The 72089-nt window shown below is 42.4% G+C and overlaps 1 protein-coding gene across 1 annotated transcript; it reads right to left on the reverse strand.

Annotated features, from left to right (window-relative positions):
* Positions 1–20608: 20608 nt before the first annotated feature.
* On the reverse strand, positions 20609–27129 carry LOC147455623 (endoglucanase 6-like). Its single transcript, XM_086514357.1, has 9 exons — positions 26405–27129; positions 25348–25560; positions 25039–25239; positions 24782–24871; positions 24535–24699; positions 24086–24206; positions 23834–23997; positions 22793–23138; positions 20609–21648 (listed from the first exon to the last, which is right to left on the reverse strand). The coding sequence occupies exons 1-9, from the start codon at positions 26612–26614 to the stop codon at positions 21317–21319; spliced, it is 1842 nt and encodes a 613-aa protein (XP_086370483.1). The 5' UTR covers positions 26615–27129; the 3' UTR covers positions 20609–21316.
* Between the last annotated feature and the right edge of the window lie 44960 nt (positions 27130–72089).

Here is a 72089-nt window from a genome sequence, read left to right on the forward strand (position 1 = left end):
ATTATATTCCTCAGGATTGATGCATAGTCGTAAAACATGATCATTTCCCAATTGATACAACCTTCCTGCAACCAATTGAAGATTCTTGGATTGCTGAATAGCAATATGTTTCTGGTTGTATTCTCTTCTATCGAACTCTCCTCCATAGGTTAATAGGTTAACGACATTTTGAGACCACTTCGGTATCATTTCTATGTTGAACAAGTACGCGTCTGGCATGTCGTCATCTACTCCTATAGGGTCTTCTCCATTCGTCAATCGCGAAAGATGATCAGCTCTAAGATGTGTTTTTCCTTTCTTTACTACTACCGTGAAGTCGAATTCCAGTAAGATAATGAACCATCTCACTATTCTCCCGGTATTGCATGGTTTATTCACTAGGTAGAGCAAGGCTTGGTGATCCGTAAAAAACACAAACTTGTTGGCTAGAAGATAATGCCGAAATTTCTTCACAGCATATATCATTCCTAATCCTTCTCGCTCTGTTGTGGTGTAATTCTTCTCTGCATTGTTGAGCTGTCGACTGGCGTAACAGATAGGAAAATCCATGTTTCCTTCTTCTGGCTGAGCCAGAATGCATCCTATTGCATATGCCGAAGCATCTATATGCACATGGAATATCTTCTCCCAATCTGGTGATTTCAAGACTGGAGCAGTAATGAGTGCCTCTTTCAATTTCTTGAACGATTCCTCACACTCCTCTGTCCATTCAAAGTTCACTATTAGCCTGTAAAGTGGTTGGCCTATTATAGCGTACATGTAAATGAATCGTCTATAATATCCGCAATGTCCCATAAAGCTCTGTACTTGTTTCTCATTGGTTGGTCTAGGCATATCCACTATAACTTTTATCTTCTCTAAATCCGTGGATATTCTGTTTTGTGAGACAATATGTCCCAGAATTCTGCCCTGTCGGACCATAAACACACATTTCTCAGGATTGAGACAAATGCGATATGTCCTACATTTCTCAAATACTTTTCTTAGGTGTTTTAGATGCACATCTCTCAGAAGAGAATGTACGCATAAGTCATCCATGTATATTTCTAGAAACAACCTTAAGTATTATTTGAAAGCATGCGTCATCAGTCTCTAGAAGGTTGCGGGAGCATTGGTTAGACCAAAAGGCATAACCCGATAAGCATAAATTCCCCACTCCGTTGCAAAAGCTGTTTTATGTTGATCTTCCAGTGCTATGGCTAGCTGGTTATATCCTGAAAAAGCATCAAGAAAGGAGTATGCTGTTTTCCCTGATACACGCTCTAGAACCTGATCAGTTATCGACAAGGGATAATTGTCCTTGATTGTTGCAGCATTCACTTTCTTTAAGTTGACACACACTCGGAGTTTTCCGTTCTTCTTGGGTACTACCACAATCGGAGATACCCAATCGGTGTGTTCAATCTCGTATATGAATTCAGCTTCCATTAGCTTATCTATCTCTTCTTTGATTCGCTTAGCAAACATATCATTATATGTGTATGGTCTCTGTCTGCTAGGATTTGCGTCTTGTTTTAGTGGGATTGTGTGTTGGCATATCGATGGGTCAACTCCCTTTAAGTCCTTATAAGACCATGCAAACACATCCCTATACTCTCTGAGAAGACTCAAAAGTCTCTCTTCCTCGCCTGGAGACAAATCTGTGGCTATGTACACCGGTCTAGGTGTCTCACCTGGAGCTGCTAAATCAACTTTTTTGGCATCCTCTGGTCCGTCATAAGATTCGTTCTCCCTTCTCTCTCTAATAGGTTGGGTTAATACCACCTTCCTATCCTCTATTGTGAATTTCCTATAGTGAGAGGGAACATCCATGTTTTCCTTGATTTTGGCGTTTTCGTCCTCTCCACTCTCAAATTCTGTCGTCCAAACTTCTTTCAGAGTTTTCTTGAGCTCTCTGTACTTGTTTCTACGTTCTAACTTGGACTCCGTGTGTTCTCTGTTGCGCTTGTTCTTTTCTGATTTTTCTGTTTCAGTTTTCGTTCCATTCCTTTGAGCTTGATTTCTTGAGCCTCTTTTGTCTTTTCGTAAGCTCTTTTGATCATTGCCTCTCATTCTTCCAGAAATCTTCTCCTTAACACAATCTTCCGCCTTTACTAGCATTAGGAATTGATTTTTTCCTCTTATTCTAGGCATCGGATTGGTTCTAACCCCCTTTGTTTTTCTCTTTGCTCTATAGCGTTTCTGGCGTTGTTTAGTTTGGTTCGGAAAATCATAAAATCGGACATCCGTTATAGTTTCTTCGTTTTCGCTTGAATTGTCCGTTGACTCGTTGTCTGCTTCATTTTCCCACTCTGGATGATCGGGAATGTCGTGAAACACCTCTTCTTCATTTTCCTTTTCCAGTGTATCGTTCTTTTCAGTTTCTTTTTCGAGTATCGTTCTCAGCATGAAGTACGGAACCACGTCGTACCCGTCCTTGTCGCAAAATTTCGTTGTGGGACCATCCGGAATTGCACAAACATCTAGGGTTTCTAGAATGTGTGTCCATTCTAATGGTTCAAGTGTGTCCTCTGGAAAGGGTTCTCCTATATAAGTTTCGTCTTCGATAGCCCTTTCTAAAACACATTCTTCTCGTTTCAGACTTCCACATTTCGAAGCTCCACACATCCATAACTCCTTGGGTTTACCTAACCAAGCTGGAAATTCGGATCCCGCCAAAGTAGCTGAATCAAACTCCTCCACCGGTGTTCGGTTCACATCTTTGTAGCTATGGTCTTTCAGGTTCACACGTGTAGTGGTTTCCATATTTCTCAGGTATATGTGATCGTAGCCCCAATCCTAGACCATTTTCAACTGTCTCATGAATGGTCTTCCCAGTATGATATCATAGTTATTCTCCTTGTCAAAACCGACAATAGCAAAAGTATGTTCGTATTCAATGCCGCAAGAAGTCACTACAACTTTCTCTAATAACCCCATAGGTTTCTCCATGTGTCCATCTGCTAATTGGAGTTTCAACCTAGTCTTCCTTATTGCTGGTTTCCCCCATTTTTTCCAGATTTCTTTTGTAGCAATGGCTACCCCAGCTCCGCTGTCTAGTATTGCCATTGTGTTCACTCCTTGGAATTCAACTGGTAAGGTTGTATTCCCCTCTTCACCTTCGTAATACTCTCCGACCTTGTTTAAGGGTACAGGCTTAGCGTTCTTTTGTGGTTTACTCAGCTCTTGTATACCCTCTTGCAGTCTCGATGTTGGGTCTTTTATCCCAAATTTCTCCAAGCATTTTCCTACAGTGGTCCACATATGTGGTCTTAGCCTCAAAAGCTCAGCTAGAGTGATAGTGCATATCACTGGTGTTGACAAGATCTCTATCAATCCTTGTGAGTCCATGACTTTTTCTGATGAGATTCTTCGTGAGGGAAGTGCTCTAATCTCGAATTTTGCTTCATACTCTCCTAAGTATGAAGGTAAGGTTTTCAATGAATGAGGTTTGCTCTCCATTTTTCTAACAGAGCCCCCATCTCCCCAGTAAGATTGCAGATCCAAGTCCACTTGAGATCCTGCCTCAAATTCCACTATGGGAGGATTCGTGATGTCCTTTTCCCAATTTGTCTGATTAGCTTGGCAACTTAGCTCGTTTGCAAAGTTTGCCTCTCTCACTTGTTTCCAAAATTCATTGTAATCCTCATCTCTTTCGTAAGACCTCTGTATGACTGGATGAAAACTCTCTATCTCCTGATCGGTTGTGTTCAATACTATGCGGTCATCCTTTTGTGTATTTTCAGGCTTTTGTGCACTGGGAGTCTTTTCAGCTACCCGTGAAATGATAGTCTCCTGCTGAATTAGGTTTTCCGTTCCACCATTCATTGTTTCTCTTGGTGGTTCTAATAAGGCTTGTGCAGTCTCAATCATTCTCTGGCACATTTCAAGTCTCTGCTTTTCCAATTCCGCGTTTGGGTATGTCATCCACCTCTGTTCTTGTGTTTGGTTGTTCTTTAACCTAGCTTCGTAATCTTTCATCAGTGCGTCCAATGGTTCGTGTACTTTGTCGACTAGCACTGATCCCCCTGAGCTTAAGCTCGTTGTTTCTTTGATACTCTTTTGTTTCGTTCTTTCCGGGCTCATCTCTCGTTTCCCGTTTTGACTCTCAAGTTTTTATAATCTATCTTTCGTTCGCTTTAGTTCCTCAGCTAAAATAGTGTCTTCACGTTCTTTTCTCAACTTCATGCGTGCTTTTCTAGCTTTCCATGTGTTTCTTTGACTCCGCGGTCCTTGACTAACCACTTCAGTCGCTAACTTTCCATTCTCAGGTTCTCTAGTGGTTTTCTTAGCTTGAGCTCTAGTAACAACTTGCGTTGGTATCAGAGTTTCATTTTCAGACCCACTGCTGGTAGGAATAGTTTCTAGCATATTCAATGTCGTCTTTTGCACTTTGTTTGGATTCTTTGAACAATCCTCAATGAAGTGAGTAACCCCACACTCAGTGCAATAAGCGTTAATTCTAATGATTTCCGTATGTGGACAAGCATTCATCAGATGGTCACCTCCACACTTGTAACAGGGTCCTAGTGCTGGTCTTGGTCCCACTTGATTCGTCCTTTGTGGATAGGATGGTCTTTGTCCTGTTAACCCTCCATGAGCTATGAACATCAATGTTCTTGCGTCCAAATTGTATCTCTCTTCATCAGAAGCACTTGTAACTGTTGGTGTTCCAACATTCCCAATCATGCCCCATGGTTCTGGTTGTTTGGGTTCTTCTGGTGGGTAATACACAGTTGGAGACATGTGTGCACCAGATTCTTCATAATAGGCTTGAACAGGCACTAAGGCTTGTTCTTCCTGATTCTCTAAGGTTGGTGCATATCTAATGCCCACTGGTCTTGCTCCTGGTAAAGGTGGTTGTTGTCCCAATACCGGTTGCGGTCTTTCTATCCCCATAGGTCCTGGTACATTTCCCGTTGGGTATCGAGGTACTGGATGTACCTGAGGTGGTGCTAATTGAGCAGGAGGTGCATACTGACGCTCCCTTACATACCCTTTGTTGTAATAGCACTCCTCTGTTGGATGATTTGTCCATTTTTGTTCAATAGCACACCATTTCAGTGTTTTTGGCAATGGTTTTTGGTATGGTGCCATCCTTTTTAGAGCATCTTCTATCATTTGCTCTACATTTGGCATGGTTGTTGTTTGAACATTCTTTTTAGTGGTAGTCTCGCTCGCTACGGAGGAAGAGCTACTGGATGCAAAATCTGTATCCGCTGACACCTCTCCATAAACCGTACAGTTATCCACTAAGTACAATGCTTCTCTCGTTACTTGCTCGAAACTTGTACAAGCTTTCAAGTGCAAGTCCTTCTTGAGAGTGTCGTTCCTCAGTCCCTCAATAAAGAGAACAGATAGTCTGTCATCTTGTGGTCGTTCACGTACTGGACATCTCTCAATGTATTGTTTGAAGCGAAGTGAAGCTTCCTTCACTTTTTCGTGTTCTCTCTGTTTAAAAGCATATATTTGTGAGACCGTATTGTGCTTAATCCCTCGTTTTGAGAATTCCTCAGCAAACTCTCTTAGCAAATGGTCAATGTCATGGAATCCCCCTATGTTCAGTGGTTGAAACCATGTCAATGCCGTACCTTCTAGAGTAAGACCAAATCCCTCGTATTGTGTATGGAAATCTGTTATCTGCTCAGCTCTTAAGACTTGCTTAAAGAGTGACACATGTGCATACGGATCTCCTGAACCACCATACTTCTTTGGCATACACTTCGCTACTTGAGATGGTCTCATACGTCTATGGTCTGCTACCAATCTCATTGCTCCTGTGTCCCGGCTAAAGCTTTCTCTAGCATCATGGACTTCATGGGTTACCCTTGTCGGTTCCCCTGCCCTGAATCTACTACTAGGAGGTAAATGTGATGGTTCCGCTTCGAACCTTGGACCTGGAGTGGTATATGTGGGGATTGGAAATGCACTACCTCGATTCGTATCCATTGACTCTCTGGAATGTAATGATCCCATTGGTCCGGGCTTCGAGTACTGAGGTTGACTGAAAGAGTCAGCAGCCTGAGTTCTTTGTCCTCCTGTCGTCATTGGGTTTTGCCCTCCATTTGTTGGTGCTGGTCTTTGTGAGCTAGAAGTAACATAATACTGATGTAGTGGTCCCCCAAAGTATGTATATCCTTCTAATTCTTTCTTGCCCATTGTTGAGTATTGCCTCCCATACTTGTCGTAAGCGGCAATTTTCACTTCCGATCCCTCTGTGTAGGTAAAGACATAAAGTCTTTTTTGGTCTGTCAACTCTCCGGTGTAGGGTTCTTCACATCTATAATAGAGATCTTGCTCCCCATTATTATATTTGTATAGCCCCACATAGATGTTATCAGTGTTGATCCTTGTAGTTTCATTCTCTCTTCTTAACCTCGCATCAGGGAAGTTCATTATTGGTGCTTTCTCCTCGAGTTCTTCATCTACTTTGGCTTTGGTGCCCATCAATCCCCACTTGTCCACAATGTTAGGGTTTAGGACTACCAAGTACATGGTACCCTCGTCATCTAGATATCTATCTCCGCTATAGCTCACAGGCACTAAGTCCTTGAACTCACTAGGTCTCTCCTCTATCTTTACACAATAGCGGTCCATTCCATCTTTGTAGATCCTGGCACCTTGCTCATTGTCGTACTGGTATTTTATGAACAATAGCTTCATTGTGGCGGAAGGGTTTGATGATCCTGCTGCCATATTTTCTCTGTTGTTCAGGTTCAAGTGTTCCAAGTGTTCGGTGAAAATCTTGTAAGATCTCTCCGAAGAAGTATCAGAGACACTTCCTTCAAAGATCGGCTCTAATGGTTGCACCCAACTTTGGTTTACACTTCCCTCGGTTGATATGACACTTGCTGGTTTCCCTTGTTTTGGTTGGTTATTCTGGAGGTTCCTGCCCGATCTCAAATTCATCAATTCCCCTAAAGGACTTTAACTTTTCCGTCTCGGCAATTTGTTTTCCTCAAGTTTTTGTGGTCAGAATTGATCCAAACTGATTGATACTTGGTCAATTGTTTAATCTTGTCAGTTGGACAACTTCTGTTTCATCAAGTGAGAATTTTGTTGCAGTTATGCTGAAAAAGACATTATACGCGTATAATGTCTTTTTTCACAGATTTAGACTATTTTGGTTATGCTCACTCTCAGTAGCCCCCTTATGCTCTTTCCACTCACAAAATTCAGTTTGAACTCTGTTTGAGCAAGTTATGGCTAATTTAGGCTTTTCTTGGCAATTTTCCGCTTTTGACTTGTTTTGGGTCAATTGTGATCCAAATGGGATGAAACTTGAAATATAACCTCTAGACAGCTATTACAATGAATCTGTGTTAGCAAAGTATCAAAATATGTCCAAAATTAGGTCAAAGACATCATACGCGTATGATGTCTTTTTCATCAATTTGGGTCAAGACTTGATATTTATGCTTTCTATAGTGCTTCTAACAATCTTGTCAGGTCAGATATCAAAAATAAGCAGTGGATGTGCCAAAAGACATTATACGCGTATGATGTCTTTTGTCCCAGATTTTGACTATTCTTGGTTTTAAGCCTTCTCCAATGTTTATAATTGAGTTTCAAGTGTTTTTGTCAGGTTTGAATGTAAAAACAAGATCTGAATCCAACATTTCCTCTTCTTTGCATTTCTTGGACTCCGACTTGTCTTTTTGGGTTTCTTTGAGTGTTAATGCTCTTGTTTTAAGTTGAAATTAGGGTATAACCCCCCTTTTGAACACTCTGGTAAAGTCAAAATTTCTGTTTTGGTCTCTGTTTGGTCATTTAGACATCATACGCGTATGATGTCTAAAGTTGCAGATCTCTAGTTTTTGGCACAGAATCCTTCCTAAAGCTTTCTCTAGTGCTCAGCAACTCCCAGATACACAGAAAATTTCTATGACTTTTGTTTATTGCAAGTTTCACTACTAACTCGACGGTTTAGTGATCTAACATGCAATCAACCATATCAAGCAAATACTCCAATGATTGCTAGCTCTAGATCAGGATCAAATGAAGTCCTACCTAAGCTATTCCTAATCATAAAATGGGTTTGGTAATTGTGATTTTAAAGAGATCCGCTGCCACTCACGGACTAGCAAATTCTTCTTCTATCAACAACTACTCAACACCAACAAAACAACAAACAAATCTAAGCTAATCTAAAAATACTGTCAACACGGAAGACCCAGGAATACCCCACTTCCTAGTATCTCTCGAGATCTTCGGAGTCCACCACTCCTAGATCTTTTCTAACTAAAGTATACAAAGTAGTTTATACGACTCACCTCGTAGGATTAGTCTAAGGTCACCTACTTAGGGCTCTCGTCCCCGGCAAAGGCGCCAAATGTTAAGGCGGTTACGCCGCTAGCGGAAGCTAAATAGCGAGAACTCAACCAACAACAGAATTTGTTAGACAAGGACGGAGCTTGACCCGCATGCGCATGGAAACAACTAGGTGGGTGTCAAATCACCTACTCGACCTTCTAATGACAATCACTACTAAGGAAATCAAATCTAAGTTCTAAAATACGCAAGTGACTGAAATCCTTACTACGAACGAATGCTATACGAAACAGGATCTAGAATCATTGAATCGATCTCAAACTCAAGGGGAAGTCTATACACTAGGTAAGAACAACACCTTAAAGACTTGAACTGCAAAATCAACCTATAATCACTCCGTGCGGTAAACGCGTATGAAGACAGGCCGAAAAATACAGGTGACCGAAACTTGACCCCGATGGTACTAATGCGTAGCTCTACTCGTTGTGGTTCTATAGATATGCTGCACGCTCCATTCCGACACACGAGTTGGAAGAAAACTCACACCGAAGCTCGTAGGAACTTACCACACATAGAAGCCGATAGCGCGCACTCTTGGTATCTTTGCGTAGCTCTCGCCGTTGCTAACACAATGGCGGTGTCGCTTCTCCAATGGCGGCTCCGTAGCTCGCGTAGCAAGTGGATAAGACTCTCTCTCTCTCTCACTCTCTCTCAGACACAGTCACGGCGCTCAAAAACTCACTTTGATTACTAATCTGAATCCTTAGGTTACAAAACCTTTGGCTTATAACCTCAGCCTTGGAGGTGAGAACATCTCTAACTAATTACATCAACAAGTGAAATTACTTCAGAATTACAAGCTGGAAACTCAATTGAGTCCCGTTACTTAATGAATGTCTCAATTCAAAATCAATGTCGGAAAGACATTTATTACAATCAATGGTTACAAAATGATGAGTGTGAGCAAAAATGTGGGTGTGATCCTCTGATGGCTCAACAGACACTTATGGGAAAAAGTAAGAGAAATCAATGATGGGATCCTAACTCTAAAGTCAGCTCCTATAGAGGAAGTATGGTTGGATAACCTACCTTCTAATATGAACATGGATTTACAATCCTTGTACAGGGATTACGGACCGAAAGCTTCAGGAATGTCGAAACCATTGACATTAAAAACATTACCTTCTTACTTGGGAGATAATGAAGAAGAATCCATCGTGTGCAAGACCACTCAAGTAAAAAGAGCCGAACAGACCCTAGAAGTAGACAACATTCATTCAATCATGTCTACACCTATCCAATGCACTCTTACCTTGGGAGAACTGTTAAAACTTAGACCATACTTGTGGAATGATTTATAGAAAACCCTAGAGAACGTGGGGATAACGGGAAGAATTTGGGTAAATTGAAAAATGAAATGGAAAACAAAGAGATTCGATCAATTCCTATGAACAAGGTCAGAGAATATTATGAAGGGGAAGAAGGAAACACCACCCTCCCAATGAAATATAATGACATTGAAACCATGGCGATACTGGATAGTGGAGCTGGCATAGCCATAGCCACTAAAGAAGTGGGAATCTTGGGGACAACCAACCATTAGACAAACTCGAATGAAATTGCAGTTGTGTCTGTAATCTGGATCTGCCTAGGTGCTAGTTCTAGATCCCTTTGGGTATCTTCTACCAAACTCCTTAATTGCTTGACTCGCTTGATCTCCTCTATAGGATTTGGATAAGTTCCTATATGTCGTAATCCTCTAATGAATCTAGCAATTGATTATTATTGAAGCACTCATTTGGATTACAACAAGAATTCAAATGCTTCAAGCGACTAATAAAGTCTCTCACCGACTCTCCTTCCTCTCGTTGGGCTTTCTGGGGTTGAGAGGCTACACCATAAAGCACTCCCTCTCGTATGTATTCTTTTAAGAACAATCTCCTAAGAGTAGGGTAAATCATTTTTTCTTCCACCCTTAGGGTTCTATACCAATCCCCAGTCTTCCCACTTAAGGTTAGGCTTACAGCATTACTCTTACGCAGGTCATTGTGTTCTCCTAGAAAATCGCATATTTGTTCAAACACTTCGATATGCTTTCTCACATTCCCGTTTCCAGTAAATTTTTGTGTGAGCTTGGCTATTTGTATTGCCTTACTTCTAGGCTCTCTATCAGGTATGTTACGCATATTCTCAGCAATAGATTGACCGATAGCTTGAGCAAACGTTGCCAAGTCACCTAAGTGAGCATACATCGTGGGTGAAGGCGCTCCAGAGACTACATGTGGAGCAGGTATTGGCATTGGGCTTGGCGTATAGGAAGTCCTTGGGTTCCAAGTTTGGTCAATTTTGTGCCATGTGGTGGCCCAAAGTTCATATGTGTGGCCCTAGGCATAGCAGACATCGGATGTGACATGCAAACGCTAGCCGGTATGGTCCCATTAAAATAAGAGCTTGGATGTTGTGGTTTTGAGCATAAGTTTGTGAAACAATGGGAGGGGTAGGAGCTACATGAGCATGAGGACCCATAGGTGCATACGATTGATACACACTTGTAGGTACTGTTGCAGGCATTGAGCACCATGTAGCGGTGCTTTACTAACAAATGAGGTCCATGGCGTGTTTTTTTGTCATGCCCATCACTGGGGTAGGCATGGTAGCCGTCGTGTAATCAAGAGAGAGATGGGATAAACCCTATGGATAACATCACAAACTCTTTGTTGTTGATCCTCTATACTAGTAGCACCTGTTGTGGATTGTAAGACATCTAACCAACCCACATGATAGGTGTGACATGTGTATAGGTCGATTAGAGTCACCGTTTGTAGTTCATACTCCCAGTTCTCATTTAGAAACGCTCCATCTAGGATTTAGGTGCTAGGGGTGTCCTTTGAGCTAAATGCAATGTGGCTCTCTATGGGTTGGCCCTTAGTGGCTGCTAAGTCAGGAGCACTCGATTGCTCGACTAGCATGGTTGGTGACATAAGGACCTTTGCCTTAATTTCTCTCTTTTTCCCTCACCTTGCGTAATCTCTCGATTTCTTTTTCCCTCACAGCAAGGATATAATGCTCAACCTCTTGCACTTCAGCAAGGCTTCTACCATCAGGTAATATAACCTCAAAGGGGAATAGCTCTGAAGAGTCAGGGGGTGCAGTGAATGGAGTATTCATGTGCACACTCTCCAAGAGCATGGGGTCTACGTTGGTCATGAATGGAGAATTTACTTTCCCACCCCCTCATTTACATCGTTAGATCCATGTTCGGAGCAAGTGGCTCTACTAAAGGTTTCCTTCAAGCGGCTAAGCATGCTCGGCCCAGACCGTGGACACATGGCATGCAAGTCTTGGCTTGAGCTATTAAGATTAGGAATTGGGTAACCCTCCATGACGTCATAGTCAGAGGAAGAGTCACTGGACGCAATATGCGGGTCCTGAGTGCTACTACCTTGGGTCCCCGCCGAGGGCCCGGAACCTAAGGTAGGTGGGTATTGAGAACCTGCATAAATTGAAGTGCTTGCTAGTTACTCGGCCTCTAGCACATGACTAGAGTGCAGATGCATGTGCCTTTGGCACCCTACAAGAGTCGACGAATACCCTCGAAGGTTAACTGCTTAATCTTTTCGGCGTTTTCCATCCCGTTTTCACTCCTTTTTTTATGTTTTTTAATGTCTTTTTACGATTGGTTTTTTTATTAGAACGTGTGATAGCTTGAAACAAGTGTATCACTCAAGGGATCGTGGTGTGCTTTGCAGCATAGTGTTCGGTTACCAGAAGCTCCGATGGTCCTCAAAAGGGTAGATTGTTACTTAGGCGTAAGGCTAAAATAAGTAATTCCAAAGGGTGATTGAAGCCTGAGCTGAGCCTGAGCCTAAGCATGGTTTTGGGCTTGGGCCTGGGGAATATTCCTGATCCCAATCCTACATTTAAATTTTTTTTATCTTTTTTATTTATTTTGGATAAGGTCGCCAAGGTCGCGTTGCGCGCGCGAGTACCCTACCTACCTACTTGCAACTAGCAAAGCTACTGTTACACACTAACACACTACTACAGCAACTAATTAACTAACAAATCTACTTATTGTACCGTACAGATCTAACATTATAGATCTAATACATTGAAGCTAACACCTTATCAACAGAAAACAGTACCTTACAACAAAAAAGCTAACACCTTATTAACAGAAAATAGTACAATGCAGCAAAAACAAAGGTCACAAATCCTTCTCAACAAGCTACACGCCTTCTTTCTCTACCTTTTCTACATTTCAGAATGCACCACAAAGCAGCATAGAGTGCTATTTCAGCTTAGTGCATGGCATTTCCCCGGCAAAGACGCCAAAAACGTGTGCATCTGTCGCACGTGTCAAAGCAAGGGACTTGCCATTCCTCGCTGCAAAGAAGAGGGAGCTACCATCGGGCCGCGCTCAACCGCCTTGCCGCCACCGTGCCATCGTAATGCCCGATCACTCTCTCTCTCTCTCTCTCTCTCTCTCTCTCTCTCTCTCTCTCTCTCTCTCTCTCTCTCTCTCGCATACACACACAAGGAGATGAAGAAGAAGATGGAGATGGAGCAAGAGCACTCTTCAATTGCACAAATGAGAGAATGAGTGATTTTTAGGTTTAGGTGACTTTTATATGAGCTCGCCCAGTCACACTTGGGCACCCATGCTTAGCCAAACTAACCCTTGAATGTTCCAAATAGAGTGCGCCTCTCATCGGTGATCACTCTTACCCTTTTCCTATTGGATCGACAAGCCCAGGCTATGACTATTAGAATTGGACGCCGGTGGTTAACATTGATCAAATTGTTGTTGGATGCCTCATTTATGTATGCAACAAAAGGCCGGATATTCAGCTTGCAATCTTACAGGTGAGCAAATTTATGCATAACCCAGGGTCTAAGCATTGGCGGGCTATCAAGAGGATTTTTCGCTACTTGAGTGGCACTCTACATCTTGGCTTGTTTTATCCCAAAGGGGGGATTATTTCCGCCATACTTACATGCTTTTTCGAACTCGGATTGGGCTGGTTGTTTTGACACGCGAGTGTCCATGAGTGGTTTTTGTATCATGCTCGGCGATTCATGTATCTCATGGTTGAGCAAGAAGCAACCTACTATGGCCATTTCTAGTTGTGAGGCTGAGTACAGGACAGTCTTCACAGCTACAATTGAGTGTGTACGGCTCAGACGCCTTATGGCTGATTTGGGTGTTGGACAAGACACTGCCAACACTATCTACACTGATAGTCAAAGAGCATTGGCAATTGCGAGGAACCCAGTTTTCATGCTCGCACAAATCACATTGAGGTGCATTATCACTATGTCAGGGAGAGGCTCTCAGCAGGAGAATTTATCTTGGCTTATGTGCCAACACAGGACAACCTTGCAGATCTTTTCACAAAGGAATTGTCTTGTGAGAAGTTCGAAGCTTTCTGCAAAGCTTTGGGCTTACTCCCCTTTGTGGACTGATCATGTCCTCAGGGCATGGCACTTCCCTTTACTCATGTGCCAGCTCTCGTTCATCGCATCACTCCCAGGGGGGTTCTGTTACCATATACATGTGGTAGTGATGTGTGTGAACACACGTAGGACCACAGGGGCATTTTTTTCCTCACTAGGAGGGTTTTTCCCTTGTGCATTGTATATATGCCCATAATTCTAGGGCTATCTATCTTCCCATTGCACACTAAGTAATACACTCTTTGTTGTGGGCCTTGAGCTTCCTTCGTCTTCTCCAAGTTGTGTGTGTTTCCCCTGCAACCCTAATTCCAACACCATGAACATGCTATTTGGTAAACATTAACATGTTTCGTCCCACAGATTGTTATTGTAGACCCATTAAGATAGGTTTCAATGATGATTATATGATTATGCGATGTAGGGTTTGGGGGAGCTCGCTATGGCGCCTCTGCGACATGCAAGTGGGCAGGATGCCTTCCTTCATTATTGATCCAACTTGAAGGTTGCAAAGTCCATTCATCAATCAAAGACCAATTGTTTACCAGTTTTTGCCAAAGATTTTGAACTTCATGAGGAGGAGGAAGGAAAATGCCACAAATGATCCAGGGAAAGTGGAAAAGGGTTTTTGATCTAAATTGAAGATTTTCATTTTAAAAAAAACAACACTCATTGCCCACCAGATATGGCACAACCACGAGAAGTTCACCAAGATGGGCACTGCTTTCTCATATATCTAAGAGCAAGAAGAGCATTGAGGTAAGGGTCTGGTTTTGGCTAAAATCCACCAAAGGGTGGTGCACCTCTTTGACATTTCAATTGTTGTACCATGCATATGCAACAGATAATCCAAAAAAGCATGTAAAAATGGTGTCAATGATACCCCTGGTAGTAAAACAACCCAGATTGTATAGTGCTTCTCAAGTAGTAAAAAATCCTCTTTACAACCTTGCCAATGCTTAGAACTTGGGCTATGCAAGCTTATGTCACACTTATGAGACTGTATTACTCAATGTGTCTCGCATCATAATGTATGAATGATGAGGTAAGTAACACATAGGGCGGTATCAAAGTTATCTCCAGTTTCATGGATACTATGCTTCAAACATGTCTCCATAGAGGGAGCAATAGACTTGTACTCCTCAACAACAGATCTATGCAATAGTGTTTTAATGTACTTTTCTAGCATGAAACAGTACCTCCATCTCACTGGCTAAACCATATGTATACATAATGATGCATGACTCCCAAGTTTGAAATTAATGTGCTTCTCATTCAAGCATTTGTTCAAATGACTAGCATGTCCTCATAAAGAGCGCTATAAACTACACAAAGAATTTTTGAACATGGACACTTTTTCTTGCCCATTTTGAACAATACCACAAGGCTATGATAGGTACACTTCCTCATACAAATCATTAGTAAAACCCATCTTTATGGGTTTATGGGGTCTTCAATTCATGTATGTTACAACCATTATGAGCTTCAATGCACCAATGTTATGAAAGGTAGTCATATGATAAGGAAGAGGAAAGTTCTCATTGAAATGAGCACCTTGCTCTTAAGCATAAGCTTTCCCACAAGTCAAGCCTTATAGCAATCGAGGCTATGCTTGTAAACCCAATTAGTGTCAAAAGAACACGTGTTATTCCTCATAACTTGCAAAGAGGAAAATCACACAAAGGACAAGTGCCATTATTTGTATGATTTTCCAAGAGGAAAATTGCTAAGACCAAGTGCCATTCTTCATAATTATGTGCCTCATAAAATGAAACAGGTTCATTTTCATCACACATAATGGAAACATCCCCAGCAAAACAATTTGCTACATAAGAGAAAATATTGCAAACCCAAATGGGTTTGGTTATATATTTGTGCATCTATAGGAGCTATATACTACAAGACTTTTGTAGGACACCTATCACGTACGTAGGTGACACGCTCTAGCCACAATGCACATGGAATATCTTGTGATTTTCCTATTTTTCCTTTTAGCGATGCCATTTTGGTGAAATATATCTGGCATTGTAGAATATCATCCCCCCCTCTCCCGGCTCCTTCTCTTACGTGACCGCCGCAATACAACCAAACACACTTTCAATCATTAAAATTAATTTCTTGGTGCACATAAAATATTTTGAACTTTGTTTTCGGATATACCTATGCATGCCTTGAGTGATCACATCAATGAAGGCACACAAGTACACTTGCAAGTAGTCTACACAAAACCATCCATTTGGAAACTTAAAATGCTATTTTTCCCCGCCATCGTGTGCAGTCATTAGTACAATTTCACCAAATCTCTTAATTAAATAAGAAGCATTGTTGGCACATGTAACTATATTTCTATAAGGACACAATGAGACATAATGTGATTTGAAGCACCAAGGTCAATGTACCATACATGTGAATTTACACACACTACCATGCATACATACCACCCAATCACATGACTCAAGTGCTTGTTGTGCAAGGCCTATGCCTGACAAGGTAGGCAAGGTGAGTTGAAAAAAAAAATTACAAAACACACTCAAAGCTTAACGAGCTATACAAAATAGCCTTCCATAGGTTTAGGGAGGGGTGCACACACACGGTACTTTAGCCATGGTTGGTGGTGAGCGCGGAAGCAAGCCCGTTGGCATGGACTTTGTATTTGCAGTTGAGGGCAAGAAAAGACCAAATGAATCCATTGTTAATGCCTCTGGCCAGAGAAGATCTTGAAGTCATCCTCCTTTGGAGTGCGTACCTAACGACAGAGATCTTGCACGGGGTGAACATGTTCAGCCAGAAAATGATTGAGGAAGGGTACACATTACACACTGATTTCAACCATGAGCTAGCACTGCAAGGCTTAGAAACGTGTTCTACTCACTTGAGGGTCCTATACTTTATGGGCCAATAAATATCTTCATAGGGCTTATGGGACTGGACGACAACGGCAATAAGCAACGAGAACGCAATCTGCCATCTCACAGTAGTATTGCCGATCTTCTGGGTCGGGTACTGTTTTTTCCAAAGATGCAACATGTTAAGCCACGCTTGAATGTGAAAGTATTCATTATGTGGGACATGTGTATACCCATTCCCAAATACCTAGATCTCAATATGGGAGTTTATGGTGCCTATCGGCAAGAAGTGGCTTTTACTTCGTTCCCCAAAACTTGCTATAAATGTCCGAAGAGTTAGACACTATGCTAAGAACTGCCCCGAGGCTAAAGTGGCCCAGAATACAGTGGGCAAGACGACATGGAGATGTGTTTCTAGCGATAACATGCCTCTTGCGACCTCCAACAAGATTGTGGGGGAGGACGGTGACAGTGAGACGAAGCAGGGTGGGATAAGCAAAGAGTTTGAGAACCCTACTGAAGAGTTGCAGGATAAGCCTGAGTGCCCCACAACTGAGATTCAAGATAAGCTAGAGTCTCTTGTCGATTCAACTATGGAGAATCAGGCACCCAATGAATCTTCCCAGCCTGACACTACTATAAGTGAAGTGTGGGTCCAGAAGTTAGATTTCATTGGCCATGTGATAAATGTTTGTGTGTCCTTCGACCAACACTGTTAGTTTGTTAAAAAGAAAGAAGAAGAAAAAGTGATGCTTGATGGTTCTCTTTGACTTGGTGATCAAGGGTCGGTTGTGACAGGGCACGCTTCTTGGTGGCTACCCCAAGCCAATGTAAGTTCTCCTTTGCCTTTGATGGTGGACGGTCTTTGGGTGGCACCCTTTATCATCCGTTGTCTCTATTCGATGTAACTAAGTTGTTGGTTGATGTCACGGCTCGGAAAGAGCATGGCCTCCCATGTAATCTTTTTTGGTTTTTTAATATATATATATATATATACACACACACACACACACTCACTATTGTGAGTTAGAGATTTTTTTTTTTAATTTTCTTTTAAACACTAGAAGAAGCATTTGCAAATGATTGTATTTGTTATTTATGAGCCTCTTTAGCCGTTAGCTTAGGAAATTACTTTATGAGATGTTCATTGACATTGCGGTGATGGTATTTTAGCTTTTTTGTGCTTTTATCAGTGAACTTTACATTGTCAGAATGGCCTTTTGCTCATGATCCGTGTCAGTGTTCAGGAAAAATGTGTCTCGGCATACTATCGTGTCGTTTTCAATTTCAAAAATGCCGATTGAGGGCAAGGGGAAAAGGAGAAATTCCACCCCAAAATAGAGAAAATTAGTGTAAAAACCCAAAAAATAAACCTAATTTTCCTCTTGGAAAATTCAAGAAAGGGAATTTTGTATGTTTTGGAGAAATGATTTTTACCGAACACTGATCCGTGTATAGTAGTGTTTGCAAATTCACATGTATGGTACTTCGACCGTGGTGCTCACCTCATTATTCCTCATTGTGATATGCTCACCTCTCTCAAGGTCATCCCTTATGGAAATATTGTTACATGTGCCAAAAAAAAAAAATCTTAATCCAATTAAGTGAGTTGGTGAAATGGTATTAACTGCTACAAGTGACAGCATGATAGTTGATGCACTATATATAGCAAGGAAAAAGTTATTGTTTATCTTTGCCCTTGTGAGACTTGGTCTGGTTAGCAAATTTGTGGACAGCTATCATGCTGTCACTTGTAGCAGTTATTGTTTATCTTTGCCCTTGTGAGACTTGGTCTGGTTAGCAAAGTTGTGGACAGTGGCATTGTTCATGATCTTAGTTTAGATGATACAATTGTAGCATTTGGTACTTTGTTTCTATGAAACATAAGCATGTAAATTTTTTGATTTCAAGGTTGTTGCAACTACAAAAGTTTGGAATGCATGTTTTGGATATCTAAGTTTCTCCAATTGGCAAAAATTTGAGATGGTTGCTTTGTCGCTCCGTTTTTTAGAGACAAGAACTTTATGCATTCAGGGGATAATGTACAATGCCAACTACACTCAAGAACTTTATCCATTCAGGGGATAATGTACAATGCCAACTACACTCAATTAAAATGGTTTATACTTATGGAAAAAGCATCATGATATGATATATGTCAAATTAGCTTTGTCACACGCATTGTGGCTAGAGGTTGGCATGTGTGTTGTATATGTACTTAGGCTGGGTTCAGACTGAACTAGCGGAAGCAACAAGCCTTCCTAAATGTGCCGCCGCCTAGTGTGAACAATGTGGAGGAGAAAAAGTGAAAAAGTGAAGGGGGCTGAGAGAGGCCATCAACTCTTCGGGGGGGGGGGGGAGTGTCAGAAGAAAAATGGAGGCCCCGGCGGAAGAGTGCCTCAACTCCAACCAATGAAATTTCGCCATGAAGGATCTACACCCCTTTGCATTTTTCTTCCGCCGCCTAGTCTGAACCCACCCTTAATAGGTTTCCCACTGAAGTGTGTTACTTCATGAGAGGTATGTCAAGAAGCCTTCATCTAGTGAATCTTTTTGGACTACAATTTGAAAAGCAAGGGATATATGGTGTATATTCCATGATCAAAGTGTATCTTGATTTGTCGAGACAAGGAGAAAAAATGTTCGCTCATAGGTCATACATAGTATGCATGATACACTTTTGCCTCTTTTAAGCATTGTGGATGATCGCATGTAGAACATTATAAGGCGAGAAATCTATCTATACAAGGTTCAAATGATGTCATGCATCATCATCCTATTATGGATGAACATGTATGTGATGTACTTGATGAGGCAAAGGGGTGGGTAGACTAGAAGTATATCAAAATAGATAGACTTTACATAAGGTGAATTGGATGTACATACATGATACACTTTTGCCTCTTTTAAGCATTGTGGATGATCGCATGTAGAACATTATAAGGCGAGAAATCTATCTATACAAGGTTCAAATGATGTCATGCATCATCATCCTATTATGGATGAACATGTATGTGATGTACTTGATGAGGCAAAGGGGTGGGTAGACTAGAAGTATATCAAAATAGATAGACTTTACATAAGGTGAATTGGATGTACATACATATAATAGAATCCTTTTGAATGCAATATTCTCTTATGTATCAAATTGTTTTGCTAGAATTGTGTTTAATTTGTGTGATGAGAAGAAAGCTGTTGCATTTTTTGAAGCACATTATTCTGAAGAATGGCTAGAAAGATTGAGATTAGAACATAGCTCTCAAAAGCTGCTATTGAAGCCTCCGAAGAAAAACTAGGTTGCAAAAGAAACTTGGGAATGAGTTTTGGCTTTCTTAAGTAGCCAAAAGTCATTCCCAAGTTCGGGCAATGGTCGATGATTCTTGGGAGTTTTGGTATTTTGAGACATGGAAGTGGGATTGATGTTGGGGGTGAACAATGTTAGACAACAAGGGCTTAGGCTTTACCATTTCCAGATTTTGAGTTTGTGGATGTGGCATTCATTCTTAAAGAAAATCAAGGGTGAGCATCTATTTTCAAGCTTGGCAATTGGAAGTCTCTATGTTTCAAGTTAAGAGAAGATTTAGATTAGCAGAGCAACGAATTCGGATATTATCCGATGTTTCCAAAGTACCACAGATGTCACAAAAACTTTCTGCAGCAAAAGATAAGTTCCGGATGGGTTTTCTCACATTACATTTGATGGGTTAATGAACCTGCTCATAACTCCATGCCCACTCATGAGTCTTGACAAGGAGAGAATTTTGCACCCTCATAAATTTGTCCTTGCCCACTCACAAGACAGGGTAGGGTGCCTGTTACAACGTACAAGCAATGCACAATGGGAAACAGTACATAAATGAACAAACCATGAAGGATCCATCCTTGCCAACATGGAACACTCCTTGAAAACTAAACATGGAAATCAGTGTCCCTTTTAGTATGTATGGTCCAAGATCACCCGACCGTATCGCTGCAGGGAAATTGTTCAATGACCATAAGTGGCACTTCCTACCTTCACATTGAGTAAAACATGAAGCACATACATAGACCATTAATCATAGGTAGAAAGCCACATAAAGATGTTTTTTATGGTGGGGTGACATGTCATTACATGAGAAATTTCAATTTCTTCTAGCTAAATCCATTACAACTTGAATTCAGATTTCTGGGATGACGAAGGATCACCATCTCCACTGGAAATCTGTTTTGGAAGTGTACCTATATGGCTTAATTAGGGCTGCTCACATACATAAAACTCACACAAAGAATCATGCATGCTTTGGTTATCTGACACCTAAAAGGGATAGAAAGGGAGGGAAGGGCGCTTCATTCGCCACTCGCGCCAGTTTACCCCACATTGCTCTTAACAAAAATAAGCAGTAAAGGGCTTGGATGGTGTGGAATAAAATCCAAGGCTTTGGGTGTAAAATTGGAATATTGGTAGAAATGCTGAGGATATCCCTAGCTAGTTGTATAAAGAATGGGAAACGGAAGGAGGGGGGGGGGAAAGAGAGGAGTGCACACATAATACTCGTTGCTCTCTACTCTCATCTTCCACAAAGAGGCTTTTAGGAGTAAGAAAGAGAAAACAGAGGAGAGCACACACATTATTTGTTGCTCTCTACTCTCATCTTCCACGATGAGGCTGAGGAATAAGAAGGGGATCATACACACAATACACACATATCCTACTGGGAGGTAAAAGGACAATGAAAAATGGCAATGCTACTCATCTCAGAGGCTGCTTCAGCTTGCTATTGGGCCTCCTACACTCCAGAAAAACTGGCACTTGCAACGCTTATGGTTGCCATCGGGCCCCCATGGACGTAGACAAACACCAGGCTCTGCTGCGACGGTAGTGTCTTCATCCATGAAGGGAAAGTGTAGCTGCTTGGTCCTCTCTTTGAAAGACCCCACACAGGACCATGCAATCCTTCTACCATCAGCTGAATGGATTGCAATGTTCTCGGAGAATTGTTGGTCACAGTCACTTGATATTTGTAAAAGCTTTGCCCTTGAGTCTTCCATGAGCTAGTCATCTCCTGAAAAATTGAGAGAGCAGACGAGGCCCATGACTGCTGTGGGGTGACTTTGCTGACTGCAATAGCAAACACAAAATGGAATTGAGTGAGTAAAAGTTCCGCAAGAAACTCGAAGAGGTGACTTCAATTTAAAGCACCAAGCACGCAATCATCCTACTTCGCATCAGGGGAATATATTGTTAAGGCAGGCAATACTTCTTATACATCTGAAATTCTTCATAATTAAACCAGTGGAAACGCCCACAGAGGGGGTGCCAAAAGACAACTTTACATTGTAGTGCAAGACGATAATGCTAACATGGCAATCTAGCTGTAAAATCCCAATGGTTGGACACTGAGTGGTCAATTACATCATAAAGATAGTGGAGTGGAAGATTGTATGTTGTAGTATGTCAACATTCTAGTCTGAAAGCCCTAATTCACTCTTAAGAGGAAATCGTAAGTTATGGATGCATGTGAGCATCATCATCCACTAGATAATATTGGCTCCATCATGCATTGTACTGACTATTTTCTATGACACCATCGTCATGGGTGCTCAGTGATGTAAAACTTGCTATCAACTCATGTGTTTTAGTGACAGATGCAGACCTTCTATATGGTCTATACAAATTTCTATGACACCTCCAAAATATTGTCATGGGTGTCGAATTGAGAATGTAAAGCTTGGTATCAACATAGTGATGGACACAGACTTTCTACAAAGTCTACACAAATGATGACCTACGTGTGGCTACAAAAGTCTACACAAATGATGGTCTGCATTATAGTGTGGCTATGTCAAAGTGGTGGATGGAGGCTTTGTTGAGATAAAGATCTGCAACACTGTAAGAGACCACGACCTGGGAATGCCTTTCCTAATATAGGCTGACCATGCCCCTATTTTCTCAGGACCCCCTTGCCATGCATCCACCACGAATAGGGATTCCTCTAGCCCCTATTCCCACAAGCTCCTAGCCCTTAGCTGTACCGTAGTGATTCCCTTGCCATGCATCCACCACGAATAGGGATTCCTCTAGCCCCTATTCCCACAGGCTCCTAGCCCTTAGCTGTACCGTAGTCTCCTAGCTCTCAAGACCTTTGTCCTGACAAACACCTTCGCTGTGTATAAGTGCCCCTCTAAGTAATACCCACATAAGAGCTAAAGCAGGATCTATAAACAAAGAACAAAACCGAACTGATGAGAACAAAAATGTATACCTGAAGTCTCACCATAGGTGCTTGCAGCAACATGCAGTCTTGCCAGCACCCCCACCATGGGGCCACTATTGTAAGTAGTGGGCTCACTCTGATCAAAATTCTCCCGGTCATCAGCATAATTGTCGTTCTCATCAGGGCCACCCACAATTGCACCCACATGTACATTCGGATCACTTGCACTGGATGTGTACCACTTCTGATACCCAACCCTACAGGCCACAAAAGTTGGATCCACTTTGTATGAGACAATGGAAGCAGCTCTATGGTGAACCCTCTGTGGATAGTTGGAACCTACACCAACCATGTAGCTAGTGCTTCTTGGATTGTCGCCAAGGATATAATCCACCTGGGCAAGGCAGTAAACAAACAATTCCATAAGCAAATGCAAGTGCCATGTGATATATTCATCAAGCATGGTGACTGATTGCTACAAGTTCTTCAAGAAAACAAATTGTCACTGATATTGAGGTTCGTCCAAATTTTAGTTTCTGTTTATAACTTAATCTGATACTGATACCTAAATTTAATACATATAAATAGACTTATGGTTTCAGTTTATTTCCTAAATGAATATATCCATATATAAGAGATACAAATATAGAAACTTCCACATGCATATAAAAGAGAAGTGAAGATTCAACAATAATGCATTGAGGTAACTTATAATGATATAGCCCTTTAAGATAGAGCACTGACCTACTTATACAATGCAATCAAGGAGGAAGTATCCACTACTAGCATATGATACAAGGTGAAAATTTGAGGCTAGTGCGACAAGTCTCAGCATCTTAATCGCATGAAAAGACTAATTAATGCACCATACTGACTTCAAATAAAACGATGGTATGAGCACCATTAAAGGATGATATGTAGGGCACAAGTAGAGCCCTCAATACTGGGAATGGGCACAGAACCAATAAAGCCTGCGGCTAGCACGACAAGTCTCAGCACCTTGATCATGTAAAAAGACTAATCCACGACAGTAATTTCAGTGCAAAGATGTTTTGAGCACCTTTTGCTGAATATCTATAAACTTAATACCTGGGCCTTGGCGAAATTAAACAGCTCTGCAGCTCCAACCTTGGCAGCAGGACATTGCAATGCTTGAGCAGATTTTGAAAGATAGTCGGAGTAAACAGTCATGAGAAAAGAGGCACTGCTCACATACTGCATGTTGTTCCAAGCTCTTGTGTACATCAGACCACCTACATACACCAAATTCAGAGAAATATTGCCCACAATGCAAAGCTTCTCTGAAAACAAGAACATTCCTTTTACCCAAGAAACATGTACCTGGGGTTCTAGCCACATTTTTCCCATAATTCTTCTGAAGGCAGGCACACAAGAAAAATTCTGCTTGTCGCTGGTATTGCTTCAATACCTCCACGTTAGATCCCCTTCCCTCAAATAATATCTGCAAGAAGCACCAGAAAGTTGAGCAACCGGAAACATACGACAAATGCAAGGTCGCATAGCTGAATACAAGAAAGATCTCCCCACTCAATATCATTGATAAAAGACCATTGATGAAAATTCAAGTCTAGGACACTGAAAATTGTAAACTAGGGTATTTTGGGAATTTCCACAAATCAGAAAAAGCATTCAATTCATCAGTATTACCCCCATGTACATTTCATATGAACATGTACGGCAATACAATATTCACCATCCCCAAGATAAGAGAACCTTCACATCATCCAAAGGTTCTTAAAATGCATTCAAAGATACTTCCCACAACATACCTTAGAAGCAAGGACTTGAAGACCTGCATACTTCACATCCCAACTGAATTCGGTCATGGCCCACTCTGTCCCACCCAAATTTTGTGCATTTTGGGTCGCATATTCAAGGTAATAATTGTCAGAAGAAGCCTCGAAGAGCCAGAGAGAGGCCCATAGCAGCTCATCCTATTCACAACCAATCTCTCATGTTTTAGTGTGTGATCAACATCCAGAAACTAATAAGGCATATGTCCAATGTTATGCTCACATTGTAGCCACTCTCCGACTCATAATAGTTGCGGGCAACTGAAATACTTCTGTCATATCTTCCTCTGTAAGTGTCAGCAAAGGTAAAAAGCTACACAAAAAAAAGCTTCCTGTTATGAGTCTATAGAATATTCCTCACTAATGTGCACTAATGATCAATGAAGATAAATCAACATCCACAGGTGATTGGCCTATCTTTAAAGGAGACAAATTTTCCAAACTCAACTAAAAATAAGAATGTAAAATTGAATGACTTACTTGCTTAGCATGACTTAGGAGGAGATTTGAATACGACGAGTCCACTTGCTTGAAAATAATGGAAGCAGCAGCCATAGCGGCTGCAGTCTCTCCCGCCAAGTCAGAGCCAGGGTTGCTCTCACTGATACTATAGGCTTGCCTTGAGGTGGTCATTTCCTCTGGCCTTTGCCAACAGAAATGATCAGAGTCGCCATCCCCAACCTGCATGAGTAAGCAGTAAGCATTCAGTCTGAGGTATCAAATATCACATCCATTTGTAGCACCCACGTTTCCTTAGAGATTGACTCCCTAAGGCTGGTCATGGTTTACCTCCCCCCAGAAGATGTTGGGCTTTGGGTGTGCTTTGATGAAATAGTCCGTTCCCCACTTAATAGCTTCAAGCGTGTACCCCAATTGTCCGGCCGAAGCAATCTGCTCCCCATACTCAATCACACTCCAAGACAGCATTGTCATAGTGAAAGCCATTGGCAAGCCAAACTTGACATTGTCACCTGCGTCATAGTATCCTCCAACAAGGTCCACCTATGGGCATGCATACAAGAGCACTTAAATATGCCATCATGAGAAGGTGCCATGGGTCTAGGGCTAGAGTTTGATGCGACTATAGACGACTCTGTAGTGTCCATGGATCACTAAAAAGGAATTAGAAATAGGTGCAGGTGAATGCTGTAGGAAAGCTAAAAACCTTTCAGATGTTATACGCTCAACCCTCTAGATGCAGCTCGTTGATTCCTTGAAACGCTAAAAACTTAGAAATAGGTGCAATGTGGCAGGTGAATGCTGTAGGAAAGCTAAAAACCTTTCAGATGTTAGAGCTTTAGCTACACTCAACCCTCTACATGCAGAAATACAGCTCATCAATTCCTTGAAACGCAGGAACGCAACCAAGGGAGAGCAAGATCAAGCACACCAAGATGTGAGTGCAAATTAACCGCCGTATCTGCCTACTAGATGTAGGAGCCTAATATAGCTGCTTCTAAACCGTATGCAAACTACATTGCTTCCAAAATGGCATCAAGAAAGGGCAATCGCACAGAAAAAATACAAACCTCAAGTACAATATCCGTGCTCCCAAATTCCCAATGTTTCTTCCTAGTATTATACAGCGCAACTACTCATACACACACACACACACACATATGCATGTGCGCATGCACTCGAGCATAATTTTACAGTGTACACATACAAACACTCGCATACACACACACATACAAATGATTCCATCCATCATGAACAAGATCTAGCAAACAAAACGGTATATTTGGGACACACGAACATCATACCTATGATGGACTTACAAATGTGCAGAGATTGAGAACTTAGCTCATTCCCAGTGTGTGAATGCAAGGTGTAGTGATTCACATACCCCTTGGTGAAGCCCGTCCGAAAGTGCCGAGTGGTAGCGCCAGTTGACACGTTGGGAGGAGGGCAGGCGGCCCGAGCGTTGGCCTTCAAAGAACAGGAGACTACTGCGGAGGGCACCAAGGTAGTCCTGCGAGCCATAGCAGCGGACCATCGAGTCAGTGCTTCCCAGCAGCAGCAGGGTGGAGAGCAATGCCAACAGAACGCAGGCCATATATCCTTGCTTGCCACTCTCTATGGTATATACCGACCGCAAATCGGCGTCACTCCCCACAAACTCGCTACTAGAAGCTTCTTCTCATGGCTCTCTTTACAGTTGCATGCTTAGTAGGAAGAAGCAACCATGTATGTGCGTGTGTGTTTGTGTGTGTGTGCGCGCGCGCAGGAGCTCTCTCTCTTGGTGTCTGTTGAACGTATGTTGAGGTGTATACAATGCTACGTGTTGATGTGTTGTGCATGCAGCGAGCAAGCTTCTCTGAGTATGTATGCGTGTTTATGATACAATTAAAGGCACGCATCTGTGAAGGGAAGCTCCTTGCAGTGTGCTGATGTGGGTGAAGCTCTCCTCTCTGAGTACTGTGGGTGTAGCCTAAGCGAAACTCCCTTTGTGAGTTCTCTCCTTCTTGTCTTGCGTTAGAAAAGGAGAGAGAGACAGAGAGAGAGAGAGTGTGTGTGTGTGTGTGTTGGGGGGGGGGGGTGTGTGTGTGTGTCTCACAATGGGTACGTGAGCCTCCTCTGTGAGAGACTGTGTTGCGAGCCGCAGGATGTTTGAGCGAGGGGGATGTGAAAGTGGTCTCTATAAATGTATGCATATGAGCTCACCCATGTGAGGTGGTCTCTGTGTGTGTGTGTGTGTGGGGGGGGGGGGGGGGGGGGGGAAAGAGAGAGAGAGAGGGGAGAGAGAAAATGTTTGTTTTGTAAAATTGGAGTGCATTGCAGATACACTGCTCTTGTGCTTTGTTGTTGTCATGGGAAAGGGAGTAGAGAGAGAGAGAGAGAGAGAGAGAGAGAGAGGGTATGAGTGTGCGCGCCAAATTGCCTACCCTACCCTCTTGTGCTACCTGTGTGAGAAGGTAGAGAGAGAAATAAAGCTCCGAGACGAGCCTTGTAATTGACAAGAGATTTGATGGGGTCAAGTAGCTAACATAATCCGCATATGCTGTGCGCGCGCGCGTGTATCTCGGTGATGTGTGTGCTCTCGCTCGTAAGAGTAGGTGTGTGTTGACACGAGAGGGGGGCCCCCGGGAGAGAGAGAGAACTGTTCTGTGTATAGGCTATTGTAGAGAGCCGAGACAGTGCGCACAAACTCGCGGGAAGGAGAGAGAAACACACTCTCACACAGCACGTGAAGTAGAGAGAGGAGAGCAGTTTAGAAGGGAGACGTTGCACGAGGCTGCCGTTGTGGGCGCTCAGAGGCTGTCCGCCCGTCCCATCTCTCCCTCCCTAGACCGTTAAGTCCGTTTTTCTTCACTCTCACATTGTTTGCGGGGTGTCACACACATCCCCATTGTGATGTGGCAAACGATAAGTGGATGGCTTCTCCAAATCGCACTAGCTCTACCAAGGCGTTCAAGCAACCAGGCGGAAAAGAGGGTGCTTCCATGATGGCACAAAGCTAATCGCGCAACGATTAACACTAGCATTTCCAAGCGTGCTCCAAACCCACAATGGTTTGGGTGACATCCCTTCTCCCTCACAAAAGAAAGTGTTTACCACGATCTTTTGCAACATAAGTTGTGGTTAATTTAGGTATTCTAGTTTGCGAGCATGATTGGTCAAACGTTGATCGGATGATGGCAGGGGTGTCCATCTAGTGGCGTCGTCTCTTCTCAATCATGAGCATTGAGGCACAAAGAAAACTATAGTGTCTACCACCAACTCGTTTAAACACATCCCAAAACTAATACGATGACCAAGTGACATCTTGCAACAAAGACATCAAAGCTTGCAACCGTCGCTTGGAACCCAGATGGCTTTATAGCAATTGGCATAAGCTTGTTTACAAACAAAAACATTGAAACAATGGGTCTAATCATATGGCACACTTGGCTCAACTAGTTGCAAGTTGCAACCAAGCCCATTCACATTCACTCACTACAACCCAAGGAGCCCATCTATTCTACTTAATAACGACGGAGCCCTTTTCACGCTCACCACGTGGCATAGTAAGAAGTCTCCGAATGAAGAAGCACCATCGCGATACGCCAAGCGAGGAACACAGGAGTTCATGGACGAGAGGTGAACATGCGAAGTTGAAGAGCCAACCTTCATACTAGAGAGAGAGAGAGAGAGAGAGAGAGAGAGAGAGAGAGGCTATTAGCATCACTAGTTGGATTGAGAGGACGAGAGCAACCTACACTCACCCATGTTGGGGTATAAAGCCCAATGTGGTCGCCCAGGTAAGTGGGCGAGCCGCCAGGTATGTACACATATTCTTTTGTAAAAATCTAATAAGAACTCACTATGCTCTACACATTACAGTAGAGCGAGTTCACCATATCTTCGTGCTCTTCTTCTCACACTCTCTCTCGCATCACACTTCCGCTCGTACTCCTTCAACTGGTATCAGAGCTCAGATCGAGGCTCGGGGCAGCATTTGCAGGTAGCCAGAGTCACCTGCTCAGATTGGAGTGAGATTCGACAGGCGAAGACACGGCCCCAAATCTTGTGGGAGCACCCAAAGGGCTTGGTGTTCTCAGAATTTCATTCTGAGGTCATCTCGGCCACCGTTCGGCTTCGACAAAGTTCTGCGCAGGCCATTTTCGACTACGTGGTCTCAGCGGGTGCAGATCCGACTCTGCAAATTTGGGGTTTCGGCCTACGACTGCAAGTGCTGAGGATATCGACACTCCCAGAGTGTTGATTTGTGGCTGTCTACACAACGAAGGACGGCTCACCGTTCTTGGAGGCGTGTCACATACGACACGGACGCATCTACACACAGATTGTAGGCGACATCCACTAGTTCATCAGGTAGCTTGTGTTTGTTGCTTGATATTCCAGATTTCATCCTGACATTGCAGGTACTTCCACATGGGATGTATTGTCAGAGATGATGTATGTCTGTTGAGGGTTTGCTGGCTGTGAGTCACGCAGCAAACAACCGCCGCAGCGGTTACAACATATAGTGGGAAATTTGTGGATGTATGATTTTGTGGGAAGTCTATATATTGTCAGATTTACTGCAGCCTTTGTTGAGGGTCGAGTGAGGTTTTATTGAGCTGGGGGATTCTCGAATGTTGAGATCCTTTCGGTGATACAGGTCTTGGAGCGATCCCTCGAGCACCCTTAGATAGGCAGCTAGGATGTATTGATTGTGAGTTAGATAGTTGGGATTGCATCTTTGCTTTACCGCCGTTGAGGCATTGTCGCAGTCTATGCTTACAGGACAGTGAGAGACAGTACAGGTGCAGGACAGGTTTACCCGCAGCTTACAGTGTTAGAGAGACATTGGTTTTTTGAGCTGTTTTTTGGTCTGTTTTTGAGTACCCCATAGCCATTTTACAAAGGAGACTCTGCCGAAATTTTTGCAGAATCTGAAGCTTTCTTAGTTCATTTGACAGGTTGATATTGGTTCAGAGGTCAGCTTACAGGGGAAACTCTGCCGAATTTTTCCCAGGAAAGTAAACTACTGTGAAGCGTAGCTATGGTTGGATCACAGGACACTGCTCTTTACAATATCAAGAAGCTGGATGGAACCAATTTTCATTGTGGAAGAAGCAGATTTGGCACGTGTTGGTACAAAAGAAGCAGATAAAACCTATAAAGCTCAAGGGAATAAAACCACAAGATATGGATGAAGATGAATGGAGCGAAATGGATGAATTGGCACTTTCTACCATTATGCTGACTTTGGCAGAAAGCGTTTACTTCAATGTAGCAGACGAGATGTCGGCTTATCAAGCATGGACAAAGCTGAGTGATCTTTATGAGAAGCAGAGTGCAGCTTCACAGGTATACTGGCTTAAGAAGCTTGCTGACTTGAAGATGAAAGAAGGGACCCCTATGTCCAATCATCTGAATGAATTCAACACCATCTACAGTCAGCTGTCAGCTCAAGGTGTCAAGTTTGATGAACATGTTAGAGCTATGTTCTTGTTGATCACATTGCCGGAAAGTTGGGACACTTTTCGCACAGCTTTGAGTATTTATGCACCTCCAGATGGTTTGACCATAGGTGTAGAAGGTAGTCTGCTTATTGAAGAAACCAATAGAAAGACAATGGACAAAGGCAAAGGAACAGCCTTAGTTGTTAGGGGAAGGACCAAAGAAAAGTACAAAGGTGGAAAGAGGAATCAGTCTCGTAGCAAGTCCCGCAGTGCTAAAGGCAAGAGTGACATAGAATGCTACCATTGTGGCAAGAAGGGTCACATGAAAAGAGACTGCAGAGAATGGAAAGCACAAAAAGGCAAAGAGAAAGCTGAAGACCATGGTGAGAAGAACAAGTCCTCAGTGAAGATTCAAGAAATAAATGTGACAAACACTGTTGCAGAGGATGACAGTCTAGTGTCAGGAGACATCTACTTCTTGAAGAATACAATGGACTCAGCTCTTCTTACAGCATCTGATGGAAATGCACTGAGTGACTGGATTATAGACTCAGGGGCATCACTTCATGTGTCTCCAAACAAGGAGTGGTTTACCTCTTATGTAACCACTAAAGATCATGTTCGGCTAGGCAATGGGCAGACATGTGAGATCTTAGGTGTTGGAGATGTTCAATTGAAGTTTCAGAATGGCTCTTCTTTCACGCTGAAGAATGTGAGACATGTTCCCGCAATTACAAAGAGCTTGATCAGCACAGGTTTACTTGATCATGCTGGCTACGTCACTACTTTTGGACAGAACATGTGGAAGATATCCAAGGGTTCTATGACAGTAGCACATGGAGTAAAGTCTGGAGGACTTTACATGATTTATGTATCAAATGTCTCTAAAAATGTAATCAATGTAACCGAGCAGCCGAACGTTTCTTTGTGGCATAGCCGGTTAGGACATATGTCCAAGAAGGGAATGGAAATCTTGTCTCGTTCTGGTTATTTACCTGGCTTTTCATTTAATGATTTTGAATTCTGTGAACATTGTCTGTATGGTAAGCAAACACAGCAGCCACATAAGCATAGAAGCAGTAGAAGAGATACACAGTTGGCACTTGTTCATAGTGATTTGTGTGGACCTATGCCTAACCTATCTCTAGGGGGAGCTTCTTACTTTATGACATTTATAGATGATTACTCGAGGAAAGTATGGGTTTACTTTCTCAAGCACAAGGATGAAGCGTTTAGTGTTTTCAAAACGTTTGTGACACTTGTGGAGAATCAGAGTGGCAAGAAGCTTAAATGCTTACGCACTAACAATGGTGGAGAGTATGTTTCAAAGTCCTTTCAGGACTTTTGTGAGTCAAAAGGTATAAAACGTGAACTTACTGCTCCTTACAATCCTCCTCAAAATGGTGTTGCTGAGAGGATGAATAGGACCATACAAGAGAAGGTCAGAAGTATGTTCTCTAATGCACAGCTGCCAAATGGGTTTTGGGCTGAAGCTGTATCAACAGTTGTTCATCTTATAAATAGATCTCCTAGCAAGGTTTTGCAGAAGGATTCAGTGCCAGAGATGGTATGGTCAGGCAAAATGCCCTCATACAAGCATCTCAGAGTCTTTGGCTGTGAGGCATATACTCACGTTCCAAAGGAATTTAGGAACAAACTTGAGCCAAAGAGTAGAAAGTGCATCTTTCTAGGCTATGGTAATTCTGGTGAGATGGGGTACAGACTTTGGGATCCCGAATCCAGAAAGGTTATCCGCAGCAATGATGTTCACTTTAATGAATCCAAATATCATTCTAAACTAGAGAGGGTTGAGGAGATTAGAAGAGTTATCTTCCAAGAAGATGGACCTGCACGTGCAAGACAAAATGTCAGGGCTCAAGAGGAGCAAGGACAGGATAGATTGGAACCACAGGTTGTGGCTGAGCCTAAGCCACCTATTTTGCGTAGATTTGGACGTATCACGCGACCTCCTGATCAGTTTGTTCCATCTATGAACTATGTCATGTTGACTGATTGCAATGAGCCTTCATGTTACAAGGAAGCAGTGCAAATGAAGGACTCCGGGAATTGGCAATTGGCCATGCAGTCAGAGATGACAGCTCTGCATAAAAACCAGACATGGAAGCTAGTTAAATTACCACAGGGCAAAAAGGCTCTACCTTGTAAATGGGTTTACAGGTATAAGATCACCGCTCATGATAGTCAGCCAAAGTACAAAGCAAGGCTTGTTGCCAAGGGCTTTAAGCAAGAACAAGGCATTGACTTTGATGAAGTCTTCTCTTCGGTGGTCAAGATGACTACATTGAGATGCTTTCTTGCATTGGTTGCCGTATTAGATTTGGTGTTGCACCAAATGGATGTCAAGACAGTGTTCTTGCATGGTGATCTAGATGTGGAAATTTACATGCAGCAGCCAGAAGGGTTTGTTGAGAAAGGCAAGGAAGATTTGGTATGCCAGTTATTAAAGAGTCTTTATGGCTTAAAACAATCACCGAGGGCATGGTACCATAAGTTCCACAAGTTTATGCTTTCTCAAGGCTACAAACGTAGTGAGTTCGATCACTGTCTATATACAAAGAAGGCTAAGGATGGCAGTTGGCTGATCCTTATTTTGTATGTGGATGACATGTTGATTGCTGGCAAGCACTTGGAAGAAATTTCAGCTTTGAAGTCAAATATGGCAAAATCGTTTGACATGAAAGACATGGGTGAGGCAAGTCATATACTTGGTATGCGCATTGAGAGAGACAGATCAAAGAAGTTGATTTGGTTATCTCAAACAGAGTACATTGACAAGGTTTTGCAACGTTTCAATATGGAGAAGGGAAAGGCATTGAGTGTTCCATTGCCACCATATGTGAAACTTAGCAAACAAGATTGTCCTGTGTCTGAGGAAGAACAAGCTGAAATGGATAAGATTCCATATGCGTCTGCAGTGGGTAGTTTGATGTATGCAATGATTGCTACTCGCCCAGACATTGCATTTGCAGTGGGAGTAGTAAGTCGATACATGTCAAACCCAGGCAAGAAACATTGGGAGGCAGTGAAAGGAATATTAAGATATCTAAAAGCTACAAAGAGTATGCGTATATGCTATGGGAGTCAGGAGCTAAGTGTAAAGGGTTTTACAGACTCAGATTATGCAGGTGACTTAGACAACCGAAGGTCTACGTCAGGGTATGTCTTTACATTGGCTGGTGGAGCAGTATCATGGCGTTCTAGATTACAAGATTGTGTTACTCAGTCTACTACAGAGGCTGAATATGTTGCAGCATCAGAGGCATGCAACGAATCAATTTGGCTTAATCGACGAGTAACAGATTTGGGAATCAAAGATAAGATGTCTGTGTTATATTGTGATAGTCAAATTGCTATACAATTGGCTCGCAATCCAGTTTATCACTCAAAGACAAAGCATGTGGATGTGAAGTATCATTTCATCAAGGAAATGCTCGAGGATAAGCAACTTCAGCTTATCAAAGTTCACACCACAGAAAATCCTGCTGATCTACTTACAAAAGGACTTCCCTCAGAGAGCTTTGCGCATTTTCGCAAGCAGTTAGGTGTAGGGTAGTACATCACTTCTCTACATCTCTTGTATATTAGCTTGTATAGTAGCTTCTCTCACGCTTAAAGTACCACATTGGACTTTAAGTGGGAGGTTGTTGGGGTATAAAGCCCAATGTGGTCGCCCAGGTAAGTGGGCGGGCCGCCAGGTATGTACACATATTCTTTTGTACAAACCTAATAAGAACTCACTATGCTCTACACATTACAGTAGAGCGAGTTCACCATATCGTCATGCTCTTCTTCTCGCACTCTCTCTCGCGCCACACTTCCGCTCGTACTCCTTCAACCCAGAGGGGGAGAGCAACCCATAGCTAACAGATAATTAACCAACCATTAGTTGTGGAGAAGAGAGAGGGAGAGGGAGAGAGTTGCAGCCTCCATGTCCATTCCATGGTAAGTAAGGTCGAGGCCATGCAGCAAAGTCTTGTGTGTGTTTTGTATTTGCAATCTACACCTCAATCCCTTATGAGCCATAAACCTTAGTGATATGGAATTAAATCGTTGAAGTAGCCATTTACCCTAAATATAGAAATAAGCTCCAACCTCAAAAAAGGGATAAAAACAACTCATTAACCAAATATAGAGGTACAATTGTCTTAAATATCATTGTACAATAAAGATGGAAGCATTCCTCATAAACACTACCTAGCTACAAATTATGAGCATCAGAAATATATCAAAGTAACCCAAGGAGAGCTCTTCAATCCCTATTGGCAACAAAGAGTCCAAGTTTGTAGGGCCCTACCATTGAAGGGAACAACCTATATCTTCCACCATCAATCAAAATTGTACCTTCCACCATCAATCAAAACAAATGGTTAGTAGCGACTCATTTTAGGTTGGAAGGTAGGTGTTATCACCTCTTCCCACTTGTCATCAATGTCACAATTGAGGCTCTATTTGTGAAGACTCAAAAGCACTAGTGAGTTGAAAGAATTAATTACCAAATTAGCATATTAATTAGCAAGGTAGATTTGGAGGATTGTTACCATATACATGTGGTAGTGATGTGTGTGAACACACTAGGACCGTCGGGGCATTTTTTCCCTCTTTAGGAGGTTTTTTTCCCCGAGCATTGTATATACGTCCATCACTCTAGGGCTATCCATCTTTCCATTGCACACTAAGTAACACACTCTCTATTATGTGCCTTGAGCTTCCTTCATCTTCTCCAAGCTGTGTGCGTTTCTCTGCAACCCTAATTCCAACAATTGGTATCAGAGCAGGTTGCGTCCTCCCGGGTTTAGTCGCCAGCTGCTCCAGCACACGCCTACTCACTTTCTCTGATTTCTGTGAGTTTTGGTGAGCGTTCGCAGGTCGACAAAATTTTTGGGATTACTCGTAGAGTTTAGTCTGCTCAGATTTCTGATTCGGGCTCATTTCAGCCTCCGTTTCCACTACAGGCAGGATTGCACATGCAATTTCGTCATTTTGTGCAGAATTTCTGTCCAGTGCCATTTTCTGCATAACAGGTGCCTCATAGTCTTCTATGGTTTGTGTTATATGTTCCTGCTCCGTTTCTCCTATTTTCGGGCAGTTTTCACATTAGGTGCAACATTTACCATGGCTGACAACAACACAGATGTATTCAAGATGTTTGTTGTTGAGGATAGGTTGGATGGGGAAAACTACCCTATCTGGGCTTATATGATGCAACATTTTCTTGTGTCAAAGGGCGTCTGGAACATTGTGCAGTGCATTGATGTACGTCGTGGTTCTGAGGATGTAGGCGATGTTGCAAGTCTTGCTGCAAGGAGTGCTGCTGTTAGAGTTGTTTTGCCTACAGCAAAACAAGCTCGTTGGGATGTAAAGGATGCGTAGGCTCATGCATTGATTGCATTGTCTGTGAAGCGCACCATTGTTCCTCACATTCGTTCAGGAAAAACTGCAAAACAGGCTTGGGATATTCTAACAGGTCTTTATGCAAGCCGCAATGAGGCTAAAATTGCTTTGCTGTGTAAAGAGCTGGAGTCAAAGATTATGCATGAGGAAGATGATATGGACACTTTCCTTGCTGGTGTCAAGGATATCAATGAGCAACTTATTTCTGCAGGTGAAGTCATTTCAGACAGCTCCCTTGTGCAGACTGTTCTTGATGCCTTACCAGATTCCTACCAGACTTTTGCCAGCACTTGGAGACTGATGACCCAAGGAAATCCTGAAGTTGTCAAGTTTGATGCATTATGCACATTGCTGTTGCAAGAGTCACTTTCCAGAAAAAACAGAACTAGGCAGCATGCAGTTGAACAGGCTTTTATTGCTTCTCAAAGAAAGGGTGGTAATAGAAAGGCGGCCACTTCTTATGGTTCTGCTGCGAGTGGCAAAACTTCTGTTCCTAATGCTTCTGCTGGCAACAATTCGTCCGGAGCAGTGTGATGGTGGTATTGCCTTGTGTCAAAAAAGTTACATAGAGACATTGCTATGTAAGTTTGGACTTGAGGATTGCAAACCTATTGCCACTCCCATGGAAACAAGTTTGAAGTTGAGTTTACATGATGCTGGAGATCCTACTGATGTCACTCTTTACCAAACTGCTGTTGGCTGCCTCATTTATGAATGCAACACGAGGCCAGATATTCAGTTTGCAATCTCACAGGTCAGCAGATTTATGCATAGCCCAGGGTCTAAGCATTGGCAGACTGTCAAGAGGATTTTTCACTACCTTAGTGGCACTTTACATCTTGGCTTGTTTTATCCCAAGGGGGGGTCATTGCCGCCAGACTTATATGCTTTTTTGGACTCAGATTGGGCTGGTTGTTTTGACACGCGAGTGTCCACGAGTGGTTTTTGTTTCATGCTTGGTAGTTCATGTATATCATGGTTGAGCAAGAAGCAACCTACTATGGCCACTTCGAGTTGTGAGGCAGAGTATAGGGCAGTCTTCACATCTACAGTTGAGTGTGTATGGCTCAGACGCCTTATGGTTGATTTGGGTGTTGGATAGGACACTGCCAACATTATCTACACTGACAGTTAGAGCATTGGCAGTTGCGAGGAACCCAGTTTTTCATGCTCGCACAAAGCACATTGAGGTGCATTACCACTATGTCAGGGAGAGGCTCTCAGCAGGAGAGGTCAGCTTGGCTTATGTGCCAACACAAGATAACCTTGCAGACCTTTTCACAAAGGCATTGTCTCGTGAGAAGCTTGAAGCTTTTTGCAAAGCTTTGGGCTTACTCCCCTTTGTGGACTGATCATGTCCTTAGGGCATGGCACTTCCCTTTACACATGTGCCAGCTCTCGTTCACCGCATCACTCCAGGGGGGATTTGTTACCATATACATGTGGTAGTGATGTGTGTGAACACACTAGGACTGCCGGGGCATTTTTTCCCTCTTTAGGAGGTTTTTCCCCCCGAGAATTGTATATACGCCCATCACTCTAGGGCTATCAATCTTTCCATTGCACACTAAGTAACACACTCTCTATTGTGTGCCTTGTGCCTTGAGCTTCCTTCGTCTTCTCCAAGCTGTGTGCGTTTCTCTGCAACCCTAATTCCAACAAGGACATTCATGATCATATGATTGATAGATTTCAAGTAAAATTCAAGGTGTGGATTATAGAAAAGGCCACAAAAGAAAACAGGTGAATAGTGATCTTTCCAAAGAATATGCACCCCAGAATGCCCTATTCTAAGAGTGAGGACTAGATAAAGGTGCAAATCACCACCCTTAAATTAGCTAGGCATACAAGTCAATGCAAGTCAGTAAAAGTGTAAGGCAATGCGTAAAGCTATGTATGATTTGTGTGTGTGTGTGTGTGTGTGAAATGGCAAGAAGAAAATGTGTAGCCATTATTGCAAGGCTAATGATCACTTAATAAAGTAATGTCCTAAGCTGAAGGAAAAAGAGGCCAAGAAGAAAGAGGTTGGATCTACCAGTGCAGTTATTGTAGAATCTTTTGTTAATGGAGATTGTGATGTTGATGTAGATGCGCAATGGGAATGTAGTACAAACTGTGTCATAATAACTAATATCTAATTCTCCTAAATGATTTTCTCATGTTAAACTAATCATTTAATATGGCGAAGTACCAAGGGAGAAAAAGTTAGAATATTGGTAAGGCTAGCAGACCGGTCTTAGTAAGGATCCAAAGGAGGGAAAATAGGGATCCAAAGAGGGACCATTTGCAAAAGAGCTAGCTCGGTTGGTAGAGCAAGAGCCCCTTGTGTCAAAGGTCTTGGGTTCAAACCCCCTTGACAGCTCGTATGACATGTAGCCCTTAGGGGCTGTTTCCATAGTCCAAATGATGGATTGACCACCCTAACCCGGTTGGGATGACTCACCTTAAGAGTCGGATTTCCTCCACCTACGGGGGTTGGGTGTGTGTGTTGTAATTTCAAAGTTCTACTCTCTCAAAAAAAAAAAAAAAAGAGCAATGTGCATCAATGCACTTCAAAAAGGTTCAGCCCATTAAGACTTCCAAAAAGCTTAGGTTCCAAAATTAAATGAAAGGTTCTATGGTTGGACATTTGGATGCTTGTGGGGAGACTCAAAAGTCTTCCCACATCCCTATCAAGGAGGGGGTGAGCCATTTTTGTAGGGGATGAGAGAGAAACACACACACACTCTTCCAAGCTCCCTTTACACAAAGGGCATAGTGGACACATGTTAGATTCCTAACCCAGCTGCCCCCAAGGTGCATTCAAATCCTATTGGATGGCCATAGAGGTGGACCAATGAGAATTAGGCTAGAGTAAATTTAGTTTAATTCATTTAAAAACACTTGATAAAAGTACCAATAGAAATTAAGCTCTCTAGAAGACTATTGGACAGTCTCCCAAGGGGTCCAATGAGCATTCATCAGCCCAATGGCTTGCCTTATTCCTATTGGCCAGAAGACCAAGAGGTCCAATGAGAGATTAATTGAATTATTTAAATATCTAAAGCTCTCACAAAAGGGGAAAGGGGGACACATGTAACAAGGCTAGCAATTATGCTTCTAATTTCCTATTGGCTAAGCTTGGCATGAGCCGATGAGGGGCTAGCAGGACAAAATAGCAAGGGGGGTCGACTTAGAGAGAGGGGGAGCTGATTTTTGCAAGGCATTATCACACACACTCACACAAGCTCATGTGTGAAGTAAAGAACAGTATCTCCTTCTCAAGCTTTAATGGAAAGCTCATCATCTACTCCAAGCTTGTGAGAAGGGAGGCCTACACCAACAACTCTCGGCTTTGTGATGCAAATCCAAACAAGAGCCAAGCTCCAATGCATGCTCATCTCCTCTACCATGCTAATTACTAAGCTATGCTAAGCTATTAAGAGTGATTATGTGAGGAGACATACTTCTTTTTCGTAAGAATACTCCTTCTTTCTCTCGATCTACTCTCATACCCCGCTAGCTCTCACCATCTTCGAAGGTGTGTGAGGTCTTGGGCCTGAGACCGTGAGGGAATTGATGTTGTGTTTTCAAGTGTAAGCTTGGTGCTTGAAGCTTCCATCTTCATTGCACCAGCAATTTATTGAAGGAACACAAAGTATTGTATTGTAAAATGTCTCCCTCGATGGAGGAAACCTATAATACAAAGCCTTTTGGAGGGGGGACCAGCTCCATGTAAATCTGGTCCTCAACTATTGTCAATAGCTTAATTTCTCTCTCTTTTTGAAGTATTGTTCATGCCTATCTAACTAGGTGTTATGTTTTTGTTGCTCTCTCCATCCAAGCACTCTTGCTATGCTCATTAGGAATCTATTATAATGAAATGCTCACTTTGTCTAAGTTATTTTCCGCTATACACAAGTTACTAGACCATTAAATGTTAGATTGGTATCAGAGGACAAGGTTTCTCTTTTCTTGCTCAAGAAGAGAGGTCCTCAAGCTGACTATAAATGGTTGGTATTATTAATTGCAATTGAGTAAGTAGAATAGGGATTTTTTAGCCTTATAGTGCGCCTGCTTCGTGCAAATAACGGGGCATCACCGTTGAGAGCTATGGTTTTAATAGTGGAGTCCTATGGGGCTTGCCTACGGCTTAACCACTATTGAGCTATTAGAAGCTTGACAGGAGCCGGTACTGTTTTGTTGGTGAAAAACCCTCTCTTCTATTCCTTGCAATTAATGATATTCAAGCCACGGGTACAGGAGCTTGAGTGCTTTTCTAAAGGGGTTAAGAGGAGTAGCAACTAGGGCTTGAAGTGCCAAAGTACACCTAAAAATTTTACACCTAAAAGTTGTTAGAATGGCTGACAATAGTAAAGAGATTGAATTAATGTTGATAGCTTTGATTTTGCTAATGAACAGGCTACTAATGATGCCCCTATGCTTGTCAATTACCTTGTTACTAGGCTTCAACAAGCCATGGGCAATCCATCCCTCCACGGTGAAGTGCAACGACAGCTACGTACTCATGGGATTCTCCAAACTCCCCACCAAGAAGAGAGAGTACCTAGGAAGCCTCCTTCTGAGACTTCCAAAAGAAGTCTCTCTCCAATAAGAGAAGAAGAAGAGGATCCGTACGAAGGGCTCAAAAATATACTACTTGACGATGCATCTCCTTCCCAAAGGAGAACTCAAGTTTCAATGGTAGAGCCCCCACCAAAAGAACAAGAAAGAAGTGAGTCTCCTGCCACCTCGATGGAGATGGCTCCACAAAGACAGCGGTCAAAACGCTCTCCAACACCCCCTAAACGGAGAAGACCATCGCACACTTCTCTACACCATAATTCAAAGAGGACGAGAGAAAACAAGAGAAGAAAAGGGTGAGAAAGAGGTTACCCTCTTCTCCATCTTCTTCATCCTCTTCCTCTTATGAAGAAAGTGATGGTGCAGACAAGGAGGAACAAGGGAAGCAAAAGGCGAGAAAGAGGTCACCCTCTTCTACATCCTCCTCATACTCTTCCCCTTCTGAAGAAAGTGATGGTGCAGCTCTTGAGCCACCTAAAAGAAGAGGCCATAGGAAATCCTATGCCGCGTGGAAGAGGTCAATCAAGCTCAAAAAGTTCAAAGAGGGAGGAAAGAACATCTCTTTCCTCACCTACGATGGCACCTTTGGTGGTACAGACAAAGTCTTAGCCTTCATCCAACAATTCGATGCGGTGTTTGGAGATGAGGGCTTCACGGAGTCCTCTAAGCTACACCATGTAGCTATGCATTTTCAAAAGACCGTCAGGCAATGGTGGTCTAGCCTACGAGCAAACGGTGAAGATCTACGAACATGGAAAGCTTTAAGAGCTTCAATCATGAAGCAGTTTTTGGCTACCAATGCCAAAGACAAAGTACTCACCGAATGGCAAAGCTTGAAGCTCTCTCCCTACGAATCTATTCACAAATATGTAGACAAGTTTTGGGATTTACATCTCAAAGCCATTGCCTTCAAAAACATGGAGAGCAAAAACAACAATTTTGTGCGGGTTTAACTGAAGACATGGTGGAGTATGTCAACTCCCAAAGGCCACGCACCATATCTGCAATCATACACCATACCATGGTGGCTTCACGAATCAATTTCGGACAAGGGGCTAAGAGAAATCCTAAGCCCACGGAAAATAAGGACCGTAACGAGCATAAGGGGAAGGACAATGTCCAAAAGTCTCCTAAAGGCAACTCCAACAACAACAAAGCTAAGGAGAAGGGAGTTTATAAAGGAAAAAATAAACTCTCTCCTAAAGAGCTAGAGCGTTATCGTAAAGATAACCGCTGTTTCAAGTGCGGGGAGCAAGGGCATGCCTATTGTGCTTGTCCCCACAAGAATACACGAAATGAGCCTCCTAGAGCTACCTTGGTCGAAATCCAAGAAGAGGATGCTCACCACAAAGGATCTCCTCTATACCATGCTTGGGGAAAGGTAAGGGAACATGATGCTTTCATTCTCTTTGACCCTGGTTCTACTCACAATCTCATATCCACAGAGTTGGCCACCAAGCTAGGCATCCAACCCTATGAGATGGGAGATGTCCTACCTGCCGATGGTGCTTTCAAGGGGCAAGAAGCCTTAGTCACTCCCTTAATTGGGAATTGAGGCTCCATGTCCAAAGTTATGTGGACAAGGAGGATTTCTTTATCTCTCCTCTCAAACATGAGGATGTAATCCTAGGGGCACCATGGTTTGATCGCATGGCTGCCAACGTTGAATTCCCTGAAAGGAAAATCTACTTTAGGTTCATGGAAAAGGATGTGTACATAGATGCTAAGGAGTTGGGTAACACCATACCCATTGTACATAAGCAAGCTTTCAATAAGGCAATAAAGAGCTCTATTTCCATGTACATGATTTTTGTTAAAGATTCTCAAAATGAATGTAATGCTTTAGCAAAAGAAACTATAAACAATCACAATGAATTAGAGTTATCCAAGTTTCTCAAGGATTTCAAGATGTTTGACGACATCCCTTGTGAACTACCTCCTAAACGAGGCAATGATGACCATGCAATTGAACTTCTTCCAGGAAGTTCACCGCTTAATAAACCTCCTTATAGAGTTCCCCAAGCTCAAAAGAGGAGATTATGCGGCAAGTGCATGAGTTAGTTGAGAAGGGCATGGTTATGCCTAGCTCATCTCCATTTTGTTCACCCGTGTTATTAGTGCAAAAGAAAGACGGCACATATCGTATGTGTGTCGACTATAGAGCATTAAATAGGATCACTATCAAGAATAGGTTTCTCGTTCCACTAGTAGAAGACCTATTTGATAAGCTACAAGGGTCCACCTACTTCAGTAGGATTGACCTAAAAAGTGGCTACCATCAAATAAGGATAGTTAATCAAGACATTGTAAAGACCACATTTTGCACTACGTTTGGTCTTTACGAATACATTGTCATGCCTTTTGGCTTGACCAATGCACCAACCACATTTAACCGCTTGATGGAGAAGCTATTCATGCCTCACCGAACCTTTACTGGAGTGTTCTTTGATGTATAATCATCTACTTTGATTCACTAGACGAACACAAGCAACACCTCCAGGTAATATTTCAAGCTTTATGAGAGAATAAACTTTATATTAATTGAAAGAAAAGTGAATTTTTCTTACAAGAGATTCAGTATTTAGGTCACATTATCTCTCAAGATGGCCTCCAAATGGATCCATCAAAGCTAGAGGTAATAAAAGGATGGCCTAATCCAAGGAATCTACATGAACTAAGAAGCTTTATAGATATGTGTGCATACTATAGACGCTTCATAGAAAAGTTCTCATAAATCGCAGGACCATTACATGACCTAACAAAGAAAAATGTTAGGTATACATGGTCTGACAAGGAGAACAATGCTTTCGAAAAGCTTACCTCTCAACATGTGCTTACACTGCCGGATATCTCAAAACCATTTGAGGTCCAATGCGACGCTTGTGGTGATTGCCTTAGAGCTCTTTTTCTCCAAGAAGGACACGCCATAGCCTATGAACGTCAAAGGCTCGACCTTGTTGAGCAAGCTCTAGGCATATATGAAAAGGAACTCCTCACAGTTCTACATGCCTTAGACTCGTGGAAGCACTATTTATCGGGGACTCCTTTGATTCTACGGACGGATCACCAAAGCCTTAAGTACTTCATGATGCAGACCAAGCCCTCCGACAAACAAATGACGTGGGAAAATTTCCTTTCATAATTTCATTTTCATATTGCTCACGTTGTTGGCAAGCATAATCAAGTAGCCGCTGCACTCTTAAGATTACCAAGAGTGAATGCGGTTTCCATAGCAACTCACAATGATCTATCTTCTATGATAGATGAGTACGCTATTGATACCCACTTTTAGAGATGTGATTTCAGCCCTTGTAGTAGGGAAGAAAGAAGAACCATTTACCTTACAAGATGGTTATCTTCTCTATGGAAATAGACTATGCGTTACTAACTCACCACGTGAGAAAGTAATGTATGGTTATCATGCTCCTCCTTATGCGGGGTATAGAGGGATTCAGTCTACTCTAAAAGGGATAGAAACATATTTCTATTGGCCTGCCATGAAAGCAAACATACAAGGGTGTGTTTCTAAATGTGTGGTATGCCAAAAGACGAAGTTCGATAGAGGGAAGCAACCTAGATTTCTTCAACCTTTGCCAATCCCTAACTCATCATGGGAGAGCATATCCATGGATTTTATCTTTGGATTGCCTAAGTCTATCCATGGGAATACGAGAATATGGACGATAGTAGACAGGTTCAACAAACAAGCTCATTTTATACCTGTCAAAAAGACTATCAAAGCCCATCAAATGGCAACCCTCTTGATATCACAAATCTTCAAGTACCATGGCTTGTCGATGTCCATAATGTCAGATAGAGATCCTAGAATGACAAGTAATTTTTGGAAGGGTCTCTTTGAGAATTTAGGGACAAGGCTAAACTTCTCTTCGGCCTATCACCCGCAAACGGATGACCAAAGTGAAATAGCTAACCTAATATCTTGATCTACTGGAAGCCTATGTAACGAAACTAGATCAAAGGTCCCAATGGGAGAAATACTTACCCTTAGTGGAGTATGCCTACAATACTATTGTACATACCTCCATGGGAAAATCACCTTTCGAGGTAATTGAGGGAAGATCCAAAAGTCCCGTGCTACTTAAGTTACATGGGAAGATCTTCGCTGTGCAAATGAGTATACAAGAATCTTTCCAAAAGATTAAGGATGCTATCTCTATCTCACAACAAAGGCAAAAGGCTACTGCTCATAAGCACAGAAGAGCTTAAGCCTTAGAAAAATGATTGGATCTTGCTTAAGTTTCCCAAGGCTCAACTAAGGCACACAAGAAGTACTATGCTAAACTAGCAAAAAGGTACTATGGTCCCTTTCAAATTCTTAGGCAGATCAATGAGATGGCTTATCAACTCAAGTTGCCCAATCATTGGCTCATACACAATGCTTTCCCTGTGAGCCTACTAAAGCCTTACAAAGGAGAGCCACCTCAATAACCAACTATTGAAGACCCACCGGAGATTGAGGACCAAGAAGAGGTGTTGCAACCCAAGTCCATTCTCCGACATGAAGACAAGGTATTGAGAGGCGGTTAGATTACCTGACGGTATCTTATTAAGTTTAAGAACTATCCTTCTGAAGATGATAGATGGATGCAAGGCATACAATTGAAGGATAGCCTAAACCTTGTCAATGCTTACAATGCTTCCCTAGAGTAAGCAAATGTAAAAATGTTTAAATGAACAAAGTTTTTATCTTATAAGACTCTCTTTTTCTTTATTGTGCACAAACATTAAGAAGTATGCATGCTTAGGATCATGTTTGCGGAGATGACGTCTCCTGAACACCAAGTAGAGCTTGTCACTCTATTATGGAAGATTGATACGGACTAATGTGCATACATTCTTGCGAGAGCGAACGCTCTCAAGCACCAAATGGACTAGTCATCCATTCTGGGACGATGTCGTAGGGTAAAATAGAGGTCCTCTACCCGCTAGCAAATGGACTATTGACTAGGCTTTATCGTCCATACTTCATAGTCGAGGACGACTATGATTTCAAGAGAGAGGTAATGTCATAATAACTAATATCTAATTCTCCTAAATGATTTTCTCATGTTAAACTGATCATTTAATATGGGGAAGTACTAGGGGAGAAAAAGTTAGAATATTGGTAAGGCTAGCAGACTAGTCTCAATAGGGATCCAAAGGAGGGAAACTTTAGGGATCCAAAGAGGGACCATCTGCAAAAGAGCAATGTGCATCAATGGGCTTCAAAGACCTAAGGTTCAGCCCATTAAGACTTCCAAAAAGCTTAGGTTCCAAAATTTAATGAAAGGTTCTATGGTCAAACCTTAGGGACATTTGGATGGTTGTGGGGAGACTCCCTATCAAGGAGGGAGGGAGCCATTTTTGTAAGGGGATGAGAGAGAAACACACACACACTCTCTTCCAAGCTCCCTTTACACAAAGGGCATAGTGGACACATGCCAGGTTCCTAGCCCAGTTGCCCCCAAGGTGCATTCAAATCCTACTGGATGGCATAGAGGTGGACCAATGAGAATTAGGGTAGAGTAAATATAGTTTAATTTATTTGAAAACACTTGATAAAAGAAACAATAGAAATTAAGCTCTCTAGAAGACTATTGGACAGTCTCCCAAGGGGTCCAATGAGCATTCAGCAGACCCCTGGCTTGCCTGATTCCTATTGGCCAGAAGATCAAGAGGTGCAATAAAGATTAATTGAATTATTTAAATACCTAAACCTCTCACAAAAGGGGAAAGGGGGACACATGTCATAAGCCTAGCAATTATGCTTCTAATTTCCTATTGGCTAAGCTTGGTATGAGCCAATGAGGGGCCAACAAGAGGAAATAGCAAGGGGGTCGACCTAGAGAGAGAGTGGGCTGATTTCTGCAAGGCATTATCACACACACACACACTCACACAAGCTCATGTGTGAAGTAGAGAAGACTATCTCCTTCTCAAGCTTTAATGGAAAGCTCATCATCTACTCCAAGCTTGTGAGAAGGGAGGCCTACACCAACAACTCTTGCTTTGTGATGAAAATCCAAACAAGAGCCAAGCTCCAATGCATGCTCATGTCCTCTACCATGCTATTTACTAAGTTATGCTAAGCTATTAAGAGTGATTATGTGAGGAGACATACTTCTTTCTCGTAAGAATACTCCTTCTTCCTCTCGATCTACTCTCATACCCCGCTAGCTCTCACCATCTTCGAAGTTGTGTGAGGTCTTGGGTCTGAGACCATGAGGAAATTGATGTTGTGTTTTCAAGTGTAAGCTTGGTGCTTGAAGCTTCCATCTTCATTGCACCAGCAAGTTATTGAAGGAACACAAAGTATTGAACTGCAAAATGTCTCCCTTGATGGGGGAAACCTATAATACAAAGCCTTTTGGAGGGGGGACCGGCTCCATGTAAATCCGGTCCTCAACTATTGTCAATAGCTTAATTTCTCTCTCTTTTTGAAGTATTGTTATGCCTATCTAGCTAGGTGCTATGTTTTTGTTGCTCTCTCCATCAAAGAACTCTTGCTATGCTCATTAGGAATCTATTCTTAATGAACTGCTCACTATATCTAAGTTATTTTCCGCTATACACAAGTTACTAACCATTAAATGTTACAGACTGTCATTATGATCCTTCTATCCATGATCCATATATGCCAACTACTACAGAGGCACATGTTTGGTACTTTATAGTGGTGCTACAAAGTACATTACTTTGCATCGTGATTTGTTTGCCTCTCTCAAGGATGTCCCTTGTGAGAATATGATCACTTGTGCCACAATGTCTCTTATCAGGTCAAGTAAGTTAGAAAGATTTTTCTAACTGCTGCAAATGACACTTCTTTCACACTTGTTGGTGCACTTTATGTACCAGGGAAAAAAAAAACCTTACGTTTGTATTTGCACTTGCAAGACTTGGTCTTGTTCTCAAATTTTTGGATGACAGATGTACAACTCATGATCTCAGTTTTAGTGATGTATTTGTTGCATTTTGCATTTTGTGCCATGGGCTGTATAAGCTCACTTTGTATGACAAGTGTAGAAAGAATTTTGCAAATGCATTTGTGGATTCAAAGGTTGTTTTAGATGCCAATCTTTGGTATGCATGTTTTGGACATCTAAATTTTGCCAGCTTGCTGCGTTTGCAGAAATCTAATATGGTTGCTTCTTTGTGGCATCTTGAAACACCTTCTAAGCATGTTTGTGAAGGTTGTATTTTGGATAAGATACAACATTTAAAGTTTCCAAAGGATGGTCTAGTAAGGGCTACATGTAGATTACAACTTGTGCTTAATGATGTTTGTGGGCCTATACAAACTTCATCCTTAGAAAATCACCTATACTTTGTGATTTTGATTGATGATTACTCTAGGCATGCAAGAATGTATCCAATTAAATCTAAGTCTGAAGTGTTCATGTGTTCCAAGAAGATTTTGGTTATGGCTGAAAATGTCCCTAAATGTACTATGGACACCCTCCGTTCAGCTCAAGGGGGGAAGAGTATATGTCTCATGAATTTAATGCGTTTCTGGCTAGTCATGGGATAAAACACCAATATATAGTGCCGTATAGACGTCATCAAAATGGTATTGCTAAACAAAAAAGCTGGTCTCTTATAGAGATGTCACAATGTATGGTCAAGAGTCAATCTTTACCACATTGGTTTTGGTTTGAATCTATCACGTGTGCTAAGTCTTACTTTGTTCATGTTCCTACCATGCATTGTATGCGTCATATTCTTATGCTTTGGTTGTTTCTAGTTTATGTGATGAGGAGGAACCTTTTTCTTTTGATGAAGCACACAATTCAAAAAATTGGATGGCTACAATGTTATCAGAATATGATGCACATATAGAGAATGAAACATGGATTTTATGGGGTTTTCCTCTTGGCAAAAAGGCCATTGGTATGAAGTGGGTTTACAAGTTGAAATGTAAGCTAGATGGTGAGATTGACCGCTACAAGTCTAGGCACAACAGAACGGCATTGCCAATGGAAAGACTTTTTCTCCCACTTGTCGTATGACTATTGTTCGTTTTCTATGTGCATTGGCAACTCATTTCAGATAGAATGCACATCAATCAAACATTGTTACTGCTTGCTCGAATGGTGATATATTTGTGGAAGTATATACTAAGGTTCTAGTTTTAGCCATTTCAACTATCTACTTTGACATTTCCTCAAGATTCCTTGTCCACGACCCTTTCTTTTTATCTTGTATCATCTGAATTGCTATCAAATGAGCTAGAATTGGAGATTTCAAATGAACTAGAATTGCTCCTATTCTTGAAGTTTCTTACTTCTGAATCCATTGAGGAAATAGGCCCCCATTCTCTTCTCTGATTAGGGTTCATGCAATTGCTAGGTCAATTACTTAATCTTATTACTTAATCTTTTCAACATAGCTTTGTACTGAAAGTTTCGCTTGCTTAATTCTGTCCAATTCACGAAGGATGTCCTCATCTCCCCTATTATCAAAATATTCAAGGCAAAAATCTTTGATCACTTTGCTGTAAGTTTTGATCTAGCATGTCGGGTAATGATATTACCATTTTCTTGCTACCTCTTTCAGTGTCTAAGGGAAGTATTCCCCCTACTCATCTTCATTAATATCTTTTAACTCAGCATACTACTCAAACGCCTGAAGTATTCCCCCTACTCATCTTCATCAATATCTGTTAGCTTAGCATATTTCTCAAACACTTGAATATGCACATCCAAATCATCCTTTTACCCCCCCCCCCCCCCCCCCCCCCCAAACATTGGAAATGCAATTTTCAAGTCAGTGGAGCGTTCGTGATGTTTGGATCTATCCTTTGAGATTGATTTCCTATCTCTAGATTGACCTTTACTATAACAATCTGTGTCAGTGTCCCACTTGTCATTATCATCTATTTCAACCATAATATCTGGCTTAGGCTTCCTTTTTTAATTTCTATGTGCTGATTTTTGACTTTTCCTACTACCTTCACTCTCACCAGTCTGCCTTTTGCCCTTATCCTTATCCTACTTTTGAGATCCACTTGAGCAAGAGTGCCTCTTTTCTCTTTCTAAATGACTTTGCCTTGACTGGTGAGAATGTTGGAAATCCTCCATTTTCTCAGCGTCCCTCTCATCCAAGAAGAACACCCATCTCTTTCTAGGTTCAATGTTAGTGTCAAGGCCTCTCTTTGACTCCTCCGGTATGGTACTGACATGATCTTGTTTCCTCCATGAATCTCATTGTCGGCCTTTTGCCTTGTCCGACTCTTATGGGCGGCATGATTGAATTTCAGCTAATTCAAAGCCCCAACTTAGAGATATATTCTGTGTCAAGAGCTATTCATCTCACCACCATGGTTGCCAAAATGGAATGAGTTGGTCACTTCTGAGAGCTATTCTAGGTTGGAGTGTTAGAGTTAGTCAAATAAGATAATGCAAGCAGAGTTCAAATAACTACTTCAGATATATGAGCATACAATAACTAAACTGGAATTGGATAGTATATTCAAATAAAGAGAGTACAATTGGTATCAAGTACAACCATGAGAGCCAAGTAATGTTCAATGCTATTGCCAAAAGAACACAAGAGTCGAGCTAGACTAAGAAATGACTAGTGGCAACAATAATAATAATAGTACCCTCGCAAAATGAGTAATGGACCCTATTTATAGGCACACAACTGGGCCTTTGAACGACTAAGCACTATACAACTACCATGTTAGCTAGGCTTGGTAACTACCAATTCCTACTACTGCTCTGATTCTCGACTAGGGTCTGATCCCATTGTCTACATTTTCCACTCTACTTTGGAAGATCTGAGGGCTACATAAAGACATGTTTGTGATAGGTAAGTCTTCCAAGCACCAAGTGGAATTAGTCACCCCACTGTGAAAGGATGTCAATGTGTAAAAAGGGATCCTCTACCCAAAGCAAAAGGACCAGCTATGACTTTATTTTCCCTACTCCATACTCGAGGACGCCTATGATTTCAAGGAGAGGTAATGTCATGATAATTAATTTCTAACATTCTAAAAGTATTTTCCATCTTAAATTGGCCACTTCAGTTTGGGGAAAATAAAAGAGAAGAAGTGAAACTGATTAATTTGCTTATAATCTTTCTTTGGAACCAAAGAAAGAAGTCTATAAAAGAGCAAGAATAATTTTGTGTGCGTGTGTGTGTGTGTGTGTGTGTCTATACACACACACACACATGCATCATGGATAGAGATGTACATTTTATCTCTCTCCATTTAGTTGTATATGCATGTGTATACACACACACACACAGATGTATAATATATGTGTATAATAACATTCTCTCTCTCTCTCTAGGAGGGAAGGGAATACACACACACACGCACACACACACATTTCTCTTTTTTATATATCCATGCATATACAACTCAATTGGGGGGGGGGGGGGGAGAGGGAGAGACAGAAAGAGATGTAGAGATATATGGAGTGGTGTATACAAGATATATATGTATAGAATATCCATGCATATATATATCTATATATATATATATATATATATATATATATATATATATATATATAATGTGTGTGTGTGTGTCTACATCTCAATCTCTCTTGCTCTCTTTGCACATGAGTACCTTGATTGTTTAATACCATTTTAGACAATGGAGGAAAGAGAGTATGACCACATGGAAATATTTTATTGAAGGTAAAAGGTAACTAAAATAAAAGGTCTCGTGGAGGCTAAATTGAGCAATTAGCATGGAACTTGGAGACTTTGAACTCGATAGAGCCTGTACAAGTCCGCTTGCAAGGATGGCATAGATAGGAGTACAGAGAGAGAGAGAGAGAGAGAGAGAGAGAGAGAGAGAGAGAGAGAGAGAGAGAGAGAGAGCACTACCATATTGAACCCACATGGATGCCATCAGCTATGAGTGGAACTCTTGTGCTGTAGCCCTATTGCTTGTGTGTCTGAGTGTATGCAAGATAATAGGACTTTCGACGAGTGCATACTTCTAGAACTTGACGAGTTACAGGTAAGAAGCTCCACGTAATTGGCCGAGTGACGTGGTCATGCCACAAAGGCGAGAAATTATTTCCACGTACATGCACACACGGCATTGCCACGTAACTCCCAGAGAACCGTGGCTATGCCAAAATAGGCAAGCCACATAACTCGGTGAGTTACATGGAAATGCCTACTAGATTGTCACATAGGCAGGCCACGTAACTCGGCGAGTTACATGGATGCCTTCCTAGAAAAGCTCTCAACAAAGACGTGGCATACACGTCGGATGTACACGTAATTCGACGAGTTACGTGGTCGCCACATAACTCGAAGAATTATGTGGACACGTCTCCAACCATTTGCATGCCACGCAACTCGGCGAGTTATGTGGCACTCGATGAGACTTGCAGAGATTATTGAACATGGACCCACATTCGTGCATGGACTTTTTTGACGAGAATCGTACTGAGTGTCTAGAGTCAGAGAATGTCTGGATCAAATCTCTATCACTCCTTGTTTCTATTGAGACTCTTTTCCCTCTCTTTCTCTCTCTCTCTCTCCTCAAACAATGTAATGGAATTGGCCTATTAACTTGAGAGCAGCGGAAATTAGAGAGAGTACTTTTGTGAAATTACTTTGTGAGCATAGCGGGTGAACATAATTGATGGTAGCAACATAAACATAGCATTTGGCATGAACAATACTTTTGCAAGAGAGATAGTTTAGAGAACATGACAAATTGAGGACCGAATTTATGTGGATCCGATCCCCCCTCCAATAGGCATTTGTATTTCTACCATCAAGAGAGACTTGTTACAATATAATCTTTGTGTTCCTTGTGACCTAGGTGATGCAATGAAGATGGAAAGCTTCATGCATCACAAGCATAACATAAACTTTGACGAAAGCATTAACTATCCCAAGCCTCAGTCCCAAGACCTCAAACACCTTCGAAGGTGGAGAGAGCTAGCATGGAATGAGGGTAGGGAAGAGGAAGAAGAAACATATCATAGGAGAAATAATTAGTTCCTCACTTATCATCACTCTTCTTGCTAGCAATACATAATAGCATAGTAATGAAGATGGAGAAGATGACAAGCTTAAGCATTGAAGCATGGCTCTTGGTTGGATTTGCACTCCATAGCCAAGAGTGTTGGTGTCGGCTCTCAACCTATCTACTTGCTTGGAGAAGGAGAGGGATCTCTTGCACTTTGCACTTCACACAATGAGAGTGTGTGTGGGAGAGTATACCCCCTAAGAAAGCCCCTAGCTTCCTTGGTCGACCCCCCCTTGTAGCTCATGCTTGAAGCTCATTGGACCCCTCCAGGCCTAGCCAATCACAAGCAAGGAGGTAAATCAAGTAACAAGGGTAGCCTTGGGACAAGTGTCCCCCTTTCCCCTTTGAGAGAGAGGACTTGATAAATGCTAAAACAATTAATTAAATCTTCTAAATTATCTTTGGACCCCTTGGGTGGCCAACCAATAGGCTTCAGGCACACCACGAGGGCAACATGAGGAGGAACTTGACAAGTGTCCCTTTTGCTTTCTTTGTACCAAGCTTGCCTTGAGTGAGTGTGTGGGTGTTCTCTCTCACCCCCCTCTTGTAGGGCTCGCCCCCTCCTTGTAGGGAATGGCATTGACTTTTGTACACCTCAAGCCACTCAACCTTGGGCCCCGTTCCCACCACAAGCTTGGCCCTTAAGCCCCTCAAGCTTGGGCCGGGTTCCCACCTCAAGTACAACCCTAGCATCTCAAGCATGGCAAGCACCTCAAGCATCCCATTCATCAAGCACCTCAAGCACCTCAATCATCAAGCACCTTAATCATCAAGCACCTTAATCATCAAGCACCTTAAGCTTGGGCTGAATTCCCACCTCAAGACCAGTCCTAGCTTACCTAAGGTCAAAGGACTTTTACACTAACTATTGGAGGTCTTCAATGAAGCTAGCCCTAAGGTCTTTATGCTCCATTGGTTAGCCTTGCTCTTTGATAGACCATCTCTCATTTGGGCCCCATTACCATTGGCCCCGTGTGGAGATAGATCTATAAGCACATGTCTATATCCTAACCCTTGTTCCCGTTATTGTCCCACATCAAATGATCAGTTTAATATGAGAAAATCATTTGGGTTGGTTAGATATTAGATTTTATGACATAGAATGTGTATAAGAGTCCCTCTACCACATGATAAATATCATATCATCTTTTGTAAAATTACATACAAATTCATATCCAAAATACATCTATTTCCAACCTTCGGGGGCGTTGCCCCCGAACTCCCCCACCAAAGGGTGGGGCTAAATAGCTGTACCCCCCCCCCCCGCCCCCCCTCTTGGATCCCCCTAGCGACATTAGAAACACACACACACACACACACACACACACACACACACACACACACACACACAGAGAGAGAGAGAGAGAGAGAGAGAGAGAGAGAGAGAGAGAGAGAGAGTTTTCTTTTTGAATTTTAGTTGATGAAAATCTAGTTGTCCACATAGACGATGAGCTAGTTGTCTAAGTATACACCAATCTGGTTGACCATATATGCGACAATAAAGATGATGATACAGAAAATAATGTAATCTAGTTAACCATACAAAGAACCATTTAAAAGGGCTTGGAGCAATCCTATAAGCAACCATATAGATAACCATATAGAGGATCTTACCATCAACCATATAGATGACCATATGTATCCCTATATAGAAGATCGTAGAACTGGCCATATAGATTAGCATAGTACTGACCATATACATGTGGTCTATGAAAAAAGAATAGCACTATATTTATACGACCACATGGATCAATGTAGAGGAATATATAAATTCCCATGTAGATAGTCATAGAGACAACCACATAGAGTCCAATATAGATTTCCATAGAGCCATATAAAGAAGATCATATCCTTATCCATCATATAGAAATATAGCAATGAAGATGACCCTATTGATGACATTAGCCGATCATATTGATATTCCATATAGACAACCAATCTTTACAAAGTTAACTATGTATATGTCCATGCAGACAATCAATAGATGACCATAGGGACAACATTGTAGATACACTTGTAAAGGACCATGTAAACACCTATATAGAAACTATAAAGACAAGCATGTCCTAATCCATAATAAAAGGATACCAATGTAGATGAACATATAAAGGTCCACATATGTGGCAATCAATCTAATCATATAGATGAAAATATAGACAACCATATAAAGACCCATTTATATGGACAAAGATCTATTAATACCAGATGATCATATCCTAATCCATGATAGAAGAGCTAAAATGGGCTATATGAGCCATATGTCCCATTTTAACACATAGTATGGCCCTTGACCGCCCAAACCATATCGAACGGCTGTGTGACTTTTTGGGAGTGGGTGAATGGTGCTCACACCCACTCGTGCAAGTCTCATGGTCATATGATATGATTGGTTGGTCTCAATCCATACTATGCGCTAAAATGGGTTATATGAGCCATATGTCTCATTTTAGCACATAGTATGGCCCTTGATTGCCCATACTATATTGATGATGTGAAACTTTGCAAGGGTGGGTAAGTGGTGCTCAAACCCATCCATTAAAAGTCTCATGGCCATCTAATATGGTTTGGACTATCCCAAACCATATTATGCACTAAAATGGGTCGTATGACACATTTTAACACATATTATGGGCCTTGACCACGCATACCATATTGGATGGATATGAAACTTTGCAGGGGTGGTGAAATGTTTCTCAGCCCCACCCGTGAAAAGTCTTGTAGCCATCCAATATATTTTGGTCGGTCGCGAACCATACTATGTGCTCAAATGGCCATATGACCCCTTTTAGCACATAGTATGGGTTTTGACCACCAATACCACTTTGGATGGCTATGCAACTATTTAGGGATGGGGGTGAGAACCATTTTCTTACTTGTTCAAATTTTCACAGCTATGTATGTGCGATCAAGGCTGATACTATGCATAATGCGTTAAAATGGGTTATATGAGCCAAACGGCCCATTTTAGTGCATAACATGGATCAAGAGTGCTCAAACCATATCGGATGGCTGTAAGACTTTACAAGGATGGGGATGAGTCCCATTCCCCCACTTATACAAAGTTTCACATCCATCCAAATTGGATTGGCCGATCAAGGCTCATACCTAAAATGGGCCGTCTGACTCATATGGCCCATTTTAGCGCATAGTATGGGTCAAGACTGCTTAAACCATATTGGATGGCTGTGAAAATTTTTACGGATGGGAGTGATCACTATTATTCCACACGTGCAAAGTTTCACATTCATTCGATATGGTATGGGTGGTTAAGTCCCATACTGTGCGCTAAAATGGGTTGCATGAGCCATATATCCCATTTTAGCACATAGTATGGGTCTTAACTGCCCATACTATGTGCTAAAATTTGTTGTATGAGCCATATGTCTCAGTTTAGCACATAGTATGGGTTTTGACTGCCCATACCATATCAAATGGCTGGGAAAATTTTTAGGGGTGGAAAAATTATATTCTCCCCCACTCATGCAAAGTATTGTTGTAACATTTAATGGTCTAGTAACTTGTGTGTAGCGGAAAATAACATAGACATAGTGAGCATTTCATTATAATAGATTCCTAATGAGCATAGCAAGAGTGCTTGGATGGAGAGAGCAACAAAAGCATAACACTTAGCTAGATAGGCATGAAAAATACTTCAAAAAGAGAGAGAAATTAAGCTATTGACAACAATTGAGGACCGGATTTACATGGAGCCGGTCCCCCCTCCGAAAGACTTTCTATTATTGGTTTCCCCCATCAAGGGAGACATTTTACAATACAATACTTTGTGTTCCTTCAATAACTTGCTGGTGCAATGAAGATGGAAGCTTCAAGCACCAAGCTCACACTTATAAAACAAAACATTAATTCCCTCACGGTCTTAGACCCAAGACTCATACACCTTCGAAGATGGTGAGAGCTAGCGGGGTATGAGAGTAGATCGAGAGGAAGAAGGAGTATTCTTACAAGAAAGAAGTATATCTCCTCACATAATCACTCATAATAGCTTAGCATAGCTTATTAATTAGCATGGTAGAGGAGGTGAGCATGCATTGGAGCTTGGCTCTTGGTTGGATTTGCATCACAAAGCCAAGAGTTGTTGGTGTAGGCCTCCCTTCTCACAAGCTTGGAGTAGATGATGAGCTTTCCATTAAAGCTTGAGAAGGAGAGATAGTCTTCTTTACTTCACACATGAGCTTGTGTGAGTGTGTGTGTGATAATGCCTTGCCAAAATCAGCCCCCTCTCTCTCTTGGTTGACCCCTCTTGACTTTTACTCATGCTGGCATCCCATTGGACCGTGCAAAGCTTAGCCAATGATAATTAAGAAGCATAAGTGATAGCCTTGTGACATGTGTCCCCCTTTCCCCTTTTGTGAGAGCTTTAGGTAATCAAATAATGCAATTAAAATCTCATTGGACCCCTTAGTCTTTTGGCCAATAGGAACCAGGCAAGCCATTGGGCTGTTGGATGCTCATTGGACCCCTTGGGAGACTGTCCAATAGTCTTCTAGAGATCTTAATTTCTATTGTTTCTTTCATCAAGTGTTTTAAAATGAATTAAACTAGGTTTATTCTAGTCTAATTCTCATTGGTCCACCGCTATGGCCATCCAATAGGATTTGAATGCACCTTGGGGGCAATTGGGCTAGGGAGCTGACATGTGTCCCCTATTCCCTTTGTGTAAGGGGAGCTTGCTAGAGTGTGTGTGAGTTTATCTCTCATCCCCTAAAAGAAGGCTAGCCCCCTCCTATCTAGGGATATGTGAAGACTTTATGGTCTTCACATAAGCATCCAATTTTACAAAGAGTTTGACCATTGAACATTACCTTTGAATTTGGAACCTTAGCATTTTGGAAGCCTTAATGGGTTGAATCTTAAGGTCGTTGAAGCCCATTTTTGCACTTTGCTCTTTTGTAGATGGTCCTCCCTTTGGATCTCTATTTTCCCTCCTTTGGATCCCTACTGTGACCGGTCTGTCAGCCTAACCAATATTCTAGCTTTTTCTCCCCTGGTACTTACCCATATTAAATGATTAGTTTAACATGAGAAAATCATTTAGGAGAATTAGATATTGGTTATTATTAAACTTGTGGCCATCCAATATAGTTTGGGCATTCCCAACCCATAGTATGCGCTAAAATGGGTCGTAAGGCTCTTGCGTCCCATTTTAGCACATAGTATGGGCCTTGACCGCCCATACTATATCGCATGGTTGTGTTACATTGCAAGAGTGAAGTAATGGTGATCACCCCTATGCCTGCAAAGTCTTGTGGCCATCCAATATGTTTTGGGAGGTTCCTAACCATACTATGTGATAAACTGAACCATGTGTCTCACACGGCCCATCTTAGCACATATTATGGTTCCTAATCGTCCATACCATATCAAATGGCTATATAACTTTGTAGAGATGGAAGAATAGTGCTCATCTCGACTTGTACAAAGTCTTGTGGCCATCCAATATGTTTTCAATGGTCTCAAACCATACTATGAGAATGGGTCGTATGGTTCATACGGTCTATTTTAGCGCATAGTATGGGCTTAACCACGCAAACCCTATCGAATAGTTGTGAGATTTTGCACAAGTGAGGAAATAGTATTCAACCCCACCCATGCAAAGTATTATGGAAATCCAATATGGTTTGAGAGGTTTCGACCCATACTATGTGCTAAAATTTGTTGTATGAGTCATATATCTCATTTTAGCACATAGTATGGGCCTTGACTGCCAATACCATATCCGATGGCTGGAAAAATTTACAAAGGTGGAACAATTATGCTCTCCCCCACTCGTGCAAACTTTTGTGGCTATCCAATATAGTTTGGGCAATCCTGACCCATAATATGCGTTAAAATGGACCGTATCGCTCTTATGTCCCATTTTAGCGCATAATATGGACCTTTAACCGCCCATACCATATTGGATGCTTGTGTAACATTGCATGGGTAAATTAATGGTGATCACCCCCATCCCTGAAAAGTCTTGTGGCCATCCAATATGTTTTGGGCGTTCCCTAACCATACTATGTGCTAAAATGGACCATATGTCTCATACGGCCCATTTGAGCACATATTATGGGTCATAATCATCCATACCATATCGGCTAGCTATGAAACTTTGCAGGGATGGAATAATAGTGCTCATCCCTACCCATAAAAATTATTGTGGCCATCCAATTTGGTTTTGGTAGTCTTCAACCATACTATGTACAAGAATGGGTCGTATGGTTCATATAATCCATTTTTGCGTATAGTATTGGCTTTGACCACCCAAACCATATCGAATAGCTATGCGAATTTGCACAAGTGAGGAATAGTACTCAACCCCACCCATGAAAATTCTTATGGACATCCAATATGGTTTGAGAGGTCTCGACCCATACTATGTGTTAAAATTTGTTGTATGAGCCATATGTCTCATTTTAACACATAGTATGGGTCTTGAATGCCCATACCATATTGAATGGCTGGAAAAATTTGCAAGGGTGTAAAAAAATTATACTCTCTCTCACTTGTGAAAAGTCTTGTGGCCATCTAATATAGTTTGGGCAATCCCGACCCATACTATACGGTAAAATTGGTCGTATGGCTCATACGTCCCATTTTAGCGCATAATATGGACCTTGACCACCCATACCATATCGGATGGTTGTGTAACAATGCAAGGGTGAAGTAATGGTGATCAACCCCATCCTTGAAATGTCTTGTGGCCATCCAATATGTTTTGGGTGGTCCCTAACCATACTATGTGCTAAAATGGACCATATGTCTCATGCGACCCATTTTAGCACATATTATGGCCCTAATCGTCCATATTATATCAGATGGCTATTAAACTTTGTAGGGATGGAATAATAGTGCTCATCCCCACCCATAAAAAGTCTTGTGGTCATCCAATTTGGTTTTGGTGGTCTCAAACTCTACTATGCGCTAGAATGGGTCGTATGGCTCATACGGTCCATTTTAGTGCATAGTATGGGCTTTCACCACCCAAACCATATTGAATAGATGTGAGACTTTTCACAAGCTAGAAAATAGGACTCAACTGCCCCGATGCAAAGTCTTATGGCCATCCAATATGGTTTGAGAGGTCTCGACCCATACTATGTGCTAAAATTTGTTGAATGAGCCATATGTCTCATTTTAGCACATAGTATGGGCCTTGACTGCTCATACCATATCGGATGGCTAGGAAAATTTATAGGGGTGCAAAAACTATACTCTCCCTTATGCATGAAAATTCTTGTGGCTATCCAATATAGTTTGGGCAATCTTGACCCATAGTTTGTGCTAAATTGGATCGTATGGCTCATACGTCTCATTTTAGCACATAATATGGCCCTTGATTTTCCATATTATGTGCCCATACCATATCAGATGGTTGTGAAGCATTGCAAGGGTGAAGTAATGGTGTTCACCCCCATCCCTAAAAAGTCTTGTGACCATATGTTATGTTTTGGGCAGCCCTAAACCATACTATGTGTTAAAATGGATCGTATATCTCATACAACCCATTTTAGCACATATTATGGGTCTTGATCGCCTATACCATATTGTATGGCTATGAAACATTATAGGGATTGGAGAATAGTTCTCACTCCCACCCGTGCAAAGCCTTGTGGAAATCCAATATGGTTTGGGTGGTCTCGGGCCATACTATGCGCAAGAATGGGTTGTATCACTCATACGATCCATTTTAGCGCATAGTGTGGGCTTTGACTACCCAAACCATATTGAATAGTTGTGAGACTTTTCACAAGTGAGGAATTAGCACTCAACCTCACCCATGAAAAGTATTATGGCCATCCAATATGGTTTGAGAGGTTTCAATCCATACTATGTGCTAAAATTTGTTGAATGAGCCATATGTCTCATTTTTTAGCACATAGTATGGGCCGTGACTTCCCATAGTATATTAGATGGCTGGGAAAATTTACAGGGGTGAAAAAATTATACTCTCTCTCACTCGTGAAAATTCTTGTGGCCATCCAATATAGGTTGGGCAATCCTGACCCATACTATGCGCTAAAATCGGTCGTATGGCTCAAACGTCCTATTTTAGCGCATACTATGGGCCTTGACCACCCATACCATATTGGATGGTTTTGTAAAATTATAGGGGTGAAGTAATGGTGATCATCCCTATCCGTGCAAAGTCTTGTGGCCATCCGATATGTTTTGTGCGGTCCCTAACCATACTATGTGCTAAATGGACCGAATGTCTCATAGGACCCATTTTAGCCCATATTATGGGTCCTAATCGCCCATACCATGGCTATGAAACTTTGCAGGGATAGAATAATTGTTCTCATTACCACTCGTACAAAGTATTGTGGCTATCCAATATGGTTTTGGTGGTCTCAAACCATACTATGTACTAGAATGGGTCGTATTGCTCATACGGCCCATTTTAGTGCATAATATGGGCCTTGACCACCCAAACCATATTGGATGGCTATGAGACTTTGCATGAGTGAGTAAATAGTACTCAAACCCGCCCATGAAAATTTTTGTGGCCATCCAATATGGTTTGGGGGGTCTCGACCCATACTATGTGCTGAAATTTGTTGTAAGAGCCATATGTCACATTTTAGCACATAGTATGGGCCTTGACTACCCATACCATATTGGATGGCAGGAAAAATTTTCATGGTGGAGGTGATCACCATTTCACCATCCGTGCAAATTTTCACAACCATCGGATATGATATGGGTGGTCAAGGCCCATACTAAGCGTTAAAATGGGTCATATGAGCCATACAGTCTACTTTAGCACATAGTATGGGTCGAAACCGTTCAAACCATATTGGATGGCTATAAAATTTTTCATGGGTGGGGATGAAACCATTTCTCCACCCGTACAAAGTTGCACTGTCATCCAAGTTTAGGGTTTATGGGCTAGGGTTTAGGGTTCATGGTTTACGGTTTAGGGTAGCCATACGACCCATTTAACACATAGTATGGATGGGCACCGCTCAAACCATATTAAATGGACGTGAAATACCATTTCCCTACCCGTCCAAAGTTTCACAACCATCCGAGTTTGGGATTTATGGGTTAGGGTTTGGGATATAGGGTTTAAGATTTAGGATTTATGGTTTCAGGTTTAAGGTTTAAGATTTATGGTTTTGGGTTTTGGGTTTATGGGTTTATGGGTTAGGTTTTAGCATTTAGGGTTGTGGTTCAAGGTTTAAAGGCCCATACTATGCGCTAAAATGGTCGTATGAGCCATATGATTGATTTTAGTGCATAGTATGGACCTTGATCACTCAAACCCTATCAAATGACTATGAAACTTTGCACGAGTGGGGAAATGGTGCTCACCCTCACCAGTGCAAAGTCTTGTCGCCATCCAATATGGTTCAGGTGGTCTTGATCCATACTATGCGTTGTAAACCCTAATCCCTGACCTGGAACCGTAGTCCCTAAACCATAAACTCAATACCTTTAACCTTGAACTCTCAACCCAAATCCTTATCCCTAAACTCTTACCATATACCCCAAACCCTAAACTAGATCACCCAAGCTATATTGGATGTCCACAAGAGTTTGCATGAGCACCATTATCCCACCCCTAAAAATTTGCACAACCATCCAAATTGGTATGGGCCCATACTATGTGCTAAAATGGGTCGTATGAGCCATACGGTCTGTTTTAGCGCATAGTATGGTTCGAGACTGCCCAAACCATATTGGATGGCCACAAGACTTTGCACGGGTAGATGTGCGCACCAATATCTAACCCCTACAAGGTTGCACAATCATCCGATATGGTATGAGTGGTCAAGGCTCATACTACGTGCTAAAATGGGTCATATGAGCCATGTGGCTCATTTAACCACATAGTATGGTTCGGAACCACACAAACTATATCGGATGAATAAAAGACTTTGTACGGGTGGGGATGAGAGCCATTACTCTACCCATGGAGTTTCACAACCATTTGATATGGTATAGGTAGTCAAGGCCCTTACTATGCGCTAAAATGGGCTGTATGAGACATATGACCCATTTTAGTGCATAGTATGGGTCGAGACTGCCCAAACTATATTGGACGGCTTTGAAACTTTTTATGGGTGGGATTGATCACAAAATACCCATGCATGCAAATTTGCACATCCATCCAGTATGGTATAGGCCATCAAGGCCCAAACTATGCATTAAAATGGGTTGTATGGCTCATACGACCCATTTTAGGGCATAGTATGAGTTGGGACCACCCAAACCACATTGGATGGCCGTGAGACTTTGCACATGTGGAGGTGACAATCATTTCCCTATCCCTGCAAAGTTTCACATGGATCAAATATGGTTTGGGCGATCAAGGCCCATACTATGTGCTAAAATGGTTTGTATGGCTCATGTGGCCAATTTTAACGTATATTATGTATCGGGACCTCCCAAACGATATCGGAAGGCCACAAAACTTTTCACGGGTGGAGATGAGTGCTATTTCTCAACCCGTGAAAAGTTGCATAGCCATCCAAACTGCTATGGGTGGTCAAGGCCCATACTATGCGGTAAAATGGATCGTATGGCTTGTACAATCCGTTTTAGCGTATAGTATGGTTTAGAACCTCCTAAACGATATTGGATAGATGTGCAACTTTGACCACCCATACTAGTTTGGATGTCTATGCAACTATTTAGGGGTGGGGGTGAGAACCATTTTTCTATTGTGCAAAGTTTCACAGCCATTCGCTATGGTATGTGCGATCAAGGCCGATACTATGCATAATGCGCTAAAATGCGTTGTATGAGTCAAATGGCCCATTTTAGCACATAGTATGGATCGGGACCACTCAAACCATATCGAATGGCTGTAAGACTTTGCAAGGGTGGGGATAAGTCCCATTCCCCCACTTGTACAAACTTTCACATCTATCCAAACTGGACTGGGCGGTCAAGGCCCATACTATGCGCTAAAATGGGTCGTATGACTCATATGGCCCATTTTAGCACATAGTATGGGTCAAGACCTCCCAAACCATATTGGATGGCTGTTAAAAATTGATCACTATTCTTCCATCCATGCAAAGTTTCACATTCATACGATATGGTATGGGCGGTTAAGTCCCATACTATGTGCTAAAATGGGTTGTATGAGCTATATATCCCATTTTAGCACATAGTATGGGCCTTAACTGCCCATATCATATTGGATGGTTGTGTAACAATGCAGGGGTGAACTAATGGTTCCCACCCCCACTCGTGAAAAGTCTTGTGGTTGGTTTGGGCGGTCTCGAACCATACTATATGCTAAAATGGACCGTATGTCTCATATGGCCCATTTTAGCACATATTATGGGTCTTGATGCCCATACCATATTGGATGGTTGTGAAATATTGTAGGGATGGGAGAATAGTGCTCACCCCCACCTGTGCAAGTATGGTTTGGGTGGTCTTGAACCATAATGGGTCGTATGGCTCATATGGTCTATTTTAGCGCATAGTATGGGCTTTGACCACCCAAACCATATTGAATAGCTATGATACTTTACACGAGTGAGTAAATAGTACTCAATCCTGCCCATGCCAAGTCTTATGGCCATCCAATATGGTTTGAGAGGTCTCGACCCATACTATGTGCTGAAATTTGTTGTATAAGTCATATATCTCATTTTAGCACATACTATGGGCCTTGAATGCCCATACCATATCAGATGGCTAAAAAAAAATTTAGGGGTGGAAAAATTATACCCTCCCCCACTCATGAAAAGTCTTGTGGGCTGTTAGGACACCGGCAAGTCCGGACAAGACAAGGGCAGGGCCGGGCTAGGCGGTGTGGAATGGGAAGTCCAACTAGGGCAAAGGACCAGGGGCTTGCCTATATAAAGGGTGGTTGGGTGGTGGACTCTCAGACCCTAGTTTCCCTTGTCTTACACTGGTATCAGAGCTAGGGGAGAAGGAGCCATGGAGGACGGGAGAAGGTTGCACGAAAGCATGCTGGTGTTCTCTCTCTCTCTCTCTCTCTCTCTCTCTCTCTCTCTCTCTCTCTCTCTCTCTCTCTCTCGGGGTCTCTCTCTTGATCGAAGGCATCCCTCTCCCCTTCGTTTTCAGCAGGAAAAAAACGTGCATGGCCTTGCCCGCAAGCCATGAGGTGCAAACGGCTATGCAAGAAGGGGGCTGTGCAAGAAGTCGGGGCCGAGGTACCCTGCGTGTGCAGACGCCCTTGCTAGGCGAGAAGGCCGAGGCCACAAGGACGTGGGAAAGCCCGCTTAGCAGGAGGAGAAGGAAATAGTCGACTGTGTAGACAGCGCCGAATCTTGGGCTCGCTAAGGTCGCGCGGCAGCAGGGAGCAACTCTCGTCTCACCGGCACTCGGGTTTGACCAAGGTACTACGAGCTGCGTCAACCCCTGCTCTTGACAGCGCTGCAGAAAATGTCATCTCTACAAAGAGCGATATATATATATATATATATATATATATATATATATGTATATATTTTTCAACAGTGCCCTAATTTTGGGAAACCCCCCCACTTAAGGGCTTTGGCCCACGACTTCAGTTGACAGAATTCAGCAGGTTGGGGCTTTGTGCAACGCCATGGCCAGTCAACTTCATGGCAAGGCATCCATGGTGCAAGGTTTTGCCATGGTGGGTCCGAACACAAGCTTTCAAGCATATTAGACATGCAAAATGCAAGAACGAGACTGGAAAGCATCCGGTTTATAGCATGCAAACCTTCAACAATATCCGAATGTCACATAGATCTGCAAATCAAGGTGTGTTTTGGGCGGTTGTTGAAAGCCTTAACTGGCCTAGTCACACATGCACTTGGCAACACAAAGTGTTAGCCAACTTTCAAGAAAAAACTCGACAAATAGAATGTTCTCAAGATGCTCCAAGGGATGTGCTCGTGGTTTGACTGGCCCAAGGTTCAACCAAAGCACAAGGATTCAGACTAATCAACAGGTTTGAGGTTTCATGCTTTTAAGGTTTCCTTGTTTTATGTATGATTATAATTGCAGGAGATATTCCAGAAATTTGCACAAGTTAACTCTTGCTTCAAGAATTATTCTTGTCCAATCAAGGTAGCAGTGAATGATGATGCACCGCAGGTTGCTTCTTTGCCGATTCTTGACACAATTTTTGACATGCATGGCATGTCCATTATCCGTCTCATTCTTTCTCTCTCATTCAAATTCGACACTCCAATAAACCAATTTGTGCCTTACGTCGGTTGTTAATTTTTGATCTCTCCTCGTTGTGCTATCTCGAGATGGAATAAAGCATGATTTTAGGGAGCACGGCTCCATGCATTGGAGGCGTACTCATTTCCAAGCTATTGCACCCTGCTAGGGAACATGCAATATAGGTCATGAAGCATCGTGGAAAAAACATTGACATCCAGAGCTAGAAGCTGAATGCACTATTGACCACCATATGAATTTTCACAATGCCAACTCGTCAAGCAAAGTTTGCTTGAAACAAACGGCTTCAATTAATGCATCTTGCACCACGCCTCACCACATTCGGTCTATGCTATGAGCATACAAACTTAGGATGGACTTGCCAAAATGCTTGCAGGCTATTTCATTACGTGAAAGACGGGCGTGTATGATACAAGGGACATATTTGTACATACGACAGCTCCCACCGGTGCAGCAGATATGGCTAGGGTTATGCGCCACTTTTAAGCGAGTTTTCTTCCACAGAATATCGGGCCAACTGGTTACGACAACCACCAGGTTAGCCAAGTTTAAGTTTTTCTTGTTTTTTCGTGTTTACACTTTACTTGGCAATTACTGTCATTGTGCAAAGCAAAGTGCTTTGGCACTTTTATAGAAAACAAGGATTCGGGGAACTAGCACAATAGGGAATATCAGCTCACAGCATCCTTACCAGTCTAAACTGTGCAAGGCACTTAAGAATCCCTACCAGTCTACACGGTGCAAGGCACTTATAGTTTTGGTTCTCATAGTTGAGGCCATCACTCTCCACAGGGGCTTACAATTTTGCATGCAAGGCATGCTAGGGCGATGGATTCAATTCTACCGCTTCATGTATTACGCTTTCACTATCACACTCACAACTCTGTCAAGGACAGACTAAGGATGGATTATTACTGTGATTGTTGGTTGCTATCAACACACAACAACACTAAAAAGAACCTAAAATTTTGACTTATTTCACAGGCAAAGTGCCATATTAAGTCATTTTTCTAAAGTCACGACCCCATACATGGTAAGAGGGTCAAGTTGTGGCTTATGTTTTCCGTTCCCTCTCTCGATGAGAGTGGTATACAGGCAGATTGTTGCATGCTTATAGGATAAGCTGCAAGTCCGGCATAAGATGCATCAGAGGCCACAGATTGGGCACAACATATACAAACTCGTCACTTAAGGAAAGTTCCTCAGCCCAGCATCTTCTCTCTCTTTCTTATTTCTCTCCATGAATAATGAAAAGTTTCTACGCAGTTTTTGATACATTTTTTGTTTGGGAGTCAGCATGAGCCAAGGTGCTTTAACTCTCAGCTAGAAATTGGGCACGACGCCCTCTACATTAGTCTTCATCGTTTTGTCGATTGAACACTAATGGCCATAAGGGCTATGAGCCACACACGCTGACTAAGAGTCATTGTCAGATCTCGAGTATGACCCAACGGTTGGCATTCCTTGGGGGATTGTTCTTAAGACCGAACAGATCTACCCACTGGACTACACAACGACGTTAATGGACAAGCAAGCGTCTTGTCATTCCGGAGGTTTATGGTGTCATTTCTGCACGACATAGTTTCAATGCGACACTCAAGTCAAATATTTGATAACCACAAACTCAACTTGGGTGATTTCTACCACGGATTTTATATGCAAAATACCGTTGCGACAGCATGGCTGTCCATAAGAGCTAGACTTCCACTTGTGTGGATATCCTGCTCTCTCTATAGCACTACGAGTGTCTACGGATGCATGGTTTTGGGGTACGATCCCGTGGGTGCCTAAAATTGTTCGTATGGCTCATATGGTCAATTTTAGCGTATATTATGTATCGGGACCTCCCAAATGATATCGGATGGCCACAAAAATTTTCACGGGTGGAGGTGAGTGCTATTTCCCAACCCGTGCAAAGTTGCATAGCCATCCAAACTACTATGGGTGGTCAAGGCCCATACTGTGCGTTAAAATGGATCATATGGCTTGTACAATCCATTTTAGCGTATAGTATGGTTCAGAACCACCCAAACCATATAGAATGGCCACGTGACTTTGCACGGGTGGGTTTTAACTCCATTTCTCCACCCCTAAAAATTCTCGTGGCCATCCTTCTAGTTATAACACAGGTGGCCCCGTCGACGCTACCGGCCTTGTCATGGTGTCATTGGCCATGGCGTTGTCCGCTTCGTTCTTCACGCACTCATCGACTCTCTTCGACACACCTGTTGTGTTGGATCACCCATCCGCCAACGCTGTCCCATCATCGCACCCGTGCACGGCCCGTCGGCCTCATCGATGCTATCGGCCCCATCACGATGAAGTCGGTGGTGGCATCTTCGCTCCATCCTTCACACACTCTTTGATCCTCGCGTGGCTCACACGTTGACCCATGCGGCCCCATCACCCTTGATGTGCATGACTCGTCGGCTCTGTCGGCGCTACCGACCTTGATTGGCCCCATCATGGTGCACTCGACGGTGGCATCATCTACTCCGTGCTTTAAGCACCCGTTCACCTGTCCACCCCTGTCGGCCCGATCCATCCCGTCATCGAAGACTTGCACAGATAACTCCTCGATTGTCATCCCTTGATGTAGTCGGCCTTGTCGGTGCACCCAATCGCCCTATCACGTTGTCATCAGCAATGACGTCGTTTGCTTTGTGCTTCACATACCTGTCAGCCCTCGCCCACATACTCGGAGCATCAATCCAGCCGTTGGCCCACGCCGTTCCATCAACGCGTCCATGCCCTCGATTATCCTCCGTCCACGTGGTCGACCACATCATGATGGAGTCGCCGGTGGCTCCATCAAGCACTTGTCGACCCTCATCCGTGCGCTGCGCTCCTCGTCGCACTGCGAGCCATCTTGTCAATGCATCGGGTGTTGTCAATGGACTTGTCGTTTGCTCCCTCGGCCATCGAAGACTCTCATGGAAACCTTCTTTTGCGGCCTTCCCCCAACAAGGGGGTTCCCCCCGTTTGCCGGCCTGTGGGTTATGGTTCTTGGGGGGTTTGTCGGCCCGCCAAGATACTGGTGCTCGGTTGAGACAGGACCGCGGAGCGAAGGATGGTTGAGGTGAGGCCACGAGTTCCCCACACCCCTCTTGTGACGTTGGGATGCAAACCCCCCCTCGGGTGAGTGCCAAGGCTACATTCCACCGATGAGCTTGGCTACTTTCGGGCCGTTTTCAGGTCTCGCGGGGCTCAACGCGCTCGGGGTGGCCAACGGGGCTCGATAGGCGATGAGTGATGGCGGACTGTGTTCAGGGCCAAGGCATCGACTACGGTCAACTCCCACCCTGACTGCAGTGTGATCAAGGAGCGCGACATACATTTTTTTCGCTGCGAGTACGTGCGGCTTGTATCAATAAGGAAGGTCCCGAACTCTTGTGCATAAGTAAACCAAAAGCTATTTAAAAAAACTCTTTCTTTTTGTGATCCAATGATATTTCAAATAAATAGAATTTTATTATTAATTTACACTTAAAAATAAAAAAATTACATAAAAATATGTATATTTTTGCTTAAATTACCACGTAAATGATTAAGTTGAGACATCTTGAATTTTAATTTATTAACATTATTTTTAAATAAATCTAAAAAATGACACGGTTATTGAGGTGGCCATGCATAAATGACATGGTCATCCATGTGGCAAGCTGATGTGAATGATTGATGACATGGAATGCATAGGTGGAAAGATGAGGTGGCAGATGGGATCCCCTCATTTGCCATGTCATATGATGACATGTAATGATTAGGTGACAAAAAAGGACGTGATGAGTTGATAAGGTGGCGACGTGGCATGCTTGGTGGCGAGTGATGTGGCAAGCCATGCAAGCAATACTTACACATGGCATGTGAGGTGGTGGATGATATGGCATTTAAGGTGAAGTGGCATGCAAGGTGGCAGTGGAGGGTGGTGGATGAGTTGGCAATAAGAGTGACATGGCAAGCCAAGTGTTACGGTCAAAGTGTTGACTGCGGCGATGTGGAAGGTGAGATAAGGTGATGACATGGACCTTTGGTGACGTGGTAGCCTCCTTGTATGAGGTGGACTAGCCAACTAGGATTGGGAGAGTAGAACCAAACCATGGTTAGTGGACAAGTGTATAAATTTCTAGGTTTGGTATTTACCGAACCTAAGGAGGCACATCTCAGTGTAAGTGAAAAAAATTAAAACAATGAAAACGTGTCTTTCCGTTACTCAAATTGACTCAATTTTTTTTTCTATGAGGACCTGTTGACCGCTGGGTCAACAACACAACATAACTCAAGTTTCGTACCAAAGTCTTATCTTTTGTGAGTTATGAAATTCTGCGGATTATGGCTATAAACGTCATTTGTAATGAGTAGTTATTCTAGTTTCAGAAGCTGGGGTGCAATGGCACTTCCAGATTGTAAATACAAAGCCATTTGACCCTTTTAACCCCATTTTTGGTTAAACCTAAGGTAGCCTTAGTATATAAGGTACCTAGGTCATTTTGTAGGGGAGACTTTAATCATAATCCAAACTTTAGCGTTGCCATCTATTGTGTGTGAGAGAGAAAGAGAGTGAGCGTGAGCTTTATCCTCTTGCTATGCCCGGCTCGCTCAACACATTGGAGATCCGACTGCACCATTGCTGTAGGCTCGAGGAGAGCTACGCGACAACGCCAAGCATTCCAAGCGAGACGAAGCACACACGCCGACGCATCTACGAGCTATTTGTGGCTGTAAGTGTATCGAACGATGTCTGTTTTTTGCGTGCTAGTAGTCTATAGAATCGTGGCGACATAAGCTACGCATAGGTACTCATAAATTTCAGTTTCGGGTACTTTCAAAATTCTGATATGTCATCCTACGCGTTTTCCGCAGATGGGTTTAGAGTGAGGGTTTTGAGTGTAGAAGCTTAGGGACAGGTGTATCCTAGTGAGGGGATAGTGTTCCTTAAGTTTCGTACGAATTTAGCATGATTAGGTGAGTTACCTTATGTATGTGTGTATGTGGCTAGGTGGTGTAGTTGAGAGCAGTGAGGTTCTTGATTGTGGTTTAGTTGGCCTTCCAGAGTGTTGTATGTGTAGGATGGTCTCAGCTTGACAAGCTAAGAGATTTCCTCCGTGTGCCTATCGTGTCATCTGTGTCCTCGATTGACATTACGTTGATCTAGGTAGTGTTTGCATGCTGTCATATAGACTTAGATAAACCTCCTAGGCAAATTTGGTCCAATTTGGAGTTGATTTGACTTGGGAATTCATCAGAATAGACATCAGGCTTTTGGAACAGATTCTTGATCATTTGACCAACCTATAGATGTCAGAATCAAAAAGTGAAAATAGCTGTGAGCTTAGCACATCAAGGGGAAGCTACAGTGCAAGATTGAGCTGAAACAGAGCAAAAAGACATCCTACACATAGGATGTCTCCAGGGTCATAAAGTGGTCAAAATTCTACTTTGGCCATATAGGGAGGTTCTAAGTGTCTCAAGGATTCCAGAACTTTTTTCAAAAGTGAATTTGGACCTTGTTTGGCCTATTTACCAAGCAAAGACAAGAATTGTCAGACATCCTACTCTTGGAGTGCACTAGAAGCTTATGCAGCCCAAATCTTGACCTATTGGCATCCAAATTCAATTTTGAGCATACCATTGGTTGCTGAGCACTAGGAGAATTTTGGGATCAAGTTTTGACAAAATCTGAGCAGTTAGACATCCTACGCGTAGGATGTCTATAGCTTGATTTAGAACTCCAAACCAACCTATGAGCACACCACTGTGATCAACACATCAAGGAGAAGCTGGGGTGAAAATTTCAAGTCATTCTGAGCAAAAAGACATCCTACGCGTAGGATGTCTCAAGGCCATTTTTAGGTCCAAATGAAATTCTGAGCATACCATTGTGTTGTTGGACTTAAGGGGAGTCTCTAAACCAAATTTTGTTAAATTCTGAGCATATAGTAGGATGTCTCTAGGCTAGTTTTAGGGTCCAACTGTAATTTTGACAATACAGAAGTGTTCACAGTGTCACAGAGATCCCAAATCTTCTTTTAAAATTGAATTTGGACTCATTTTGACCATTCTAAACTGCATTTCACTGTTTTGGCCATAACTTTCACAAACGGTATCAAATCGGTAAAGTTTTTATATCAAAACGTAGCCTGAGAGCGGCTCTACAGATCTTAGAGCAAAACTTGAACTAAATGGCATCCATTTAGGTCAACTTTGAAAAAAACATCGTTTGAGGCCTCAAAATACATCCGCAAGTTAGGGATGTCTAAAAGCGACAATTTGCGAGAATTGTGACGAAACGGTTGCGGTTTTGGACATAGTTTCGACTTTTCCTTAACCAAAGCACTTGAACACAGTGGACTAAGTCTACTTGAACCAAGCAAAATCTCTTAAGCCCAAAAATCATGTCTACCTGTGCGCGTCTGCCGCACGTGTCTGAGCTAGGGACTTGCCGAGCACCGTGTGCGAGCCACGAAGGCTGCAAGCACACAACTAGCAGGCCTAGAAAGCCCACAGAGAGC

This window comes from Adiantum capillus-veneris, chromosome 6 (genome assembly GCF_014529385.1).
Source record: "Adiantum capillus-veneris isolate H3 chromosome 6, ASM1452938v2, whole genome shotgun sequence".
Taxonomy (NCBI): domain Eukaryota; kingdom Viridiplantae; phylum Streptophyta; class Polypodiopsida; order Polypodiales; family Pteridaceae; genus Adiantum; species Adiantum capillus-veneris.

What these genes read in the sequence shown, in the direction of transcription:
- LOC147455623 (XM_086514357.1), bottom strand. Translation starts at nt 26,614, where the DNA reads ATGGCCTGCGTTCTGTTGGCATTGCTCTCCACCCTGCTGCTGCTGGGA. An exon ending in AGTCGGAGAGTGGCTACAAT is followed by an intron (nt 24,700 to 24,781) that starts GTGAGCATAACA and finishes GGTTGTGAATAG; the next exon opens with GATGAGCTGCTATGGGCCTC. An exon ending in AAATGTGGCTAGAACCCCAG is followed by an intron (nt 23,998 to 24,085) that starts GTACATGTTTCT and finishes TGGTGTATGTAG; the next exon opens with GTGGTCTGATGTACACAAGA.